The sequence below is a fragment of the Thrips palmi genome, unplaced genomic scaffold, assembly GCF_012932325.1.
Source record: "Thrips palmi isolate BJ-2018 unplaced genomic scaffold, TpBJ-2018v1 HiC_scaffold_5, whole genome shotgun sequence".
In the NCBI taxonomy this organism is placed as follows: domain Eukaryota; kingdom Metazoa; phylum Arthropoda; class Insecta; order Thysanoptera; family Thripidae; genus Thrips; species Thrips palmi.
The window spans coordinates 13,736,050-13,802,653 of record NW_023144632.1 but is presented as its reverse complement, the minus strand read 5'-3'; the positions used below and the strand labels follow the sequence as shown (position 1 = coordinate 13,802,653).

Below are 66,604 nucleotides of genomic sequence, written 5' to 3'. Positions count from 1 at the left end.
GAAGCTGGGTGATGCGGTCAGCGGAACGCTCTCCATCAAGGCGCTCAAGCTCTCCGCCTTCATCCCAAAGGGCTGCGATCTCCCCGAAACCTCTTGTGAGTTTTACTTCATATCCAACTACGTACAGTATATTGGCAAACCACCTCGGGCGGATGTGTGTGACTGTGGCGTGTTGCAGATTACGCGTGCGCGCCGAAAGTGCCCGACGACGACACCCCGACCAGCAAGGGGACGCTGGGAGGCGTGCTGATCGCCGGCATCATCTTGGGGACCTTCTCGGCGGTCGGCATCGTGTGGCTAGGCGCACGCCGCCTGTACATCGCGTACAGCGCCATGAGGGCGAAGCGACAGCAAGACGTGCTCTAGGAGAAACTACAGCAGGGAAAACGAAAAAGTAAATAAAAGTGCTGATAAAGGAATTCTTATGGTTGTAGTTTATTAAAGATTATCACATTCTAGTGTCTATTTGTCAATGAAATCGCAGGTAAAATTGGGTAGCAACTTTCTTTTGAGTATGTTTTGATGCACACGACGTCACGTGGAACACAAGAGACGCGGTGCCGCCGCGAAGGCCGCAGCCAGAAGGACGCATGCAGTGACGCCGCCGGAAACGCCCAGGATGAGCGGCAAGTCCGAGGCCTCTGTGGCAAAGCACCCGCTCGCTGAGGACAAGGAGGATATGGTGTAAATTCACTGCTTTAGACACACTGGAGTAACAAGGAAGAAGCCACACCGTCTTTCACTTACTAATCTCCGGCACTATTGACGTATCGTTGGCAGTGGAGTACTGAACGTAAAAGTCTGTCAAGTTGATGGCTCGTTTGGACGGGTTGCACTCTTCGGCTCGGACTGGGGCACTTGCTTTGTGTGCTTTGGCCATCACTTTGCTGGCCGTTGCGGGACATGAGTGGTCGTCGGGAGGATTATTCGTCCCCTAAAACAATTCGGTTTTTTCACCTGCTGAGCTGTTATATGGGAAGAAACCTGGGTCGACTAATGTTGTTTGTACTGACCATACATAGCATATCTGAAGCTATAGGATGGCTACATGTTACTGCTCCATTGATGTTACCCCTGACTCCGGTTAATTCACTGTACCAAGACCATGTCCCTAAACAAACAAACAAATGTTGGAAAATGTCGGGGGAGGCCTAACACTGAAGACAGGTAGTAGATTACCTTCATAGTATTGAATTTCTCTGACATTGAAGGTCTTCGACGAGCTGTAACTGTCTACGTAGATGATCAAATATTTCTTATCCCAATGCAAGATAACGGGATGTGAAGAGGACTGATCGCACCAACTACAGATTTGCGCAACATCTGGAACGACCTGAAAGAGAAAGCAATTAATGATGAAAGCGGCTGCCACTTGCACAAGGACCCGATGTAAACAAACCAATCAATTGCTGCTACACACTTCACTGTCGATCTTTATGGTCCCACCCACTCGAAGACATCGCGGCTCTGTGATCCAGTCGGCAGCAACAGCTAAACCCAAAGCAAGCGTCCAATTTGTAGTTTTCGTGCAAAAATAATATTTGTGAGCCGGAATGGCACAAATAGGTAAATACAGACTTAACTTTAATAAAATTTCAACACAGAAGTTTCCAAGTCGAATTCGAATTCTCTCAAAGACAAGTATTAATTAGAAAGAGAATTTAAAGAATTTGAGAGAACTTAAATACAGACATTACGAAACAGACTAATTTACTTTGTTATACGAAGAAATAGTTCGTAAATTAAGAAGTATTTTCTTTGTAAGCTTATGTTTGCTCAAAATACTTTGTTACCACAAACTCTTTTCTTTGTAAGGCCTAAAATAGTTTGTAAGGTTTTCTCAGTGGATAAGTTCGGCCCGTCGGTGGGCGCACCCACCGACCACTTGAGCCAAACATTTTCCAAGTGGCCGAAAACTGCACCAGGGGGCTCGGGACTTGCCTGCGATGAGGAGCAGCACCGCCGTGGCGGCGTGGGTCCCCGTCGTCGTCACCATCGCGGTAGGACTGAGTGCCGCCGCACCGCTCTGCCGGGGCGCTGCGAGGCTATCTCGCGCGTTATCGCCCGCTATCTCACCTGCCCTGCAAAGCCCTTGCCATTCCGTCTCCGCGGACGCAAATTCGGTAGACTTCCGGTTGTGCTCTAGGGAGGAGTGACCTAGTGTCACCTAGTGTCACCACGGTGAGAGCCCCCTGCAGACACAAGTTAGCCGCCTGGAAGGGCCACAAATCCCGGGCAAAACAGATATCGAAGTAACTGGCAGGGGGATGCAAACCGCCCAGTCCCACGTAATCTCACCTATTCCCACGCAATCCCACGAAGTGTCAAGTAGCCCCGCGTAGTCCCGCGTAGTCCAGCGCAATCCTCGTAATCTCGTAGTCTTGTGCGCGTCAAAAACTCGAGTGGTAGCCCTCTCGGGCAGGCGGGCACGTGAGAGGGAATCTAAGAGGATGAGAGGAGAGAACGATAGCGCCACTCGCCATGTCGTTCCTCCCAAGTACACGCCAGCGTGCCCCCCCCCCCCCCAAACCTAGATAACGCCTCAAATGTAGGCAAGCAAGTAGGTAAAAAGTGCCACTTTGCCCCCCTCCCCCAAAGGCCGCCTCTGGATCCGCCACTGACTGCACCTCCGCGCCAACTTGTGCCTACAGTGTCAAAGAATCGGCCTCCAAAAAACTCGGTCCCCGAGTGCTGTTCGTCCTGGCGCGTTGGGCTGCAGAGCTGGACCCGCCTTGCTTTGCCTGTTGGTTCAAATCCCCTTCCGGCCGAGACTCAAGCACCCTCGCCACAGTGTATGCGCAAGGAGTCCAACCGCCGTTTAATTGTTTCTCAAAAAGCGGCGCGGAATGGATGGAAGGCAAAAAGAAGGCCGCGGATGGAATCGCGATGCGATGACGAAAAGGCGAAAAGGCGCGGGGCGACGCCGCGAGGAGGCCTGCGCCTCGGCCTGCGCCGAGGAACGCCGCGGCGGAAACGCAACGCGGCGGAAATGTCGCCAGTTTTTGCCTTGATACGTCAATCCGCCGTTTCCGTTCATTAGCATAGCTGGTGCGGATCCTCTCTTTTTTTGCCTTCTTTTTTCTCGCGAAACTGTTTGAGGTGCTCGCCCCCGCAGCCTGCGCAGCCTGCGAGGAAGCGCTGCCGCTCACCGCTTTTCCGCGCGAATGGACCCAAACCGTCACGTCGCAGCATCTTGCCCGCCCGGCCCGCCGCGGCCTAATTAGCCTCCTATCCCCGGGAATCTGGCCCGCACGCCGGACCGGAGGCCGGACCGGAGGCCGGGTGGTGAGCACACACGGACTGCATGAAGGACATCCATCAATGTTCGCGCCAACCGCCGCGACGCGCCGACGCCGCGACACTCCGGCCGTGTGAACATGACGGACGAGTAGAGGCGCTGGCTACGCTGAGGCTGGCCTGAAACGCCTCTAATTTATAGCGCTTCCCCCTTTTTCCTTTTTTCTCGAAATCCGCCCACAAGCTGCTGCTGCGCCGCTGCTCTCTCCAGAGGGCTGATGAAATGGCATCCCAACCGTCCCGCTCCTATCCGGCGGCAGGGCGGCAGGAAGCGGGCCGCCTTTTTATTTTATTCTTCTTTTTTTATTCTCCTTTCGCCTTCTTTCTCGGGGCCTCTTGTATCTCACGCAAAACGCACACTCTTTGAAATGCCTTTCAGTATCACAATTACGGCCGCCGAATTTTCCTTTCTTGTTTTCGCAAGCCGGATGTGCCGATATCTTCCGGACTGCCGTGCCACTCTTCGACACACGCAGTGAAGCACCCTGCGAAAAGCCAGCAATAACAGTGTAGTGTGGTGGTCGGCCCGGCGGCCCGGCCACTGACGTGGCCACTGTTTGCCCAACGTGTTCCAGGAAGGCCCTGGGCACGTGGCCGCTGGTGCCGCTGGCCGCGGTGCAGCGGATTCCCAGCCAGTGGGTCAGCGCGGCGGAGCGGACTGCATTGCCCCTGTCGTCGAGAGCATAGGCAGCCCAACCAGCGCGACGGCGCGCCGGGAGTGCAGACCTTTCCCGCCACTCATTCCCATTACCACTACGGGCTAGCGCCGCGGGGCGGGCCCTCGGGCGGGCCACTGTCAGGCCGTCAATGAAGCCCCCCGAACTCGCCGCCAAGTCGCCTTCCCGCCTCTTCCCAAAAGGCGCGGCGACGGCGCGACAGTCTTCGCGCCGACTTCCTGGAGAGGACGGGACGAGTCGCGCGGGAACGGGTAAGGCTCCCCTCCCACACCAGCCACACACACACTCACGGCTATGCACAAACACACACGCGGGCTAAGTAAGCGAGCCGCACATCATCTTATTGAGAAGGAGCCGCGGGTGACCTTCAGCGCTGTCCTCCTGGCGGGGCTGGCGGGGCGGGGCGGGTTGGCAAGGCGATCCCATCAGCTGTGACGAGACGCGTCGCGTTTTGGCGGGCTTTGCCGCTGGCTTGTGGCCGTGGCTGAGTGCGGGGGTGGCGGGTGGTGCGCGGCAAGAACCAGCGGTAAGTACGTGGATACACGTGTGATCGATCGTCGAGTGGTTCAGTGGTCGAGGCAGCGAGGCAGACAAAGAGGCGCTGGAGGGAAGGGACGGTGCCGCACTGCCGCGATGACCGGTGCATCATCGGCACACCCTGCAGCCCCCGGCAGCCCTGCCTGCCTGCCTGCAGCTTCACCAGCTGCCGGGCGGCCCCCGCGACCCCGCCCCGCGCCCCGCCCTGGCGGTGAGACGTTAACCATCAAACCGCGACTAGGGCTGTCCAAGTCCACCCTCTCCGCGAGGCGCTGGCGGTGGTCACGACGACGACGGGGCCACGGCCACGGCCACTCCCGCGGTCCGCGGTGGCCCGGTGTTGCGCCAAGCCCGGCCAAGCTCGGCCAAGCCACCCCAGACGTCACCTTGACGGCGAGCTTCCCGCCCTGGTCTCAACGCTCGCCGCCCCGCGAGGCTGTGACCTTGGCAGCCCTAGTGAGGTTCGGCCTGCCCTGCCCTACCCCGGCCAGGCACGCCGTGGCACGCCAGGCTGCTGCAGGATGGGATGAATAGATCGGCACAGGTAAGAGATGCGACCGTTGATGGTTGCGTGGGCGGGGCGGGGGCGAGGCGGGGGCGGGGGACGGGGACAGACGCACTCTGCACCCAGCAACACGCCGGCCGGCACGGCGCGCCGCACCGGCTGTGCCGGCTCCACGCCGAGACGACCGTTGAGTTTGAATCGCACAGGAGCGGAGGGGAAGTTGGTGGGGGCAGCGAGTCGCGGCTCGCCATTGGCTGCGGCCTGCGCGCCACCGGCAGCGCGGCGCGAGGGGAGGCCAGCAAGGCTTGGCCCCGAACCGAGCCCGCGCGCGAGCCGCGGCCGCGGCCGCGAGCCCAGCCCGCCCCGGTGTTCATTCCGTACCGGACCAGCAAGAGGAGGGTGTCGTGCTCCGCGCCGCCGCCACGCCCATGCAGCTCGCGAAGTCCAGCCGTCGTTAGGATCGTCCATGTCGTGCATCGCGCTGCCGCCGTCCGCCGCCAACATGCTCACGCTGAGCCAAGTGTCCTTGCTCGTGTCCAGGACGTCGTCGTTCAGCCAGGACGACAACAACAACGTCGGCTGTGGCGCCCTCGCGCTCAAGATGATGTCATCGCGGTGCTCCGCCGTCCGCACGCCCAGGGCCTTCGTCGCGCCGTCCGGCCCCAAGCGCTGCCTGTTCGGCGCCCCGTCCGCCGCCGACACGCAGCGCCTGCTGCGGGACGACCAGGACGCCGTCAAGGCCAGGATGCAGCGTCGCTGGGGCTGGGACATGAGCCGGGAAGCCCCGTCCGCGGCGCCGTCGTCATGGCAGTGGGAGCCCGTCAAGGCCGGCAAGGCGCGGCGGCACCCCTACGCCGTGCGTCCGTCAGCGACCAAGGCCGCCGCCTCTCCCGTGCACGCCAACACGCCCCTGCCCGCCCTGGTGTCGCCCCTGCCCGCCACGCCGACCGCCGTCTTGGACTCGTCGACCGCCTCGTCGTCGTCAGGAACGTCCACTCTGTCGCCGTCATCGCCGACATCGCCCGCCCTGGCCCACCTGTCTTCACCCACCGTCCTGAGGAGGCCGAGGACGCCGACGACGCCGGAGTCGTCGTGGGAATCCGAGTCGGACGACTCCTGCTGCGGAGACTCTGGCTGCTCCAGTCCACGCCCCCACGACGCGGGCCACCACGCGGGCCTGGGCCCCCACAGCGTGCCCGTCCAGACCAGAATCACAGGTGAGACTCGTTTCCATTTTGCGCGCCAAAGCGGCCAAAGCCACTTCGGCCTCTCTGGCGGCCCCTGCCCGGCTCGGCCAGGCCCGGCCCGTCCCGCGGGACACGGACACAAGACGGTCATCCCCAGCATCGCCCGTTTGCGCGCCAATCGTGCCGGCCCCTCTGACGTCACACCTCGTCACGCCTCGTCACGTCACGCCCTAGCCCGCGTGACTACCTGCACGCCCTGCCCCGCCGTGCACTCCGTGCTCTCGAGGTCCTATCACTTCCCGCGCCTCCGCGCCCAGCGCGCGGCCCGCGCTCACGTGCAGTTTGAAAAAGCCGTTGGAACTTTTAAAAGGGCTGCGGCCGGAGGGGAGGGAGGACGCGCGAAGGACGGCGGCCGGGTGGGGGAATGGCGCGGAGCGCGCGGTGCGGTGGGGTGGGGTCGGGTGAGGCCAGGGAGGGAGGGGGGGCCGCTCCCCTTCCTCGCTTCCTCGCTTGTATCCGGGTTACCAACTTGGCGGCCTTTCGGTCGTCTTCAAATTTTGGAGGGAATTTCGGAGCCAGCCAGAGTCGGTGGTGTCGTTCTCCTGCTTCTCATTCGCTGCCAAGCTGCCGCGCCAATGGCCCTCCTGAAGGTGTTCCCGCAGGCCCCCTTGACCGCTGCGCTTCGCGTCGCGACACTGGCGAGGCTAGGACAGCCACTCTTATCGATCCTCCCAACTTGTTGATTGAATTATCCCCGACAAGTACACTGCAATGCAAGTACGCAGCAAGTGCAGCTCTACCTGGGGTGCGTCTCCAAGTCTCGAAGGAGGAGGGCGGACTCCTGGCCCTCGCCCTCCGGCACGGCCGGCACGGCGGCCGGGACAGGTTCAGCATGTGGAGCACCCGGAGCTGCACCCTGGGTCCTGCTCGCAGTCCGGCCGACCTCGCCCTTGGGCTCGCCCTGCACACACGCTCACACACACAGACACACAGACACACACACACACACACACACACACGAGGCCCTCCCTTTCTTTCCTCCCCTCGGCGTCGCGACGCGCTTACCTGCAAGACACGCGACGGCGCCTTCCCCCGCCCCGCCGTGCCCGCCACGCGACCGCCCCGCCCCGCCCCGCCACACCGGCCCGACACTAAATTGCTTTGCGGTGGTAAATCACTGCGCCGACGGTGACGCGGTGCGCGCGGTGCACCGACCCAGTCAACTGCCGTCTGCGGGTTTTGGGTTTCTTTTCTTTTTTGTTGGGAACTAAGCCGGGGAGGCACCACGGGCTTATCTTTGAGCTTGTTTCGTGACGACATCCTTTGTTTCTGTTTTGCAGACTTCTGGAGGACGAGACGGTGTTCGACGAGCGAGTCCATTGTCAAGACTGGCAACGCGTCGCCAGCCCCGGCCCGGCCACCGGCCCGGCCCTGCTCCGTGTCCGTCTAGCTGCGAAGCTAGCGAAGCTAGGCGACCTCAAAGGCCCAGGCCAGCAGGCCGCCTCGTGAATTGACTTCCTATGCCACAGCTAGTCAGGGATCGTGCACCAACTCCTCTTGAGTTTCTGCATCCCCCCCATTCGTGGCATGGGGACTCTAATTTCAGACGTTTAGCTATAGTTGTTGTCTATGACATATCAGAGTTATTCGGAGTTTGTGGGAGCTACGCGCTGTGTCGGACTTTGCCGCCTGTTTTTGGGACCCTGATCGCCGGGCACGACTGCTTGTGATAGTTCCTGAGGAAAGATGACGAGGGCGATTGGGAAAGCCATTGTAAGAGCTTCGCTTGGAAGCGCGGGAAGTAGCCTATTGTCGCTGATTTTTTGGACTTATTTCCGATACGTCGCCAGAGCGGACCGACCTGTCATTCTTTCCTTGTACTTTATTTTGTTTGTATGTAGATTTCTTCTGAAGTAGCTCAGAGCTTGGTACCAAAAAAGGCGATGCAGTCTTTTGAAAGAAATGCTCCGGGAATACAGGGAACCTTTGGTAGTCCACGGGAAACGAAACAGTCAGAAAGCACGAGGCACTCTGTTTCCGTTCCGTGGATCAATTTCATTTGGTTCATGTCTTCTTGGAGTGCATTTCACCTTTTCTAGTCGAATGTGGCAATCTCTACGCTTTCAACGAATCATTCGTTTTTTGAAATTTAGTTTTTATGATATTAGCAAATGATGAACTTTTGTTAGCTCTGATTAAAGAGCAATGGGAACGATGCATCCTATTTGTAGACCAGTTTCTGCGGATTTCGCTAGCTTTCGCAGACGTGTCCTGTTTGCAATTTTGTGCCACAGGACTCGTGTGCAAGACCTCGATAAACATCCTTTTTACTTTGTCCCTGTTTACGCTTCTATTTCTTAGTTTGTGTTGATTACTGGTTTACCAATGCGATCGCACGTAGTCATGAACTGTCACTGACACAGTTACTGGCTTCTTTCTAAGATAATTATCAAAATGTAGTAGTAATAATTTGCTCACCGCAAACACAACATCATTGTCAGCAATATTATTGTGTGTAAATTTCTCATTCTGTCTTATTTTTTTGTATTATGTTGGACTGACTGAATATGTTATAGATGATTCCCAACGAAAGTATAAAATACATTTAATAAATCAATTATCAAATTTAACTTGCGTTCCAATTTACCCCAATTTGATCATGAATGATACTAAACACGTCAGACATGAATGAACGCGAGACGCGTCGTTCCATTTCCAACAATTTCTTGGAAAAAGCAAACATGAAACGCAAAAGAGAGTGCTTGGGAGAGTAGGCGCGTGCGGTACTACCCGCAGCGAGTGGCGCGCCATCTGCCGGGGAAAGGGAGGCCGATTAGCCGACACTGCCGGCACAGCACGGCCTCGAAATCGATACTCGCCCAGAGAGGCCCAATCCAATTAGCTAAAAAAAATATATATATTTAAAAAAAATGTTATTCTGTTGGAGCATAAAAGAATTTAGCCCAGAGATTGTCCGATGACTGTTTGCAAGTGTACAGTTGGCACACTCCACCCGCCGCAACCCGTCGCCACGCACGCATGCAAGCGCATCACCCAAAACCGCAAGACGAAGACAAAACACTTGGGGCCGGCGGCCACGCGCGCTGTGTGCTGTGTGTGTGTGTGTGTGTGTGTGTGTGTAAGTGTGTGTGTGTGGCAGATGACACGCCGCCGCACGCGTCTGCGATCATTCGCGTCGTTCGACCGGAGCGGGCCGGAGCGCCGGAGTCCGGTATCACCTTGCCCGGAGGCCTGGAGCACGTGGCGCGCGTGATGCGGTACGTCGGCGGTAAGGCACACCGTGGCACACTGGGCGGCAGGCCGCGGCCACGGGCAGGTGCTTCCGGGGGGCATCGGCTGGCGGCACCGCGGCGTGCCTGTCACTCGTAGCACCGCAAAACACGATCCAGTCAGCTCCATGCTTGCGGGGGCGGGCCGCTCAGCCTGCCGAGCATGGGGGGCACTCCTCGCGGGTCGCATGCCCGCAGCAGGCCGACGCGTCGACCAGACTACGCGACTATCGGCCACGGTAACGAAGTGAACGAAGCGACAATGCTGCCTTTCAAAGCCTATTTTAGCAACCCCTGCTCGCGGTGCCCGCATCAGCCCAGCCTGGCCCAGCCTGGCCCAGCCACCCGCGCCCATGCCAGTGGCATGCCTGCGTTGGGGGTGTCTGGGTGTCCTCGTGGACGGCAGTCGGAGCATCAAGTTCAAGCCATAGGGGTTCCAACTCGCCACCGCATGTACAGTTTTGGGCCGTGACCCGAGCTGCGGATGTGAAGCATGTGAAGCCGGCCCCCAGCCGGCAGGCTTGTCCCTTGGCCCTTGGCTGGCTGGGGACGGGACGCTGGCGTCACTCTATCGGCCCAAAACACCGCAGAACGCTCGAAAATGAGCCGCGGCCGCCACCGCCATCGTGGACTCCAGGATGGCGGCGACGAGCCCGCCGACGCCAAGCCGCCGCCATGACGCCGTCGGAAATCAGGAGCCATGAAATGTATTCCGCTGCCGGCTGGCCGACGCGTCGCGTTTTAATACATGCGGGGCGGGGCGGGGCGGGGCTGCCGGATGACTCTGCACAGGTAGCACGCGCTGTGCTGCGTGCCGGCCGTGCCGGCGTGGCACGTCGTCGTCGTGGTGGGTCTCGGTCCGGAAGAAGGAGGCAGGCAGGGTGCGGCCGCCACGCCGTCGGCGCACCCGCGCGGGTCGCTCCGCCAGTGTTGGCTCCGCCACTGGTTCCGAAAAGCGGGAAGGCATGCCAAAAACGCCATTCATTTATTTCTGCACGACGCGTCGCACCGCCACGCACCATTTCGTTTGCCAATCACAACAAACACATGGCGGCCCTAATGGTGACGTCTTGGTTGTGCAGCACGTCCACGTCCCGCGGTAATGGAGCGTGATTCGCCGTGATGGTCGTGATGGCCGTCATTGTCGTGCAACATTTCCAGCCGGGGTGTCGATGAGTGCCGATCGGATGAATAAACGCCTTTCTCGCGGCCCGTCTCGCGGCGTCTCGCGGCCCGACAGCCGATTCATCACCATCAGCCCCACCCCGCCCCGCCCCGCCCCGCCCCGCCAGCCGACAACACATGTCCCAAGGTCGGGGGTCAGGCCGAGGCGGATAAATCAGGCCATCTGAATCGACTGCGTCTTTTCGATGTCGACGCGAACGCCGTCGTCGAGTGTCGGGTCTGAAATCCAAGTCGAGAATGGTCCAATCGACTGCTGGGTTCTACCCGGTCGGCATGCACGTAAGTGGTTCCGGCCGCTGCTGGACCATCCCGGGCCCACATCCAGCCCCCTCGCAATTAAGGCCGCATTATTCGTTGATGAAGTGATCGGAGTCGCACTATTCTGTCGCCATTTGCATGTCTAGCTCCCCTCGCCGCGCCTTCCCAGACTGGCCGAGCCGGCCCGACCAGAACCACCGTGACGAGGCACTATTTTGACTATTTATAAAAATTACATCATACCAACCCTTTTTGCTTTCCCCTTTTTCTTTATTTTCTTTTTTTCCTTTCGCACAGCACGGGCAAAGATTCGAAATGAGATAGGTTTGGTTACTTTTTTGCGCGCCGGGGAGGAAAGCTTTCCAGAAGGTGAAAAGAAGGCGAAGTAAAAACAAGAGAAAGGAGGGACAAAGAAAAGCGTTAAATCGCGATGAATATCATCAAGTGGCGGTAATCGCCATCAGCACTCGAAACCGGAACACAACGGGCAAGGCGTGAAACGGTCACCTCGGGGCGGGGACGCGCGGGGACGCACGGGGACAGACAGACCTCCCTTTCTTCCAGACTCCTTTCCTTTCCTTTTCGGCTGGCTGCCTGCCTGGCTGCCTGCCTGGCTGCCTGTGCCACACCCCCTCGGCTGCCCCGCCGCTCGGTGACTGTCACAATACGACGCGCCGCGGCCAGATTCGGCGATAACAGACACATGACGTTGGCGCGCGCGTCAAAGCGACAAACCGACGACGGAGACGGGCGGGCGATCGCGATTCCGAGATCGAGATGGCCGCGACGTCGCGACGCGACGCCGCGAACAGGCCCGGCAGGCCGTCAGGCAGGCCCAGCCCGCGCGGAGGCTTTGTTGGCGGCACGGACGGATACTCTCGGGCACTGCATCATGGCAGCGAACACGGCGAGCACCGTCATCATGGTGAGCACGACGATGCTGGTGACCGCGCGGAGGGCATCCACGAGGACCGACCCTGCTCTGACCCGACCCGGCCTCGGTGCTCGGCCGTTTGTCTCGATGATCTCGCACCGGATGTCCAGCGTTCGAACCCCTGCTGTGTCCATTAGCTCCTTCGGCACTTTGGCACCCCCTGGGCATCCACCACGGCCTCCACCGCCTCGCCGAAAGGCTTCGCGGCGTCGCGGGCGCGCGGGAGATGGACGCGGGCCGGCGCGATAGCGCGCACACCGCGCGGCGCACCGGGGCCATATGGCGGCGTCCTCCGCGTTCGCCGCGTTCGGTCGGAATGTTAACAGCTCTTATCTGATCGGACGTCGCGTCACCCCGCGTCGCGTGCCGCGCCATGCCGCGCCATGCCGTGCTGGCGGTGCCGGCTCGATGGACCTCGAAGATGTAAATGCGGACCTGTGGCCGCCAGGAGGCCGTCAGGAGGCCGCCAGGAGGCAGGACGATCTGACTCGGCCGTCGGCAGCCGCAGCGCCGAGCTAAGCGGCCCGCCAATGGGAGGCAGGTGTCGTGCCATGAATGTACCATTTGGAGAAAAGTACCTAGGGGTACAGCCATCGTGCTCTGGTTGTACCCACCCTGGTAGGCTGCACACCCCGGTACAGTCATCTTTCGGGTATACTGTACATCCATCATCCCACACCGGCCAGGAGGACTGAACGAGCAAACGTGCGAACCGAAGAAGCGCGGCCGCTCGACATGGAATCCAGCAACATTTGGCAACTGGTCTGAGTCTCTGAGTTTGTTCGAGTGTAGAAGAAGAAGCGCAGCAATCCCGTCTCGTCCCCCAGTGCATCCAGTGCATCACGCGTGCGGCCGCGAGTGGCGCGGGCAGCCAGGCGGCACTGGCCGGCAGGGCAGGGCGGCACCGGCAGAGCTGGCAGCACGCAGCACGCACGGCGCGGGCCGGCCGGCCGAATTCATTCCGGTAGAGTGTCCCGGAAGAGGAAAGACAGTCCGCGAGTCCGGCGAAAAAGGGAAGGTTGCTGTACGGCTGTACGGGGTGATCCCGACTCGCTTCCACTGAAAATGAACCGAATCGCCGCTTATTTACTTAAGCTGCGGTTCCGGGTAGCATGCGCTTCCGGTGCAAGCGATGCCACCGCGGAGTGGTGGCGATGGCACCCTTGTACCTAGAGGGGTGCAGCGCGGTGCGAGGGTGGACCGGGGTGGACCGGCACACCACCGGAAATGAAATGACGTTTCTGGCAGTGATCGGCCTGTTGGAAACAATACCGACCACGCACGCGTGCGCGGACACTCACACTCACACACACTCACACGCACACACACACACACACACACACACGCACAGACACAGACGCGCGCAACGATCGCGTGCCCGTCGCGGCGTCGGCAAATGGAAAGGATAAGCTGCCCCCAAATGTCCGTGCCGACTGCATCCCCGCGCTTCGAAATGACGCCGAAGGGTGCACGCCACTGCAGCACGCGGCAGCACGCGGCGGTGCCGTGCAGCCTGGGCCGTTGGTCGTTGGTCGGTGCACAGGGTCGTGTCGGTGCGATATTCGGCTGACCTCTGGAGTGCCCCGGCCGGGTGCCCGGTCCTGGCGGTCCTGGCCTGCCTCGGGGCCAATCCGGGCCAATCGCATGGGTCGGTCAGTAGGCGCGCCGGGGCGCGTCGAGGCGTGGCGGCTGGCAGCGCGACGCCGGCAGTCTGCAGAGCGTCGAGTCGAGTGTCGCGTACGCCCACAAGTGGCACTTGACCCATCGGATTCGCGCGGCCGCCCCCCGCCGCCCCCCGCCGCCCCGCTGCTGTCAAAGAGTTAACGCAGCTGGCCCCTCTCGGCAGTCTCGGCCGGGCGTGCAGCGCAGCGACCCCTTCAAGAGGCCTCCTCCGTTTGGAAAGTCGTTAAAAACGCGCAAGCGTGAACGCGAACGCGCCACTGGCGAGCGCGCCGCCGTAAACAATGCGAGTCGAACTCATAAACGCGCGCGGCCTTTGTTCGCCGGGCCGCTACAAGATCCTAATGAAAATATTTTTATACGCGGACGCAGTGTCGCGGAAGATGTCGCCGCCAAGGGTTGCAGGAAACAATGCGCGGGCCGGCCTCCCCGACGGCCACCCCGGCGGCCAACCTCCCCCCGCCGCCACTGCCGCCACCGCCGCTCGAGTGCCGCGTCCGACCGAGTCGCGCGCCCCCGGAGTCCTCTCTGGAGTCCCCCGCGCTGCCGAGGCCTCCAACTTCCTATGCAGCAGGAAGTGCGAAGTGCGAGTGCAGACAAGTGACACACAGTGACACCAAACGGCAAGCAAAGTGCAAACTCGGCCGGCCTGGGCCGCATTCTCGCATTCTCGTCGACCCGCAATTTTTCTCGGTTTCGCAGTCTTTCGCACCTGAAGCGGGGGTCCGCCCGCGCCCGCCATACAATGCCGCTTGACGCGGGGCTGTCGACATGCGGGTGCGGGGCTGGCGGGGCTGGCGGGGCGGGGTATTCTTCCTCTCCGTCTGGCCCGCTTGACCGTGGACTCCGTGGACCGGTTGGCTGGAGCCTCTGTGTCTGCCGTGTCTGCCAAAGCCAGGGCTGACCTGCTCCCCCTCCCCTCCCCTCCCCTCTATTTTGGCTCCGAAAACATCCTCGCCTGACCCACACCTCCCCGCCCTGGACATTCTTGTCGTCTTCTCCAGGGCCCCGTCGTCCGCCTTCGTCTTCCCATCGCCTCCCGTCGGGACGAACTGTCAAGTTTCACAATCGCTTCTCGGCTTGCGGCGCTCTGCTCGCCTCTTGCTTTACTTCTGCTCACAGCACGACTGGAAAAAAAATCGTTTGGTGGAGAGGTGGTGGCGCAAATCAACCCCCGTAGCAAAAACGCTCTCCTTATCGAAGAAGAACCCAACAGGGACAACTGGCTGCGTATCCAGGCCCCGACCCTTGGCTGGCCACCGCCAACAAACATGTCACTCCCCTGTCAAGCTCAACCCGATCCCGGCCGTGGAAACAGTCTTGGCGCCAGCCACCACTCGGGCACGGCCATGCCCCGCCCCGCCCGGGACCACCCTGGCGCCGCCGCGCCCCGACCCCGGTCACGGTGGGCGGGGTGTTGGTCGCCTCGCCTCGCCTGCCAGCATCGCCTGCATGTTCGGCACACAATGGCGATGGCGCGACGCGTGGGCTGTGTGGCCCTATCGGCTCCTGAGTGGCCCGTCGGCCCGTCCCGTCCGGCCACGGAGGGGCCACGGCGACTCTGCGGCACGGTGGCGACTCCTGGAAGATAGCAGCCTTCGTCCTGCGCCGACCCGACACTCGCCGCCATCAATTACTCCCGGCTATCGGCGTGCTCCCCGCTGGCGCTGCTGGCGCTGCTGGCCGTGTCTTCTGTCAGACGATTTCGCAGAGTCGTTCGGCTTGCTGTCTCTCTCTCCCCCATCCGGCACGCCAGTGTGCCAGAGACGGGGCGACGGCGTCGGCCGCTACCGGCCCCGTCCCGCGTTCAAGTCCCCGCCCGGCAGCGTAGGCCACCCTTCGGGCGCGGCGGCCAGGGGGGCTGCGGAGCGCCGGAAGGCAGGCGGGCCGTGGCGCCTGTTTGTCCGCGCCCAACGGCCAGCAGCTCGCTCTGTTCAAAGAAGCCATGCCGGCGCCCTTGCAAACTGACTCCAAGAGACTGTCTCTCTCGCACCCATGGGTCGTCCCGCGTATTGGTGCGAGGGAGACAGCAGAGGGACGAAATCGACTCTCGGAAACAGCCCAGGAGCACCCCGACGGGCACGGTCCGCACCATGGGGGCGCTGCTGGCGGCGCGGTACGGGCGTGACGGGGAGGTTATCGTGGAGGTCCTCGTTCGACTTCCAACCGTCCGGCGGGGTGCAACGACGGTCGCAGTCCAAGATCCAAACATGATCCAAAACAGGAGAGGCCGATGGTGGTCGAAGGAACCATGTACTGTGTGTGTTTTCAGACTATCAGTGTTTTCGAACCAACAAGTTCAAGTTGCCGGTGCTTTACCGCCGGCCGCAGGGAGAGGGGAGGAAGGAGGCGGGGGCCGGTGCGGTGCGGCGCTGGGGACGGAGTTGGCCGGCTCGCCGCTAGAGCGCGCCACCAGTGCTGCCGCGCGCCAGTCCTGCAGTCCTGCCGCGCTGGCGTCGCGTCAGCGTAACCGTCACCGGCCCGCCGGCGGCAGCGCGGCAGCAAGACCAAAAGCGCTGCATTTGCTTTCAAACAGTCCCTCGCTCCGGCTGGATTTCCCCGCAGCGTTTCCGCGGCCTCGCGCCCGGGGATTAAAACGGGGCGGACTTTTTGGCACTCGTTGTCGCGACGTTGAGCGGGCCAACGCGCCCAGAGCTGGTTCCCCGACCTAGCGTTGTGTAAGTGCAACGGCTTGCGCGGGGCGCGGCCTGGCGGCCTCAGGCCGTTCGTGGTTGGGGGCGCGAGGCATGACGCGGCTCTAGCCAAAACCAGCGAATCAACTCAAACTGGCGACACAGGCCACTGGCAAGACGCAGGCGACGACGACGCAAGGCAAGGTGCCGTTGCGCTCGTTGCGCCGGACGCGTGGCTGAAAGATCCATGCCGTCACTGTCGCGGCCTTTTAGCCTTCCCCAGCCACGGCCGCGGTTGCGTAGTGAAGTGTTGTTTGCGTTGCTTTTCTGCCCGTCTCGGACGGAGATGGGAATAGATCAGAAAACGCACCACACGCTATGCGGGAGGGGAGGGGGAGGGGGACGTAGACGCGGTGCCGCGGCCGCGCTGGCCGGCTAGGCCGGCGGAGTGGTGGGGGGACCGGCTCGACTCGTCACCGCGCTCGGCTTCAAGCCGGGCCACGCGCGTGGAGCCGCGCCGAGCCGAGCCGAGCGCGCAGCGACACGCCGCCGCCGAAGCGACCGAGCGGCCGAGGCCGAGCCCAACCGAACGCAGCGCGGCGCGCAGTCGGTTCTCAGTAGACGAAGGCAGCGGACGCGCGCCTGCCATCCCGTTCCGGCCCTCGCCCCGCGACAAAGTGTTAGTAGTGTCGTGAAACAAGCCAGCAGTTAGTGACCAGTGCGCCTGCCCTTGGATTACTCCAGCATATGAAATGAGTGTTCGTGTGTCAAATCCCTTTTCATTGACTGAAATGCGGCGTCTTCGTGAGGCGGTTGTGGCCCGCCCTTACCGGCCGGACCCCGAGGCCCGCGCTCGGATTTGCCGTAACTTGTGGGGCAAGTCCTCCGCGGACGACAGTAGGGCCTTCGCCGCAAAGGAGTTGGCGGAGCACCGGGAGCGGGATGCGGAGCGGTGGGGCTTCGACTTCGCCCGGGAGGTGCCTCTTCGCTACGGCCCCGGCGCGGGCCGCTACAATTGGAGCAAGGTCCTCACCGGCACCGTCTCGGCGGCCTACAAGATGCCCCGGTTGGAGCCTCTGGAGCCCCGGATGGACCGGAGGCTGGAGACCGCCCGCGCCACCGTCCCATGTCGCGACGTCCACCGGTGCCCCGAGCCTCAGCAGCCCGAGGCAAGCGTGACGGCCGAGGCCGCCACGCCCCCGGTGCCCGCCAAGATCTTCCCAGCGACGCTGGCGGCGCAGGACCTCAACAGTCCACCCGCCTCCACCACCAGCTCGGCGGCGGCCAGCCCCGCGGCGCCGGTCCGGCAAACTTCCATGACAGGTGAGCATTGTTGGCGGTCGCTCCGCCCCCTCCGCGGAGGCTTCGCGGTGCTTCGCGGTGCTTCGCGGTGCTTCGCGGTCCCCGTTCCCTGCCGCCCCCCGAAGCCGCTGCGCTTCCGCGCTTGTCTACTTTCACCCGGCGCGGTCGGCGAATCTGCGACCTGGCCCGACGGCGCCGTGGTGTTGGTGTTCTAGTGTACTGCGCGCCGAAAAAAAGAAACGGGGCCACGCGGCTTGTCGTGGCCCCGTTCCGTTTGGTAGATAAGGCGGCGTCCCAAAGCGCCTTGTGCCGTTGGCGGCCGTTGGCGTGGAGTGGGAGGGGCCGACGGGCCGTCAGGCACCGTCAGGCCGACGGGGTGCAACAACAGGCCGGGGGCGCGGCCCTAAGCGCTCGGCCCGGCATGGCCCATCACCGCGCAGCGTTACGGCGTAGCTTAGTTGGACACAAGCGGGGTGGCGATAGCGGCTGAGTGCGTTGGTTCGTTAGCCGTCCCGCATGCACCCCAGGCTGCCCCAGGCTGGCAGGCCAGGCCGCGCACCCCTCGCCGGTCGCGACGCGTGCCTGTCTTGTGCCGCGGAGCGCGGATCGATGGCGGGTCGATATTGCGTCGCGGGGGAGTGTGGGAGAGCGAGGGTGCGTCGCGTCGCGTCGCGGGGGCCGTCACGGAGCGCGCAGCGCGCTGCAGTTTGGCGGCCTATCTGCCGGCTATCTTATCGCGCTGCGGGGACGCGGAACGGCAGAGCGGCGCGGAGATGTGTGCAATCAGCAAACACGCTGACCCTACGCGCGGAGTGGCTGAGGCTGCGAGTTTTCTTCGGCCGCGCGGTTTTCGGCCGGGCGGCGCGGGGCTCCGCGGAGCTAGATAGGCCGTCTTGGGCTTGGCCGGCACCGGGTGCCGATACCGGTTCTCAGTCTCCCGAGGGGGCCGTGCTGCCCGATGGCTGCCCGGCCCGTCTAGTTTGGCTAGCTCGCGGCGGAGCGGCCTCGGCCCCGCTGTGCTCCGCTCTCCCATCCGCCACACGGTGCCCCTCAAGCCCCGCGGGTCGCGTTGCCGAGTGCGGGGAAAGCGGAAAACTGCACGAGGTTTTCCTGTGTGCCGACGGGCCGCGACGGGCCGACCCAGCTGTGTCAGATGCAAGCAAGTGGAGTGACCCCTGGGCGAGGGGAGGGGAGGGGCACTTACCGAGTTAAATCCCAGTGCGCCGTGCCCCTCCCCTCCCCCCGCCCTTTTGTGTTCGTTTTTGTGAGCGAGGGATGGATGCGGTGAGACAGCGCTGAGCACGGCGGGGGAGGGAGCGGGCGGCGTGGCGCGGCGTGGCGCAGGACAGCGTCCTTCGGTCTGTCTGGCTGCGAGTCCTGCTGCCGTCCGCTCGCCCCCTGCCGGACGCTGTGCTGAGCTGCGCCGCCTGACGCGTGGCCCGTCTGGCCCGACGCTTGACTATCATCTTGTGGAGCATTTTATTTTCTCGGGCCGGCTCACGTGTGCGTCCACGCCCATGGCCGAGGCTGGGGCCCTGTAGCCCTGGCCGTGCCCTGGCCGTGCCCTGGCCGTTGTGCTCTGTCTCTGCGTCTCGCGGGTCGTCCGGCCGTCTTGACGTCGCGTCAACGGGCCGTGTAATGCCGTGTGTGTCCGTGCGTGCGCCTCGTTGACGGCGTCCTCGTTCTCCTCGGCCGCGCGCCTTGATGGGGTGCGTTTCCCTTTAAACGGCCACCCCTCCCCACCCCCACCCCCGCCCATTACCATGTCGACCTTCGCGCCTGGGAACCGCCGGGAAGGGAACCGTCCCGCGGCCAGACAGCGATTCGCGGTGCACCTGGCAGCGCTGGCTGCGCTGGCACACTGGGGGATGCTGCGGCAGCGCGGCCAGTGCGCGTCGCTTCGCGTTGCTTGGCGTTGCCGCGCGGCGCAGGAAGTCGCCAACGGGGTGGTGGTGACGCAATGAAGGTCGTCGGACGCGAAAGCCGAATGCACTTGCCCCGCTCGCCCCCTCGCCCCTCACTGCCGTGGTTCGACTCTGAGACTAATGAGTGCTGTTTTTGTGTGTTGCAGAATTCCTTCAAGTCAGGAAGCGGTCAAGATCCGACGTGAAGCACGAAGAGAATCCTGCCAAGAGGAGAAAAAGCAATTCTCAGGCTAGTCATTAGAGTGGTCGAGATTGATTCTATTAGGTTGTAACCCCCTCACGTGGGCCTTTTTATGTGTTTCAAATCAATGTTTTAACTTTGTGAAATTTTAAATTGTTATTTTCTTTTTGTTCTGCGTTTCTCGAAATCATGTGGAATTATATTTAAGAGACCGCATTTTATCAATTCTGCTATACTAAAAAAATCAACTGTGCGTTTTTGGGAACGCAGCTTGTCTTGTCCTGTCAATCATGTCGTCCAGCTAGAGATAACGGGTTTGGCCCTTCCCCTAGACGGCCTCGCTGCGTCTCGCTTCGGCCGCCTCGGGGGACTTGGCCACGCCGATGCCTTGCCGCGGCCCTGCCCTCCCTCTGGCCGGCCTTCCTGGGCCTCGTCGCCAAGGCCGCCCCGAAGGACTGGCAGGCGCCGCTGGTCGCGCTATGCCAAAGGATGCTTGATTATTTCCTGATACTCCATGATTGGATTTCGCTTGTTTCTTTTATTATTTTTAACATGTTACTTAAGATATTTATATAATTAATTATCATAACACTGCTGTGATGTATTTTAATGATTGATTGTACTGATCTCAGCCCCATTATCTTTGTGTACAACGAAAACACTCGCAAAAAGGCAGGGGTGTGATTTAAGAAGAGACTGTATCTCTAAAGCCTTTTTAAACTTGTTTTCGTGTTTTTAAGTATAGGATTTTATTGTATATCATTGTTGGGAAAAATAAACTAATTACATTTTACACTTTGTTTAACTTCAAAAAAAATCCTTACATAACATAAACCCTAAGTACCGAAATGTAAACAGCAAATTAAATAATTCAAATTAATTTCTTTTTGATCGGACAGAAAGTTATCAATGCAATCTCATAAGAATTGTTGGGTCAAAATCAATGAAATTGAACGCGGATCAACAAAGTTGGTTCACGCCTAAAGGCAGTTTTTCAGACACAGTATATATACGCACTACCATCAAGGAAAAATTTAAAAATGGGAAAAAGAAGAGACGAAAAAGAACACCTGTGGAAGGCGGACTGACACTGGGGCCACTGACCACCAAAATAACTAACGCCCGCCTATGTAAATGAGGCCGCTGGGCGCGGCTGGCGCGACTGGGCGTTTGAACAATGCAGGGCCTTTTAAAAGGCCGGGCTGGGCGACGCTGGGCGTGCAACGACCGAACGGCCGCCTTACACTTGGGGAGGGCTGACTGTAAGTCGTTCGTGAGGCACACAAAGGCCGCCTTTGAGCCGAGCCCCGCTGGCCTCGCTTTCAGCCCCTCGCCGTCGGCTTGCCGTCGGAGCCGGGGCTCCCAGGCGTGGCAACGCCCGTCAAAGGCATAAATGCATGTGAACGCCGCAACGCGGCCCCGCAGTGTGCCAGCGGCCCCGCCGCAGTGGAGTCGGGGGACGGCCGGACTCGGGACAAATAGTTGCTCTCGCGGCCAGATTTCTCGACACCCGGCGCGGCATTACAACTCTATTGGGCGGTCGTCACGGCGGCCTGTTAATTGGGGACTCACTAGGGTAAGGCGGCCTCGTCCTAGGCTGCACGTCGCTACGCGCGTCTTCCGGGCCGATATGGAAATCGCCGGCGTATTTTACAAGGGGGACACGGGGGACGCGCGTGTCACGGGCGGCCGGCCGGGGTCGCCGGGGTGCAGGCGTTTTAAAAAACCGGGCCGCCTGCCTGCCTGCCTGGCTTCACGGCGAAAAGGGGATAAATTACAGAGGGGGCGATCGTAACAGGAAAACAAGGCAACTCTGATTCCAACTTCTTGGCGCCGGTTGGGCGGAACGGCTCGGAATGGCATTAGCGAAGTGGGGCAAGGGCGCGGCGAGGGAAGGCCTAGCCTAGCCGGACCCCAAACACGTTTAAAGGGCCGTCCGTGATAACAGCGCGGCACCGGCCGGCCTCGCCGAAGTGCCGTGGCGGTGCCGCGGCGCCTGTAGAGACCTGTGTCCTTATCGGAGCGGTGCAGAGTGCAGCTCGCGCGCGCCTCGCCGGAAGGGCACGTCCCTGTTTTTGCGGGGAGGTTGGCAGTGCCTGCGCGCCCCATGAGTGCGAGCGAGACAGAGCGACGAAAACGACTCTCGGAATGAGTCGGCTGGTAATCCGCGCGGCGCGGGGGCGGGCACACGCTCGTCCGTCGTCGCCCTGTCTCTGTCACCCTCACGGGGCGCGCCGTCGGGGTGCGAGAGAGACAGCGGCCGGTGCACTCGGCGGCGCCGACAAAGGGACCGCCGTGCAGGCCGTGCAGGCCGCGGTGCTGCAGGTCGTGTCGGAACGGCGGCTTCTTTTCGCGGTAGCCGACGGCCGATTCCACGGACGTGCGTGGAACACGAGGAACGGAACAACACCACCGCGGGCTTATTCTTCCAAAAGGACGACAAGTTGGGTTCGAACCCCTGCCGCTCGCGCAGTCTGTCCCCTGGCAACGCGCGCCGCCGCCTTCCTGCATGCACTCGGCGCGTGCAGCCCGCGGGCCTGGCCTGCCTGGCTTGCCTGGCTATGCCCGCCGGTGAGTCGGCACTCGGCAGGTGCATGTTGATAAGGCCTGGCCTTTGTGCCACGGCGGCGCAGCAAGGCTCGCGGCACTCGCGGCGGCGACACCCGCGGCGAAACTGCAACCAACTTGTCCGATCGCTTCTGACGCATTTCTTTTCGCCATGAAGCGAATTTCACGCTCCGCTTGAGCCAGGTCATCGAACTCGTGGCGCGGGGCTTTGGGGCTCCGAAAGACTGATGATTGAAATGAAGGGGCGGGGATGGAACAAATCCGTGGTTTTGATTATGATATTACATCCACACGTCGCCGGCGATGAGATTTTTCTTCGTTCGACCCAAGAGGCTTCTTCCCAAATCCAAATTGGGATTTTTGGCGGGTAGCCGCGCGGTAGCAGGCAGACTGCGGCAAATGATATGGGATTTTCGCTGGCCGTGTGAACCCGGTATAGCGTCCAGCGAGAGAGAGAGGGAGAGAGGAGCAACAAAAAACCCAAGCGGCGGGGCGGTCTCGGCGGGCGGACGGACGGCGGACGAGTCCGTGGACGGACAGCGGCCGTCAGGGACCAAATCCGACAGGTAATTGAAACTTGGCCACATGTCCAATTTGCCACTGTCCGGGAGTAGGCAGCAGCCAGGCCGCCTGCCCGCGGGGATTAGAGTACGGCTGCCTTCAAAAGGGGTTATGGCGGCCAATCTAATTGAACACTCGTCTGTAGACTGTTTCCGAGAGTCGTTTTCTTCGATCTGTCTCTCTCGCACCTGTGCGGGCCGTCCCATGAGTGCGAGAGAGACAGAGAGACGAAAACGACTCGTGCTGATGCTCGCGAGGGGCATTCTGGAAGAATTCCAGACGGACAACCCCAAGGGCCCTCCAGGTCCTCCAGGCCTCCAGGCCCGCCCCGTCTCTCTCGCACACCGCGGGACCGAACGGGGCGACGGCGCGCGCGCCACTGGTGCGAGAGAGACAGAGCGACGACAGCACCCTTGGAGCGCGCGCTGCTGTGAGGCCCTGTGTGAGGCCTGCGAGGGGCTCAGTGGGGCGGGGCGGGGTAACCGATGCCATCATGGAGTGGTAACTGCAACCCCACATTATGCAGGCCGGGGCTACCCTTGCTGCCCTGGGCGTCGCCGGGCGTCGCTTTACCGTCATTAGTAGAAATGCCGGGCCTAGAAGCGCCATGACGCATAGCGCCGCATACCAGAGCGCCATCGCCACGCGCTGCACAGCACAGTGTGTGGCACGGTGCACACGGCCCTCGCGGACAAAGAACGGCTGCAAGTGAGTGTGTTTTTCCGCTCGTCACGTCACTGCGCTATCGCTGCAATCGCTGCACCGTGTCCTCGGGACGCGCGCCGCGCCCCGTCCTGCTGTTGCTGTGCGCCTCCAAGGCTGCCTCCAAGGCTGCTGCCGCCCCACGCCCCGGCGCCGCCGTAGGGAGCCTCACCGGGCGCCCCGGCGCCCCCGGCCGCCCCCGGCCGCCCCGGGAGCGTGGCGCCAGCAGCAGCAGCAGCGGCCCGCCCACCGGCACCGCCGAGGGCACTGCCCCTCGTGAATGGTCTAGTTCGGGGCGATGATGGCCTGGCCGAGGCTGCCGAGGCCACCGAGCACCTGCAGCAGCCCTCACCCCTTCTGACCCTCAGAGCTCCGGCCACAGCCGGGCCACCCCCGACCCAGTGCCAAAACGGCCCTCCGTACCAGTCAGCGCGCCCCGCGGCCCGCGCAGTGCCCGCGCCCGCATCGGCCGCCGCGCTGCCGCCCGCTTCCCACGCGAGCTCGCCGATGATGGAGCCTGGCCGATCACGGCGTGGAGCGCGTGAAGCGCGTGAAGCTCCTAAACGGCCGACCCCGCCCGCCCCGCCGTATCACGCCAACTGTTACCTCACTCCGGTGACACCATATGTGGGAGGGGAGGGGGTGGGGGGTGTGACACATGTCATGGTCATTACCGGCGGCTCATCGGGCCGCTGTAAATCTATCCGGGGTGCCTGGCCGTGCCGGCCGTGCCGGCCGAGCTGCCTGCCGGACCGGGGATCGAAAACCCATCGGGCGACCGTTGGGAAGGCGGGGAAGGCCGGCTGCTGCTGTCATTACGAGAATAATTATCACGGAGGCGGTGCAGTGTGGGAGACTGCCGGAGCGTCTGCTGGCTCTGCGTCTCTGCGGCGCCAAGAGTCGGAGCAGAGCCCTAATAGAAAACGAAGTCCCTGGATGGCTCCTATTTTGTTCCTCCAAAGTCCACCGGGGATTTCAGGAGATTTGAAGTCCATACTTAGTCCCTGTCAAGTCCCTCCCCCGACCAGGTCCCTCCGAAGTCCCTGATCTGGCAGGATGGTCTGTGAAATCTCTCGCAAGTCCCTGAAAGTAAGCGTATGACCTCTCAATACTTTGACAAATGTATGCACAACACCATGCGTGTAGACACTTGCATGGACTCATATTCGTAATTCACAATGAGTTTCATTCAGTAAAGTTGATTGTGTGCATTGTATGAACGAAATCGGAATAAACCAAATACTGGTCACCTACTGTCAAAGTTATCATGATAAAAAGCAATGTCTTATTCAAATTTGAATATTGATCATCGTATTATTCTTGTAAATATGCATTTGAGGAGAAAACGGAGGGCACCGTTGCGTTTATCTGCCCTTAAAACCCCCTAGTACAACCATCAACCACGCAAAACTGCAACGGACAGAGCCTTGCGCCTGACTGAGCTCCGGCAGATAGTGGTAGGCCGGCTGACCCGATCCCTCCACGAAGAGCAGGCAGCGCAGTGGATAACGTCTCCTGTCAGTAAGATGAAGAACCAGGGTTCAACTCCGTCCGCCTCTTTTTCTTTTGCCTCGAAAAGAGACTTCGGAGGGATTTCAAGTCCCTTTGAAATCCCTTTTCACCCGAAATCCCTAATCCCTGAAATGCACCATCTAGATACTTCGGAGGGTTTTCAAATAAGGACTACAGAGGGACTTGGCAAAAAAGACTCAAGAGGGACTTCACTTTTCTATTAGGGAGCAGCACAGCGTGGACTTTGACTTGGGCCAGGTCTTCCATTGTGCCGGCCACACCGTCTTGCGTCTCTGGTCAGGGACGGGGCTGCTTGCTGAACCAGTGGGGTGGACGGATTCGTACTGCAGTGGAGCAGCGTCAGGTGGCAGACCACTCCGGCGATTCGGGGCTGGGCTCCTCCTAGAAGCCCTGCCTGGCCTATGCGTAGCCGAAGCCTATTTGGTAACAGTCCGGTACACTTTCTTGAGGAGGGTCTGGAGGCGCATGCCGCGACTTTCACGCCTTGGCACCTGCACTGGGCAAACACCTCGCGCGGGAGCCAACACGCTACGCACCCTTTGAGGACGCCCCCATTAGAATTCAGGCGTTCCCACGTATAATGGCCCGGGCCGCCCGGGCCAACGAGACCCTCGCTGCCCAATGATCCGCGACTCCCCGCCCTCCGGCCGCGTCGCGTCGCGTCACACGAGTATCGGAGTATCGACGCGACGGTCGCTGGTGGCGCGACGATGACGCCGCGACGCACACCTCTGCAGTTCCCCACCACACCCACCCAGACTTAATTCACCGGCACATTTTTTTTGCCCGCCCAATTTTTTCATCCCGCTTCCAAACTTGCACACGCAGAGCGCGCGGAGCCCATAACCCCCTCCCGGCCCCTCCCAGCCCCGCCCCCATCACGTCGGCCGGTGCGAGGCGGAGAGACGGAGACGCACCTGAGCCGGGGCGGGCCGCGAGGCTGCGGGAGCGAGACAGAGACAGGGGGGCAGCGGGCCCCTCTTTAATCTTTAAATTCTCCAAACCGTATCGCCCCTCGCCTGGCCGCCTGGCCGCCGTACCGGCCGCACTTTCGATCGATTGGCGTAATAACCAATAATGGTCGCGGCGCGATGGCCAGTATGGCCAGTATGCCCAGGATGGCCAGCAAACCGCCAGTCCGGCAGGCTGCCAGCTCGGCCCGCCCGGCCGCCACGCCCCGCCAGCCAGGCAGGCAGGCAGCCAGCCCAGCCCTTGCCCTGGGAACGTTTGGACAGAGGGCCGGGTTGGCCGGCTTGGCCACCGGCTTGGCTGTGCCGCCGCGCGTTCGATCGCTTCAAATTATAGCCGGGCTGGCCAACTTGGCCCTCGCGGGGCGGCTTTGTAATTTCGGGCCTCCCCGCACGGCAGGCAGTGCGGGCACGCCGTGGCTGGAGATGGGTCTATCAGGCCGGCCGGGCAGGCCAGGGCCAGGGCCTCGCGGAGGGGGAGGGGGATGGAGACATCATGACATGGGTGTCATCACCCCCGCCAGACTAGACCCGGAAGTAGGCCTTCCCCCGAGCCCGTAACTCACCGCCTTGTCACCGAGAATGTCCCAGCCCAGCCTAGCCAGCGCTGGCCAGCCACCGCCGCGGCGTGGCGTGGCGTGCACGGGGCGTGCATGATCGCGGGATCGGCGTATCGCACCACGCATCGCGCTCATCGCCCTCGCCGTCCTCATCGCGCAGAGGTTTGATTTACAGCTCCAGCAGGCCGCGCCAGGCCGCGGGAACAGCAGCTAGGCAACCCGATTGGGCAACGAGCTTGGCGACGAGCGTGCGATGTGCGGCGATGTGGCCCCCGCCGGCCTCCGCCGTGGCGAAACAGCCGCATAGGGTTCTCCTCTCACTCGGATGTCGCTAGATTCGTTTTTCGGCGCTCGGTGGGGGATCAAGTGGAGCCACTTGGGGCTCGCCTGGCCTCGCCGCTTTGTCTCTCCGGCCGTGATAAGTGCTGCCAATCCGGCGGGGAGAGGGGTATCCCGAGGGATATCCGTTCCGTTCCCACCGCGCGCCCCGCCGCGTCGCCGCGACGCCGCGTTCGGAAAGCACTTGGCGCGTTTTCGTCGTCGCCGGAAGTTTTGTCACGCCGGGGACAACACACGCGACGTCATGAGCCCAATTTGGAAGCGGGGCGGGGCGGGGCGGGGCGGGAATGCCGAGAGCAACGGAAAACGGAGTGGCGGGGAGGATCGCGAGAAGAGCGAAGAGGGTGCAAGCACACTGTAAGGTGCACGGCGAGGCGCGGCGAGGCGGCTATCCCGCTAATCCCCTGGACAGGCCAGCGCGGTGGGGCAGGGCCAGGGCGGGCTCCTTGCCTCCCGCGTCCACCCTCCACGCACCGTCGTCGGGGGGCCGGGCCGCCGCGGTGGTGACACGAGAGCCTAATCTGGATTGACACAGCCGGGATGCTTATGCATTTCATAACGCTGCGGTGCGGCGTGTAGGCAGTGTAGGGGGTGCGCGGCGGCCTCTCGAGCCTAGAGAGGGAGATTGGCCGGCCCGGCCGGGTTGCGCAACAAACGCCACTCGAAAATCACAAAGGCATTCGTGTAAATCTGGATTCAGACGGCATCGGTTGGCGTCGTCGTCGTCGTTTCTACTTCTCACGCGGTGCGCGGCGCGCGGTGGGTGGCGACGGGCCGGCGGCGCGGCGGTACTAACAAGACTGCCGCCGATCCCACAGTGCACCGCTACGCGGCTACGCCCTGCGCCCCGGCACCGCCCCGGCACCGCCCCGGCACCGCCCCGGCCCTCAGTGTCGTCGAGTGCCACGCATTCCCGAGGATTCCGCGTTCCGCGCCCCCTGCAGCCTGCGGGGCCCTCGGGCTTAAGTGCCCCCCCCCCCCCCCCCGCCTACGGGATGTCGGACCGGCCCGACATGATACCCGCCAGTTCCCACGAGGCTGCATCGCGCCGCTGCTGCCGCCCCGGCGCCGCGCGCCCTCCACGCGGCGCGGGTAAAAAGTGGGGCGGGGCGGGGCGGCCTTGCACTTCCTGTTAGGCTGTGATTTATGCCCTCCGATTGGTGGCCGTGCGCCTCGGCGCCGCGGCCGGCAGATGCAGCGGCGGTCGGGGTGGCTGGGGTGGCTGGGGTGCAGCGACGCGGCCAGGCTGCTGCTGACCGCCGCGGTGCCTCCGCGGTGCCTCCGCGTTGCATCGGCAGTGCGGTGCACTGCAACGGCCGCCGGCCACGCCAGGGCCAGGCCATAAAGTGCGGCGCGACGAGCCTGTCAACGCCCAGCTCCAATGAACTGGGATAGTGCACTGCCAGCACTGCCTCCCTAGGCAAGGGTTGCGGTGTGGCTCCCTAACGTATTCCGTTGCGTTTTGGCCGAGCGCATAAAGTGCGGGCTTTATTTACCGACCGCTGTCAGCTGGACCGTCTTGCTAGAGCACGCCAAGCACGCCGGGCTGCAGGACAAAGGACGCGGGACCTTCCATGACCATCCCCGCGCTACGACGCGCCCCGCCCCGCTGTGTCGTTGCGTCCAGCAGTCCCACGGCGGCGGCCTCCATGACGGCGGCGGCCTCAACGACGGCGGCGGCCTCCACGACGGCGGCGGCCTCCACGTCACCTGCTCCGTGCCCTTGGCCACCGTGACCCAGAGGCCGGGTGGCGACGCGGGCGAGCGACTCGGACGCACCTCGCGACAGTGTATCTTATCGATCACGTGGCCGACGAAGCTCGCAAAAACACTCCGGGTCATCTCGTTCGAGATACGCGAAATACAGTGTACAAGGCGCAGTTACACTAAGCGCCCCCTGCCCTGCCCCGCCCCGCGCGAGCGAAAGTATTTTTTCTGAACTGACGGTATGCAGCCTGAGAAATTTCCCTCGCATGGGCATGTGTGTGCTGCGCGGCATGGGCTGCGGGAATGCGAGGTGCCCCCGCAGCCCCGCAGCCCCGCAGGGGGCGCAGCCTCGGGCGCAGCGCAGCCTGCAGCCCAGGCGGAAGCGGCAGGAATGTTTTGGCAAATTGCTTTTCCCACACGCAGCACGTAGCGCACCCTGGTGCACCACTGGCAGGAGGAGGGTGGGGGCGCCATGCTGCGGGTGGCGGAGGATGAACTGACGAACAGTCCGCGCCAAGTCTGGCCGAACGGCGAACATTCGCAGCGGTCGGGTGGAGGAGCGCTGACTGTCGCGGCCGTTTCATTCATTTCCAGTTTCGCTTTCTGCTAGCTATTCGTTTCCCATGGCCTGTGGCTGGCGGTGGGCCACTTGTTGAACGGCCCGTGGTGGACGACGCGATGCTGCGCGGTGCTGACAAGCTGATGTTGACGTGGCGACGCGGTCCTGGGCGTCCTGGACCGGCCGGCCTATTCATAGCCGTTTTAATTCGGACCTGGTCCGTGTGCGCACACTGTGCGTAGAGCCAAAGCCGGCCTCGTCGTTTGTGTGGCCCATTGTGGATTATGTCAACACGGAGCCGGGCCGGCGGGGCGGGGCCGCGATGCCGCGATGGCCAGGGGGTCAACCGCGTGGAGCCGCGCCGCCCCGCCCGCGGGAAGGTCATCTCCGCGCCGCCGTTGCTGCCCTTCGCACTGCTGCTGCGTCGCGGACTTGCGCAAGGCGACAGTCACGCCCTCGCGGAGCGCACTGCCGTGGAACGCAGTGCTGTGCGTCGACGGCGCTGCATCGCATCTGCGGCGCATCTGTGACGCATTTGCAAACGCAAACGCACACAGCGCTGCTCTTCGTTTCCTGGTCTGGAAGTCTCCGCGAGGGAGAGAGCGATAGAGACAGCCTGCTGCTTGCAAGTGGGGCAGCCTCCCCCGTGCACCGCGACGCGGAGCGCAGCGCGCTGCACTGCACTGCGATTCCGCGAATGTCGGAATGGCGAACGGAGAGCGGCGCAGAGAGAACGGCGGAGAGACCTCTTCCCGGGCTGCGCGCCTAGTGCCGCGCCTATTGCATTATGCGTGAACAGCGCACATTCCCACACCCCGCTTTCTGCATACCGCTCATTACAATGGGGAGGAGGCTGCACCGCGCCGCACCGCGCCGCGCGGGGAGGGAAGGGGTGCGGAGCGGCGAGCAGCCCGTCGAGGCCGTGGCCGCGGCCACCGCAGGGAGGGACCGCAGGGCAAGGCCGTGGCCGGCACCGCCCATAGGCACCGCCCATAGGCATCGCCCATAGGCACCGCCACGCCTCCGAGGCCGAGCCAAGTATGCAGCTGGGCTAGACCAAATTGGTTTCGCAAAACATTGCGTGAAAATTTAACTATATAGTGTAGTTTTGGCGCAAAGTTGGTCTAAGTGGTCGCCAGTGTTCGAAAATTGTCTCTTCAGCAGACTTACAGGCAGACGGACAGACAGACAGACAGACAGACAGACAGACAGACAGACAGACAGACAGACAGACAGACAGACAGACAGACAGACAGACAGACAGACAGACAGACAGACAGACAGACGCCCAAAGACGTGCGAACGAAGTTCGAAGGGCGGTCGGTCACCTGCATGCCCGCTATCGCTGAAGCTTCTACGTAGGCCTATCACTGCTAGCATACGCTACGCACAATGGGTCTCACGCCCGGCCGGCCGCGGGGGTGGCGGGGGGTGGGCGGGAGGTGGCGGGGGTTGGCGGGGTGACATCGGACTCCCGTTCCGTTCGTTCCGTTGGGCTAAGTGGAGCATTAGGATAAGCCTAGCCGCCCCCACTGCAGCAGTGCTGCACAATCATTTCGTCAGACAGGCCTTCTGCCCCAAGCACGGCAAAGCACCCTCTTGCTCGGATGACCGCCGAGAATGGAGGCCGTGGAGGCCGTGGCGCGCATACCTGCTCCATCCATCAAAATCCGCCTGTCGTTAGCCACCCCCGGCACGCCACGCCACGCCGGTCCCGCCCGCGGCCGCGGCAGGGTGCGGTGACTCTGGCGACGGGGAGGCGCGCGGCTTCGCGGCGCGGGCCTTGAGAAAGCGACCTTCACCCGCACCGTCCCCCTCCCTCCCACGCGGCACCGCCATGCACCGCCATGCACCGCCATGCACCGCCAGTCACAGTGGCGCAGTATTTTAACAACCCCCCGCTGTCAGCGACCAATGCACCCAGTGCACCGAGCAAATCGACGCGGTGTCTTCACGTCCAACGGAATCCTTCCACCCCCGAACCGGGGCGGCGGGGACCGGGCCTCGGACCGGGCTCGCCCTGGGCAAACGGCCCCGCGACAGTGGCTTGCAGTGGCGGCCCAGTCGTCATTCGACCCTAATTAGTCTGAGACCGAATCGGCGGACTGGTTGGCCGGCAACCCCGCCGTTCTCATGGGCCGCCACCGGCTGGCGTTGGCGGTACACTGGTACACTCCTCGGCGTGCCTCGCCGCGCCTCGCCGCGCCTCGCCGCCAACGCAACGCCGCCTGGCGAGGCGCGCCCTGTCCTTTGGCCGGTACAGTCGCGTTGGGTAGGGTTAGTTCCGCCAAGCCCCCGCCTAATCGGCGACACTGCGCAGCACTTGGCGACGGCCGGCGCGCCGGGGCGGGGCCTTGCAGAAACACCTTGGGGCAGTCTCGCCTAGCCTCTCCCAGGCCGGCGGCCGGCGCCAGGCGGCGCCAGGCCCGCGGTGCGAGGCTAGGACGGCCGGACGGCCCGACGGCTTCGTCGTAGGGTGTACACTGCTCGACCTCCTCACTCTCTTTTCGGCCTTTGATAAGCAAAACGCGACACCGGTGTTATCTTTCCATATTTATACCAAGCGAGGCGTGGGCCTCGTCGGCCCCTGGGCCACGGCGTCCCTCATTGAGGCGTCCGTCTGCCCCAGACCGGCCCAATCGGCCCCAGATTCCCCCGTCCGATTCCGATCCCCGCGCCGCGGCCAGTATACAGTGCGGTGGAATCCCCATCCCTCCCGGTGACGGCGCTGTGACGGCGCTGTGACGGCGCTGCGCTGCAGGGCGGCACTCGCGTGGCGGTTATTTGTCTTGAGGGACATCGCACGGGGGTGGCCGGCCGGCCGGATGACTGATTACGCAACTTGACCTCACCTTCTTGCAGCAGGATCAGCTGCTGAGACAACATAACCGAGGCGGTGTGTGAGGGGGAGGGGGGCTGTGCCCGACCAGGGGGATGAAGCAATTATCCAATCATTTCCCACAGCCGTGTGCTGTTTTTAATTCGTCCCCCCGTTCCCTGCGTAGCGCACTGCGAGGCGACTAGCCCTGCCGTGGGTGCGTCTCCCAAGTCGGCGTGCCTCCACTGGAGTGGTCCAGCGGACAGCCTCGCCGCACTCGTCGCCTCGCGGCCGCAGTCGCGACAACGGCTTCTGTGTCGCCGAGAGTGTGCGTGCACCGTGCGTGCGGACAGGTTCGCTAATCCTCCGCCCTCCAACTTCTCGCCCCCGGCCTCGCGGCCTCGCCCCGCGCATCCCCGTCAACCACACAGTGTCCCACGCGACCGTTTCAACTAAAATCGCCTTCGCAAAGGCGTTTTAGGGCCGCCGGATACGCCCGGTGCCTTTACGGCGGGGTCGCACACGTGGGAACCCCTGCGCCAACCCCCGTCCCCCAACCCCAAATCCCCGCCCGCCCCGCCAGGGCCCGCCCGTTTATGAATCCATTTACGGACGTCACTACGGCCATTGGCGTGCGATCTTATCGGGACACTGTAAATCTCGAATAAGCGATTTGAAATGAGAGAAGGCTCCGTTTTAATCGACGCATGAAAGAGTAGACTCACGCCGGGCCGGGGCCGAGCCAGCCCAAGGCGGACAACGGCGCGGCTAGTCGTAAAAATTTGAATGCGTCGCGTTTTATGGCGCTGCGCGTTCACATTCACGTTCGCATTCACAGTGACATCGGGGCCGCTGGTTGCGCAGCGCGCAGCGTTCGCAGCCGCGGGACTTTCTTCGATTCGAAATCGTGGCCGTTGAGAGGCAGCCCCGGTCGGCGTGCTCGCGTACCCACAGCTGCGGCGGGCAGCTGGACCAGCGCGCGGCGCGGCGTGGTGGCGTGGCGGAGTCGCGGCCCCGGGGGTGGGAACGCATTTCCATCTGCGGTATCACTATCGCGCACTTGACGTCGTGGCCGCGGTCGCCGCGGTCGCCCTGGCCATCTGATAAGGCCGATTGTGCCGCTCTAATCTGCGGAAGGAGCCGAAGAGGGACCGGAGAGAGGTCGAGGGTCGCCTTCCAGTGCGACGGTGGCGGGGCGGGCGGCACGGCGACGCACGGCGACGCGGGGGCTGACGAGCAGGTCTGTCGGCCTGGCCGCTCCCCACGCAACGGACTCTGATAATTGGGGAGATAGCTGCCTGGACCACGGGGACCACGTGGTGGCTGCAGACTCATTCCTGTCGCATCGCTCTTTCTCTCTCACACTGGCAAAGCTTTCTGTAAGGGCGCAGGAGAGACCGAGACCAAAACACCGTACAGAGACTTCTGTGGCGGCGGGGCGGGCTGGGAGGACCGGGGTCACTATGTGTCCGGGGCCGCTCCTGCCCCGGCTTCGCGGCCTACGCGGTAACCTCGCGGCTTTCCCGCGCTAGGCCGCGGTGCGCGGTGTGCGGAGCGCGGTCCGCGGCCAGGTGCCGAGCTGGGGGCGTGTCCGGCCGCGCGTCCCTGCCTTACCTGTCGCCCGGCCCGGCAGTTCGTTTGGCGGGACGCTCTTTAGTCTTTCGAAAGCAGTGAGCTAGCGGAGCCACAGCGGAGCGGACGGCGGGCCCCTGGTAGCCGCGGGGGGTGGCGCGGCGAGGGGAGGGGCGGTGCCTCGCAGTGCCTCGCAGTGCCTCGCAGTGCCTCGCGGGGGGTGCGCGAGCGAGGGGCCAGCGATGCCCTTTTCAGGGTAATCCTCTAATCTCCTCGCGCTCCGCGCCTAGTATCGCGCAGGCGTGAGAATGGCGCGCTGCTTGTAGGCGAGGGGAGCGGGGCGCGGAGAGAGGACCCCGTCACCGCGCGTCACCGCCGCCAGCAGACGGCGGGGCGCCGCGGCCGCCGCGGGCGCTAGGCCTCGTCATCGCGGCGCCAAACAACTTTATCTTGGCGGCGCGGCGAGGCGAGTGGCGCGACGCGGTGAACCTGCGCGGAGGCTGGAGCACCTCGAGCAGCGCCTCGAGCAGCACGTCGTGGACCCGGGCGACCCGCACGGACCCCTGGCCGCGGACGTGCCCCGAACAAAGCTCCGCAACGGGAAGGGCGCGAGACGCTGGGCGAGACGTGACCGATGTAAAGGGGAGGCTGTAGCCGAGTCCCTGATGTGGCGCGAGGGTGTTCGGTCACGCGCGCCCTGCCCCCACCCCCACCGAGCACCCCCTTTTTCTGAAAGGCGTCTCTCAAACGGTGTGTCGAAATAACGAACAACTTCCTGAACGGCATTATTTATAAGTCGCGGGGGGAGAAACCTAACCGCCAAAAAGTAAAAGAGGTGTCTAAGTCAGTACCGCGTTTTTATACCGACCTGGCGGGGCTGGCTGGGGGCGGCGACGTACTTCCCACGCGTGACCTTGGAGGTGCCTGCCGCGCTGCCGCGCCCGCCGTCAAGGCCGTCACCGGCACTCACTCGCAGCGCCGCCCGCCCCGCGCCCGGGGCCCTCGCTTCATGAAGATGATGATGTCTGCGTTTCGGGCGCCTTGTTGACGTCTCCGGGTTTTGGCGGGAACCGCTACCGTGGGCCGACGCGGGCCGACGCGGGGCCTACCTGCTGACGAGGCGAGCAGTGGCGGAGCGAAGGCGGATAGGATGATTCACCTTCAGACTACCTTGCGGAAGGAAGGAGGGCTGGCGGCGCGGCCGCGGGAAGGGGCTCGCGAAAAAAAAAAATCAATAAAAAACGGCATAATCCGATTCGCAATCATGTTTCAATTCCGTCAGATGTGGAGATGATGTGGTGTTTTCAAAGCTGACATTTCACTCAAGCGCGGCAACCGAAAAGTCTCCGATAACCAGAACCAGGCACAGAGAAAGAATTGGGAGATGATCAGCCTGCCGCAGACAATGTTGCCGGTTTCGGACCCCGTTGAAGCGAAAAATGCGTTGGGACAGCCAAATACCCAACGGGCGCCCGTGTGGCAGGACTGAATATTTCTATCAGTCGGAACAAAATAAAAACAATGCGATAAACAGAAAGGCAGCGGCGGTTCTCACGAAATCACTTTTCACCACTGTTTGATCGATCGGGATTCACGGTGATAAGTCGGCCCCTCCCACGAGTCGTAACGTGTTTGTGCGTTTCGCTCCGCACAGGTTAGTGTGGACACAGCTGGCGCCGTGTACCGGCCTGTCTGTCCATGAAAGCCCACACGGCGGTGCACCGCGGCGGGGAGGGGACGGGGCCGGGACGGGGCCGGGACGGGGACAGACGTGTCCCACACGTGGTTCCAAAAAACCGAGTCAAAGGTTCACGGTAATGCCCGTTGTGGGGCCGAGCAATTGTGCAGCACGGAGTGACTGGAAGGCTGTCAGGGCGCTTCTAGGAACGGCGTGGCGTCAGACTGCCAGACTGTCACAGGTGGCCGCCGACGGCTTGGGGCCGTTTTCGATTTCCGATCGAACTGACCCGCCCTAAACGCGCCGCCATCTGGCGCTGGCACGACTCTGGTAATTGGGATCCCGTTTTAGCCCGAGTGGACGGCGCGACACGCGATAGGGCAGCGAACGGCACATCGCACCGCCGCGGGTTCGACTCCCGGCCGAAGCCAGCAGCACGCGCACGACGACGGGGCGTTCGGTGCGCAGGCAGTGTCCAGACATGTGAGTCGGCCGGGGCAGGGCAGGGGCCCAGCTCCACATGATTGAATCAAGCGGCATGCACATGTGTGGCCCGACCCGACCGGCCCGACCTCTGACGTCACGGTATCCGGCTGAATGAGGGTGGGAAACGCCGCGGCTGGCGACGCGGCGACGAGGCGACGCAGTGACACGGCGAGCCCGAGGGGTTCGTTCACTCCACTCGTTCAATGTGGCGTTGTCCCTGGTTGAGGTGGTCAGCGCGCTCCTATCTCCCCAAGGTCGAGGAAGCCCTCATCTCTCTCGACGCCTCGCGCGACGCGACGACGCCGTCAACGGTATCATAAACCAATATTGTCGTCGTGGCGCGCGGCCTTACCCACTCCAGTGCCTTCCTCGGACGACTAGAACTAGGGCTGCATCTATCAACAGGCATGCGGTGCAGTAGCACCCCGCCAACCCCGTGCCCAGCACAGCGCCAGGTCGGTCGCTGGCCGCCACACGAGCACTGCACGGAGCAGCCGAGCGCGAGCACGGCCCTGCAGCCCACAGTGGGTCTCTGGGCCTCTGGGACATGAGCGTCACCGACGTCAACCGCGGCCGTGAGTTAGTAGCCGTCTGGCACGGCTAATGCATGCCACTTGGTGTTCTTCGGATCGTCAGCCCCGCGTCAGTCCACCCCGTAAGGCCGGTAAGGCCCCACCCCAGTCCGCTCTCTGCTCGCTCCACTGCCCATCACTATCGGCAGAAGGTGCGGTGCGGTGCCGACGGAGGCCGGACCAGGGCGGATACCGATCGGCAGATCCAGTCGTGGATCGGCCAGCCACCTGTTGGCCCATCGCGGCAGAAACAAAGCACGGCGTGGCGCAGCCGGGCGCAGCGCGGAGAGCAACAAAGGGGCTCGTTTTGGCAGATCGGCGCGGATCGGTAGCCCGCAGAGCGCCGCAGGATCCTTTTCGCCGCTCCGTCTTCGCCGCACTCACGGGGCGTCTCGCATGGTGCGACAAGGACAGGGCGACGAAACGGTCCTTGATGCGGCCGGGGGGCGGGGGTCAAAGCGCGCCGTGTTGCAGTGCTGGGCTGCAGCTCCAGGAGGGCGTCGTGCTCGGCAGTGGCAGTGCCGACGGTGCTGACCAACCGTGGCGGCCGGGGCGCACCTGTGCGTGTACACGCGCTTGCGATGCGCGCCGCAGAGACTGCTAATAGTTTCCCGATATCACTTAGCCACGCCACGGCTTTTGCCACCTGCAGCTCCTTGGCCTCCTTGTTCCCATGCCGCGCCGCCCCCAAGAACACCGTCTCGGACACCGCCAATTACGTCACCGCCCCGGCCGAGTGCGCGAGTAAAGTGCCCCACACCCCCACAGCACAGTGGGCCAGAGGCCCGGCGGAGGCGCGCCCTAAACTCTAAAGGCGTTTTGAGCTCCAGAGTCCCCCAAATTGGACTCGAACCGAGCGTGTGACCCCACCAATGGATTCCTCGTTCGGAGAGCAATCTATTAATGGGGTCACACGCTCGGTTCGAGTCCTTTTTAGCGACTCTGGAGCTCAAAACGCGTCTAGAGGTTTGGCCGCCTCCACCGGTCTTCTGGCCCACTGTGCTGCGAGATCGGCGACGCGGCGCGTGAAATTCGTCACCAACGGGGTGCGTCTCTCTGCGACACCGTCGTGACAGTTGCAGCCCCACTTGAGACCGCGCTGTTGACAGTTGCAGCCCAATCGAGCGTCCTGGAGACAATGCCACCCTCTGCGTGCTGCTCTGTGTCGCGGCGTCGCGGCGGTTGGGGGTGGAGCGATGCGAGCGAGGTGTCGTGGGTGGGGCAGGGCGGGCAGCCTGGCTGCGTGTGTCGTGTTGACGGACAACTGCACCCGTTTATTTGTTGTTTTTTGCCTCCTCGGAGCGAGTCCGGCGCGACCGAGACGGGTTGGCATTGATGAGACTTGATGAAAGAGCGCAGAGATACTTTGTGGGAGTTGTCTTTTTTCTTGCCCCCGTTTCTACTAGAGGTTCACCCACGCATGTGAACGCGGACGCCTGTGCACTCCACGGTTGATGGGATTGGCAGGATGCTGTCCGCCTAGTCCGAGCAGCGGCCCGGGGGGCTGGGTCAGAGACGCTCTCAGAGACATTTCGAAACAGTTTTCTCTCTTTCTCTCGGAGAGGAGCGTACTTGTGAATGAGACAAACCTTCCTCGGTGACATTTTTTATTTTCTCGAGTGGCGTGACCCACAGTTCTACTGGTCGGTCCCAAGGCCTTTGATCGCCGGTCATTTACATGGCAGACGTTCACCAGCACCGCGTCGCTCGGTCGCTTCAGAAAAGACTGCGTGTGGTGCGTGCGGCGCGACCAAATGTGTTGCAAAAAAACCTCTTTATCCCTGTAAAAATTATTTTTGCAAGTCTGATGATTTTGTCAAATCGCTGCTTTATTCTAGTATTTATCACGCATCAGAGGCTTCAAAGAAGTCGCCATCCTATATTTTCGGCTTTCAATTATCTTTTTAAATTTTTTTTTGAAAGGCGAAGGCGAGTGGCGTGTGAGTGACTCGTCCGCTCCAAATTCCAAACTAGTGCGGCGTGGCTTCGCTGCTTTGCGCTCGGCCCGCTTGGCCCGCGGCATTCACGCCCTGTGCTCTGAGTGACAGCGAGCGTTTTTTTGTCTCGCGCCAGATTATTTTGTGTCATTACACACGATGTGGCGGTGGCGGGGGAGTGATGAACTCGATGCATCAAAGTGATGCGCGCTGAAAAAAAGCAGCCGGGCTGCAGCGGTGCGTGGGAGGGGGCGGTATGATATCTGTTATCACCTGCCCATATACGCGACGAAAAAATGGACACGCTGGGTGTGTTTGATGGAGACAAACGTAGGGATGCGGAGGCTCGTCGGAGATTCTCACGGAAAATGGGAGGCGGGAGTGCAAAAAAGCGCCAGTATGACGAGCAATGATTTGTCAAAGTGGTTGCGCAGAGAACGGTTTGTTGCGGCTTGTAGTTCTCACAGACTTTCACTTTTCTTTCTCTCTCTTTCTCGCGAATGACACTCGAAAGGGTAATGGAGCCGGGCTGCACGGCCGGCTCGCTTTTTTGAGGATTTCCGCCAAGAATGAAAGCTCGACCGTTGCACTTTTTAAGCCGCGCGCCCGGCCGGCCGGCCCCGCGAGCGGTCCGCTAAATGATTCCTTTTCTCTGAGCCCAGCTTTGCATCGGAGTGAATTTCCAGGCTGCTGCTCCGGGATTAGGAACGATTACTGGACGCCCTATGCTCCGTAGGCACGAAAATGACCTCTGACGTTGGCACTCTATTGCCCGAGGAAGGAGGCAATCTTCATATCGACTTCCGGCGCCGCACCGTTTCACCTCGACAGGCCCGTCAAGAAAGGCCGCCTCCAAACTCCGTGGAGCTCCCCGACAAACCAACGGGACACAATCACACCCCGCCGACCAACGAGGGAGGAAAAATAACTCTATTGCGTCAGTGGGAGAGAGACAGGGAGGCGCGAGTGTGTGTGTAACAGGTGCTCGCACACAGAGGCGGTGTGTTAGTTGCCCAATGAACCAAGGCCGTCTCTGCATCTGGCCGGAAGGGGCGCGTTTGGTCGGGAAGACTCCCAAGGTTTCAATTTCCCCGGCTCCGCTGATGAAGCCATTTTAGTTTTCCCAGCGTCACTTTAATTTACCTCGGTTATAGGCAGGGAATCCTAGCGCAACTTGCTAAACGTAACTCTATCTCGTTTCTTTTTTTTTCGCACACTGCGATTCTGTCCATATCCAACCCTTGAGGGCCCCACCGCGGACGGAATCCGAAATTAAGCATGAAATTGGACTCTTCTTTTTCATCGAAGGGAGACACGCAAGTCTTTGATGCACTCGCTCGCCTAGACCATATTATAAAGGGTTGTGCGCAGAAAAAACGGAGAGCATGCAGAGCAATGCACTCCCCGCTCCCTCCATTGCAGTGCGGTGCTCTGCTATGCGCATCACCCCAATGACACGGCATTAGTGGAGCGAGCGTTCTGCAACCCAAGGCGCGGCCACTGTTTCGTTTCTCATTGCCCAACTCTGGCCCTGCGCACCGATTCCGCCGAGCGTTATCGTCGCCCCGTCCCTCTCGCACGCGCAAGGGACCGCGGCAGGGCCCTCGGGTGCGAGAGGGACAGACCGGCGAAAGGCTGGTCTGCGTTCGGTCCGGGCGCGCGCCTTCCGAAACGCGGCTCGAGCCTGGCCGCTTTGGCGCCAAAACTTCCCCTTTGTGCGTTCCCACCGCTCGCACTGCTCCGTGGGGGGCGGCCGGTCTAGCGCGGCACGGCCAGGGCGGCCAGGGCACGGACCCCCAGGGCAGCAGCCACCCTCCCGGTGCGCCACCTGCGATTCGGCGCGCTTTATCAAATTCGCTGATTCACACCAAACAGAGCGGCAATCACCGACACTGCACGGGGTGCGGCACTGCGCGGCCTGCATCTCATTTCGGAGCGGAGGGTGCGTGACTGTACTTCACCGTAACTCAGCGACGAAACAACTGGAGCGGTGCAGGAAAGGCTAAAGCCTCGACTTGGGAAGGAAGCGACGTTTATTTCGAACTTCTCCAGTGTGGGGCACAGTACCAGAGGGCCAAAATCCCGGACGCGTTTTGAGCTCCAGAGTCGCTAAATGGGACTCGAACCGAATGTGTGACCCCACCAATGGATTGCTCTCCGAAAGAGGAATCCATTGGTGGGGTTACACGTTCGGTTCGGGTACCATTTAGCGACTCTGGAGCTCTAAACGCTTTAGACTTTTTGTGGTGCGGGTAGATTTTCAGGAGGATGCGCTGGTGTGGACTGTTTAATTGACGACATGGTGGGGCAGGGTGGGGTTGGGGCGTGTGTGTAAGGTGTCACCCCGACACTTTCAACGTGCAATACACAACACACACGCACGCACACACACACAGCGAAGAAAGGCATCGTTTCGTTCAATACGCATGCGACACGCCCCGCCCATGCGACGGAATGCAAATCCGGAGCCCCTCCCTCGTCGAGGCTCGTCGAGGCTCGTCGATACACACAATAACTAAACGGCTCGGGTGTCGCGCGGCCCGTGGTCCCGTGGGCCCGTCGCTGAGTGCCCAGATCGGCCCTCTCGTCTCGGGGCGTGGCGGTGTGCCGGGCGTGGCCATCGAGTGCGGTGGCGCGGAGGGGCCGCGGGTTCGGGCCGGGGCGTGGCGACCACGACGGGCACCTCGCGCGGGGACTCGGTGCGTCCCGGACGGACAGGCCGGCGGACTTGGCGCCGTAACCTGTACACACACGGGGACATTTCAGTGGTGTACACCGGACACGGGGAGGGTACCCACTTCCTGTGCCGAATAAGGCACAAGGCCTGTGCGTGTGTGTGTTGTGTATGAGTGTGAGAGTGTTGTGCGGCTTGAGGAGGGGGCGGGGGTTGTGGTCAACGGCAGGAAACGGTACTGTATAGGTTCCATACGTGTTGTGGGTACTGAAAAGGCCGCGCCTGTCGGCCTGTCGGGCTACCGGCCGCGGAGGGGGCGGGGAGGGGCGGGGGGGGGGGCGTGCCTGGCGACGGCGTCCACGTCCACCCCTTCAACGCGGAGCCGTGGCTTGCTTGGCGGCGGACGCGGCGTGGAAGAGCCTCCAGGAGTCCAGCGCGCGGAGGCCCACAAGCCGCACGCGGTGCGTCCGCAACAGCGTGCACAGGGCGACGGCCTCTTGCGCCAGGTGTGTGCTGCAGTGCTGCAGTACCTGCCCGGCCCCCCGGCCCCGCAGCCCCGCACCCGGACTCTGGTTTTGGCGGGAAAGTCTCCGAGTGCGAGGACAGGCCTGGCCGTGTTTGAAGAGGCCCTAATGGAAAGGACGAGGACGACACGACATTGTCTTTCGTTTGTTTGTCGATATGCAGAGGGCCCGTCTCCGCGTGCCCGTCGTGCCCGTCCCATCCGCACCCAGACTCGCCGTCGGCCCTCGGCGGGGAGGAGCAGGGCTTAGGTGTGGTCCAGGGGGCGGCCGGCGGACCCTCGACAGCTGCGCAGCGAGGCGCGGCGATGCAGACCGAGCCAGCGGAGCCAGCCAATCTCATTTTCGGGCGATACTGTAGCGGCGCGATTTGTTCCTTTTCTTGTTTTCGCCATGTGCTGCGCCGGCCCACGCTTAGGGCCCACGCAGGACCCAGCACCCTGACGACGCCGCCGGAAATGCCAGCCGAATCGGGAGCTTTATTAGGAGCGCTGTGCTTTATTTGGGATTCTCAACTCCCCCTCCCCTCCGCCCCTCGGCGCGGGCGAAATAACTTGTGTGATTTTTGTTACCGGACGACACTGCGGCTGCGGGGCGCGGGGCGGGCCGGCCGAGCAGGTGCGTGGGTCCGAGTCTGCGAGGCGAGGGCACTCACCGCGCGGCGCAGCGGCGCAGCACAGCGGCCACCTGCCAATCTGTGCACGCAGGGCCCGCAGGCCTGCAGGACCCGCAGAACGGCGTGTCCAGGACACTGCCAAGGCCAGCAGCGCTGCACAAGGGGCCGACGGGCCGACCAAGAAGGCCCTGCTGCTGCTCCGCAGAGATTCACTGCAAAACACACACGCGGCCACGCGGCCTGCACAAAGGCGTGGTTGTTGTTGCGCGGGGCACGAGCGCCACCGCAGGGAATCGGCCCGGCCGGCAGGTGTTGATGGCCGGGGGCTGCTGCATGCTGGACGGACGCTGGACGGACGCTGGACGCCGCCCGGCTGGACGGCTGGACCGCGCCATATGGTGCCTTAGGCCTTCAGGCACCTGCCGCGGAACATTCGCAGCAGCGCTTTATTGGCGGGATTTCGGACCCCTTTTTCGGCACGGTCGTCTCCTGATTTGGCGCGCACTCGCCCCTCTCGGCCAGGAAATACGGGCTCAAGTAAAAAGTCGCAAGATGTGCACAAGCAGGGCGAGCGGCGAGCAGGGGGAACGGATTGAGCAGGTGTTGGGCCGGGGTCCGGCCGGGAGAGAGGGAAGGGCGTCTGGAAGGGCAGCCCGGGGGCGGGGCGGGGCGGGGCGGGGCGGGGCGGGGCGAAGGAAAGGGAGGACTGCGTCGGCCAACTGCCTCGCCCGCCTCGCCGCGCCGCGCCCGCGCCGCCCCGACCGAATCTGCCCGCGAAACCGACGCCGACGCGTGGTCTCTGGTTCCTTTCAGTTTGGGAGCGCTGCGTGAGTCTGGCCGCGTCCTCTTTCATGCAGCGCGCTACAAAATGCAGAGTTGAGTCGGCGGCCTGGGCGGCCTGGGCCATGGGGCTGCCGCGGGGCAACGACACGCCCGGATATCGGCCTCCTCGGGATGAGTCGTTACGAACGCGACACGACGCGTTAATGGCCCATCAAAAAATGGGCATTTCTCGTTTCCGTTGCCGTTTTTGATGGCTCTGCTGCGCGTGCAGCGCGTGCCGGGCTGTTGCCAGCCGGAAGCCTGAGGTTTCGGTGGTTTCGGAAACGCGTGGGGTTTGCTGGCAAGCTTGAGACGCTTCGCCCCGACGTGGAGCAGGCCGCGCATTTCACTCCCAGGCCGCGCGCCTCGCAAGGCTTAGCAGGGCTCTCGCGCCAATTTCGGCCCGGTTTCCCAGTCACGCCTGGACGCCCCTCCGACGCCCCCTCCCCCAAAGGCCCCGGGGCCCTCGGGGCCACTCATCCCGGTTCGCGAAGTGGCGGCGTGGCGGCGTGGCGTGCAAGCTAACGGGTCCACGGCCTCCTCGGCCTGCCCGGCCTGTGCTCGGCGCCCCGCCCGGCAGCACCGCCGTGGCAGCGCCGTTCGCAGAAGGCCCCGCGTACTTATTCGCGGAACAGATGACGGCACTCTCGCCGCTCTGTCTCTCTCGCACTCACGGCGTGCCCCGCCAGGCCGCGAGAGAGACAGACCATGCGCGAGGACGCGGCGCGAGGACCGACACGCGACCGCGCTGAAACTGCAGCCCGGCCGGCCAGACTCAACCCGATCTGCGGCCGCTTGTGGGTGCGGGGCAGGAATTTTACACCGCCACGGCCCACCGCCACGGCCCACCGCCACGGCCCACCACGCCCCGCCACGCCTGCACAGGAAGAGACTCGGCGGACCGCCGCGAGGACTCGCGTTTCCAGCCGCGCCAGCTCCACGGCCTGTTCGGCTGCAAGTCGAGCCGACGGTGGCGATGGCGGACAGGACGTCCAGGACGAGGAGGGCGAGGTGCGTGGGCACGCGCCGTGGGCCCCGGCAGTCCGTCGACGGCGGGGCCCCGGCCCAGGGAGGCTGCGGGCCCCACCGTCCAGGACCCCAGCTGGCAACAGCTGCGCAGCGCTAGCGCGGGGCGGCGCGGGGCGGGGCGGGGCAAAGGGCGGCGGCGGGCGCGTGGCGGTTGCAGAGGGAAGGGTACAGCACCCACGACATGTGTTTGAAAAATCACGCCGAAAGTGGGAGGGTGGGGCGCCTAATGCGAGGGCGAGAGTGTAGTAGCGCTCCGGGTCGGCGTTCGCGGCTCAGCTACGCGGCTACGCCACTGGCTGCGGTGTTGCAAGACTGCTGGCCGGCCGCTCCGCCCCACCGCCTCATGGCAGAATAATGGCCGGGGGTCTCTACGCGTTCATGGCAGGCCCTGGCAGGCAGCCTCACGCATTCCAGCGGGGCAGCCAGCGGCAGCCAGCCAGCCATAACCCGTCCTGCCTCCTGGCGTCGCTCTGGCGTCGCTCCAAAACCGGCTCCGGCCGAGGGAAGGGCGAAGGGAAAGGGGCAGGGGCTAGCGCTGGGCTAATAGCCTCTGCCTGCCTCCGCGAGGCCTCCGCCTAGCGACGCCGCGAGTTGAACGTCCTCCGCGGCTCCGCGGCTGGGCGAGGCAGGCCGGGCAGGGACGCTAGGCGCCTCTGGTTTCGCCTCGAAAATGGAGACTATACGCTGCCCTGCCGCCACCTGCGGCCGCGCCTCGGTTCGATGGACTCGCGGAAACTGGAGGCAGCGACCCTTTGGCTTTTGTCTTTGTCCGCGTCGCGTCGCGTCACCGACAGCACGAAAACGGTCGGCCATGGGTCGGCTCGTGCGCAGAGGGAGCACCGGGAAGGCACCGCCTTTACTTTTTCCTTTTCCGTCCCCCCGCAGATTTGGGCGCGCTGCGGAGTGCTGCGAGGCGAAGGGACGACGGGACGAAGGGGGCCTTGAGGGCCATCTGGCGCGTGCCGACGCCATGCCGCCAAGGGGCACCAAGGGGCAGCAGAGCAGCAGACCACAGCAGGGGAAGCCGTATGCGAGTTGCGTGGCCGAGCGCGCGCCGGGCCGCCAAGCGCTGTTTGCTGATATTTCGAGAACGGCAAGTCAGCCGTCATCTCGGCGTTGCGTCTTGCCACGTGTTGCCCCTCAAGGGCCTGCCGATGGCCTGCCGATGGCCAGCCGGCCGTGGCCATCCGAGACGAGTACCCAGCTGCCCCAATATCATCTGTCAGGGAAGTCCGAGACGGCACCCAGCGGCGGGGCTGGCGGGGCTGGCGGGGCCAACGCGGGGGTCGTCGCCTCCCCGGGGTTCTCGATCCGACTGTCAGCAGAGACGCCACGCGAAGCCTGGGAGCTCCTGTGTCAGTCGGAAAATCTATTCCGCCCCCAAATTGTGAAGTGCTCACTCAGCTGGACTAGATCTGAGCAAAATCGTCTATTTTTCTGAGCGTGTTCGGCGACATCTTTCCTACCTCTCGCCCAGGAGGAGAGGGGGGCCAGAGGCCTGAGCATTATCTTCATGACATAAACACTGTCCTGCGTGAAATTTCAGAAAGCACGGAGGTTGTTCTCGGAATGGGCCCACAGGCGGAGATGACGCAGTCCGAAGTGCTGCGGAGCCCAGCCGCCCAGCCGATACCCGGAACCTCGCGGGTGACTCGGGTCCTCTCCTCCGGGTGCCGCCGGGTGCCTCCGGTCCGGGCTGCCTTAGGCCTTCCCGAACGGGGTCTCCGCGTCCCCGCGCGGCTACTTAACGGTACCCGGCCGGACCGAGTGGCGGCGGTGGTGGCGCGGAGGGGCCGAGTGCTTTTGGCGGGAAGGCAAGGCAGGTAGCCGGCACCGGTACCGCGGGTACGACGGGCACCCTGGAGCCAGGACGCCGCGGGTTGTACGCGTGGAACACGGTTGGAAACGCCCCGCCCCGCCCCGCCCCGCCCGAAACCGGTCACATTTCGGCCGCCGCGCGAAGTCCCGGCCCCGAGCGGAGCCGCGGAGCGCGGAGCCCGCCAAGATTAGAATCGTAAGCTCATCTCGTGACCAAGTTTGCCACGGCGCTGCCACGGCACTGCGGGCAGGCTTCGATTCAGTGCCGCGCTCAAAGTGCTGGGCCGGCCCCTAGTTTTTCTACGGGTCACGTGGTTATTGTGTAATCGTCGTCATGAGCAGCCCGCGTCGTTCCCATGAGCCTAGCCGACTTGACTCCATGGCATCTTGGCCGAGAAAAAACGCAGTAAAAAGCGGCCCGGCCGTCTAGGGCGGCCTAGACCGCGCCTCATGGCGGCCATGGCGACCATGGCGGCAGTCTTCAGGCCTTTCATTCGCTCTCCGTCGGATCGTTTCCTCCTTCCAAAGCCCTGCTGTAAAATCCCACTCAACCCCCTCGGCTTGGCCGCTCGGCTCGGCGGGGCCTCTGCCATTTTTATGCCTCTGTGGACTGATTCCGAGAGTCGTTCTCGTCGATCCGTCTCTCTCACACCCATACGGGGCGTCCCATGAGTGCGAGAGAGACAGAGCGACGAAAACGACTCTCGGAATCAGTCTGCATGAGTTTGTTTTTATTTTCTTCCTCTGCTCTCGCTCGCTCTCGCTGGTCTCTTTCTTCTGGCTCGACGCGGCGACGGCCCCGACGGCCCTGCAGTGGAGCGGGCAGGTGCGCGAGGAGGCCGGGAAGGGCGGGAAGGGCACTACACTGACAATCCGTGCGACGCTGCGGAGTCAAGCAAGCCGGCGGCACACCGCGACCGCGCGCGGACCGGCCACGTTGCCGCGCCACACCACAAAAATTGCGCCCTTTTTCTTGGCAGGGAGGGAGCGGCGTTTTGAAATTTGGCCCGGCGTGACGTCAGCAGCAGCAGGGCCAGCTGCGGCGTGCTGCGGCGGCTGGGGGGCGAGCGAACGGCCAGATGCAAAGTCAAGACGCCGTGCGGTACACTGGTTACACTCTACACCCACGGGCAGCTGGCGAAGTAGTGTCGGGTCATTACTCCGCGCACCTGGACGAGCACATGATCGATTAGCCGCGTGTTGGGCCCCGTCGGCGCGCCCGGCCTCGGCCACCCCCTCGCGGCCAGCACGCCGATAACGCCGTGAAAATGACTCATCACCGACACCTTCCCATTTAACCAACACATGGCCGGAAAAACAATCAATTCACTCTCCCCCGTCTTTTTGTTGGCATTTTTTTGAGAAATCCGTACACCTCCAATCAGACGAGGAGGGACTTCCCACAAAACCACTGCGCTATGGCCCCATGCAGCCGCTCCTGTTACGCCGAGCCATTCATGGGGATCGCCTGCACTGCGCTTTTCAGAAAGCCACGAAACGCGGAGGTGAGCGGCATCCTACGGGCATCGCGGGGGCACCGCGGGGGCGGGCGTGCGAGTGTTTTGGCATTGTGAGCCGCCTTTCTTTGGCCTTTGGCCCTGGCCCTGGTCGAGGGGCTGGGCTGGCAGGCCGGGCTGGGCGGTAGGCCACTGTGCGGGGCACTGCCACCGGGCCGTGCTGCAGTGCGTACTTCGGGCACTCGACGGCGTCGTTAGGCCGAATCGGCGAAACCGCTCGACGGCACGCCGCGGTAGCCGCAGCCGCGCGCACCGCACCAGTGCTCCACACCACGGCGGCGGGGCACGAGTGTGGGAACAATGATCTTCCAGGAACGCGTCGACGACGGCCTCGCCGTCGGCCACCGTGCGGATACGGCATTACGGCGATTCGGGGATCTGGGCCGGGAAACGAACGAGACGGCAAACAACCCGGCCAGCCAGGTACTGCAGGTACGGTGTGGCGCAGGCTCTCCTGGAAGGCCTGGAGGCCCTACCCCTTTCGGCCTACCCCTTTCGGGGCCCGCACCCCGCCGACGTGCAGGTCGCGCAGGCCGTGCAGGTGGCGGCGTGCAATTGTTTGCCGAGGAGGCCGAGGGCTGGGCCGCCGATAAGGGCTGTGATTGTGCCGGGGCCCTGCCCTGGGCCCTGGGCCGTGCGGGGACTGTGTCTTTGTTTTGCCCCGAGGTGCCGCGGCATGCAAGTGGAGTGGCATGCTCATTGTGTGGCCGATTACCGCACTTCGTATTGATCGCTGATCCGGCAGACAGGAATGTCGAGTTTGGGCTGAAGTAGGGAAACCGGGCAGGATCCTCCTCCGGCTCGTCTTCATCACCCCCAGGTCGGCCACGGCGGGGCCGCTGCCGTGCCGCTGCCATGCCCTGCGGCACCTCAAGATGACAGGGAGGCTCCACTAACTGGGTCAGCTTCCACCCATGCTTCCACGCCCCGTGTTGCTGGAACCCTTTCCGTGCGTGGCGTGCGTGATGGTGGTTGAGAAACACCGGGGAAATGCCAGTTCGGGAGTGACGCCGAGTTCCAGGAGAGCCAAGTCCGGCACCGCAAACGCGCCTTGCAGGTTGCAGTTGCAGGGCCAGCGTCCCGGCCAGGCCTAACCTAACCTAACCTAACCATTCTTCCTCAGGGGCCAGACCAGGGCGGTGCGGAGACTTGAACGCGCGGCGCAGTGTTCCCGCCGCCACCCTCGCGGGTTCGAGTCGCACTAGTTTCGCCGGTGAAAGCACTACACGAGACGCTGCGGCACCGCGGCAAAATTACACGGGAAGGGACCCTAATGAAGACGCCGGCCGGTGTGGGTGCCGCGCTTGGAGCTGCACTGGGCGCTGCACTGGGCGCTGCACCAGCGAGGCTCGGTCCACGGACCGGTAACCACCTTGGAGGCTGCACGGGAAAGTGGTGCGGCAGGCCGATTTCAGAGCAGTGCTTCGTCGCTGTGTCTCTCTCGCACTCGTTTGGGGCCCGCAGGAGTGCGAGGGAGACAGTGAATGAGCGTGCAGGTACCTACGGGGCGGGGGCGCAAATAAAAAGGCCGACGACGGGGCGGCAAAGTACAGGGTGGCGTATCTCACGGCGACACCCTTTGCGATGGGGGCGGCGGGTTGCCAGGTTACGTACTGCGGTGGTTACTCCAGTGCCGACAGGGCTGGCAGGTGTGCCATCGCGGCCTCAGCCTCCGGCTCGGTTGGCGCGCTTTTTCGGCCGGTTCGAATGCTCCAACGCCGGGTTATGGCCGGCTCTCTAGCCTCGCCTACCTGTTATGGCGGGCTTGTTGCTGAGCGTGGTCCTTGTCCGCCGCTTTGACACCTCGGGGCCCTGAGCCAGTCGCAGGCAGCAGAGCCGCGTGGTCGCGGCCGTGCGGGCGTGTGGGCCAGCGGGTCACCCGGACGCCGGGCGGGGCGGGGCGGGGCGGGGCGCGGTGGGGCACGGCGATGCGCGGGGCGATACGGTCCGCCTGTCCGTAATTATGTATCGCCGGCGATCACCGGCAGACTCGTTCCGAGGGTCGTTTTCGGCGCTCTGTCTCTCTCGCACCTGTACTGGTGCCCCATGAGTGCGAGAGAGACAGAGCGACGAAAACGACTCACGGCATCGTGGCGGTCATAATGTTGGCCCGGCAGACGCGGACCTGTTGGAGGCTGCCGTGCCGGGAGGGCCTTACCTCGGGGTGAAAGATCAGCCGGCAGCCCTTGGGCCTCTCGGGGCTGGCAGAGCCAGGGCAGAGCCTCCGCCTTCAGAGCCTTCCCCGGCTTGGCTGTCTCGGCAGTCGCCTCACGTCCAGGGGCCGTATTTCGCGGTGCCGCGTGGGATCAGGGATCACCGGTCCTGCAGACCGATTCCGAAGACTCGTTCCGTCGCGCTGTCCCCCTTTCTCCCTGTGAGTGCGAGAGAGACAGCGAAGCAACGACCGTCCGGCATCCCTGCAGGGCCCGCGTCGTCTTCGATGCGGGGGAGGATATCCCCGAGCCTCGAGGCGCGCGATGAAATTGGCTGGTCGGCTGGGCTAGCGACAGTGTGTGTCGCTGTCGTCCGACGTCCGGGCGGACTTGGAGTGCGGCAGGACGCTGCGGTGCGGCTCTGGAGCCTCGTCGTCGTGGTAGAGCGGCTCGTTGGCGACGCCGCAAAGCAGCACGGCACCGGGGGCGGCGGCAGAGGCGGCAGAGGCGGCAGATCCCTTAGCAGATACAGCTCCAACATGTCACGTAGTGTGCACTCGTCCTGCGCTGCCCCCGGCTGCCCCTGCCCGCCTCGCGCACGTACACGCCGCCGCCCCATGGCATGTCTTGCGGCGAGGCAGGCGCGGCCGCGCGGCCACGTGAGCGACATACACCTGCAAATCACCAAGTCACGTCACCACGGAGTCCGACGGAGTCCGACGGAGTCGCAGGCCGACAAGACAACGCAAACAAAGGGAAAACGGGGTGGCGGCGCGGCGTGAGAACACAAGGGCAACTCGACCGGGCGGGGTGGCGAATCTCTGCACCGATGCGCGCCCCGATGGCCCGATAGGCCGTGGCCAACCCCAAACAAGCGCCGGCTGCACTGCGGGGGGCGACTGGGGCTCGGACTGGGGGCGTGGCGCGCCCCAAGGACCTTCGATGTCACCGGCAGGCCGGCCAGCGACTGGGCTTTCACTGCGGCGGGGCGTGTCTGTCCCTGTCCGCACTTATGAGACACCTGTTGATGGCGCGCCTCGGCAAACGCTTTTTCCATATTTCTCGGTCAGATTGGCGCTGCCGATTGCCTGGGCCGCTGGGCGTGGCGGCCTGCATATCAATGCGGGGCACGGCCAGCACGGCCAGCACGGCCAGGGCGCCGCCCTCCAGCCTGCAGCCCCCGCAGCCCCTGCAGCCCGATGGGGTCCTCGATAGACGTCCTCGACGTTTTCGCCCAGACGCCCCTCACGTCAAGGGACTACTTTACGCCCGCGGCCTCGCGCCAGGAATCCGTAAGTGTGTGCATGTGGTTCCGGGAACGCCGTCAACGCCATGCCGCGGCCGTCACTGCACTCGCAGCACAAGCGTGAAACCGAAAGCACTCCCCCTTTTCGCGCACATTTACACCCCACACGCACTTCCGGCCTGTTTGGTTTTTGCGCCCCTGCAACAGATTGCTGGCTGTCCGGGACCCGCCCAGTTTCCGCGCGCAGCGGGGCCGTGCAGCCGGGGCCGCTCTGTCTCTGTCTCACTCACGGGGCGGTCCGTGAGGGTGCGAAAGAGAGAGAGAGAGAGAGAGACGAACCGCTCCCACAAAAGGGCGTTTTGTACCAGGTCGAGGGTGCGTATCCATTTCTGTGCCTGCCGAAGCACGGGCAATTTGCCAGCCAACTGCTGCTGGGTAGCTGCTGGGGTACTACTCGGGGTGGTCGGGGTCGGGCCGCGCCGGGCCGGGCCGAGCCGGCCGGGGGTTGGCCGCTAATAGTGACTCGGCATTTATCTTGTTGTGTGCTGGCCACGGCCGTCACGGCTCCTGGATCCACAAACAAAAAACAAAAACAAAAAGCTGGCGCAAGACCTCGTGATTTACGCAGAACCTGGCTATCGACGCCGGGATCTCCAAATTTGCCCCTTTTCGATGCACTTCTCCCCCGCGAACCGCGAGCTGACCGTCGCCGCCTTGACTTATGGCTGCCCCGCGGAAAGCTGCCGAGAAATGCGTCATAAAAACACACGGCCCAGCAGAAGAAAGTGCCGATTGATTGCGTCTGATAGGGAGAGCGTGGAATTTTATTTACTGCCTCGCCGATTACGAGCGGAGACACACGAGATGAAATGCCGCTTCACACCTCGCAGTGTCTCTTTTCCTTGTGCGTTATCTCCCGGGCCGCGGCTTTTCCTCCTCCTCTCTCTCTCGCTCGCCCCAATGTTCGTATAGTGGCACTCGAGGCGCGCTCTAGTTTGGCGGCAACGCGGCCAACGCCGTGGCGAGGTCCAAGTTCAAGCTGGCGAGGCCACAATCTGAGGGGAGGCTGCGGCGGCTGCGGCGAGCCTTACCGGCGCAGGGCAGGCAGGTGTCGGAGGGCCCCACCCCAGGGGCCAGGCCAGGGGCCTTGGCAGAGGCCCCCTCCTGCACTGCAAGCCCCGCAAGCCTCGCACACCTGGTGCGGAGCGGAAAGCTCCGTGTGCGCTTTTCCACACTGCGACAAGAAAGTGGCGGCACACCGTGGAACACTGGGACAAAGTCCTCATTAGACGCGCTCAAACGGCATCGCGTTGCTGCGCCTCGCGTCGCGTTGCTTCCACTCGATCGTGTCTTTACACGGCCAAACAAGCAGATCGGCACCCGATCGCAAAATCGAATCGGATCGCGTCGAGTCGCTCGATCGAAAACGAGAAAAACAAAGGAAGAAAGGGAAACGCGACGCGACGCTCTATTGGCGGCGATCGCGCCGCAATCGGGCCGGATCGGTGTGATTGCGGATGAATAGGGCACCGGGGGATAATTCGCAGGGGGCTGCCGGGGATGGCGTCCCGTACGTCCCGTCTGCGGTGAACCCCGTCCAGCCACAACACGGCTCAGGGCGGGGCTGGCCGGCTGGCGGAGCCCATCGGAAGCAGGAAGCTTGCTCAGGACGCCGAACCAAAACAAACCGACCGACGCCGGCGACGCCCTGGTCCTCGGTCTGTCGCCGCGGTCGTCCTCCCGACGTGCCCAGACGTGTCGCCAGACGCACGGACGCACGCGGGGCGGACGGGCGGGCCGACGGCCAGGCCGTCTTGCTGTGCCTCGCCCACGTGCGCAGACAGGGTCGTAACTCGTCCGCCCCCAGCCTCTCGAGGACCGCGTCGTCCGCCGCGTCGGGGAGGGGCGGGGAGGGGAGTTGTTCATTTCTCCTACCTAAATGTTCGCCTACCTGTCTATTTCGCCTACCTATATTTCGCCTACCTAATAAAAATATTGAATAAAAATATTCAATAAAATATTGCCATTTTTCGCCTACCTATAGTTCGCCTACCTAATAAAAAAATTAAATAAAAATATTCAACAAAAAATGAAAAAATCGGCGGCAAAAAGTGGCAATACGAAAGTCTCAAGGAGACCCGCCGATCAGCTTCGGTGTTCTTATGGGAACCGGGCCTTCATCCGACGCTCCCTGCCGCGCAATTCGACAGATTAGTGGGTTCGTATTGGGCTGGCCCACCCGAAGTGCGCGCGGTTTCTGTGGTACAGTGAGAGTCCAGATTCAGAGGCCTTACCTCAGAGGGGTCACATTGGGTATTTGAACCCGCGACCCCGAGTGCCGAGTCTAGTCAACTCCTCTACCCTGACCGCTCAGCCACCGAACCAGCTTGTCGGCGGCGATGTCGCAACTCCTCTTGAGCTGCCGTTCGAGAAATCTGGTCCCGACAAAAGGGTACTTTGAGCGGTCTCGAACCCGGGACCTGCTGCTTCCCACTTCATGCTCTAACCCACTGAGCCACCGGGACGCCATGGCACCCGCCCTGCCTGCGCTGGTACTCAATCTTCTCTGGATATACCTCTCCAAGCAATTGGTCGCCGAAAAAATTGTGTATACTACCGGTCCCGAACCCGGGACCTGCCGCTTCCCACATCAAGCTCTTAACCACTGAGCCACCGGGACGCCATGGCACCCGCCCTGCCTGCGCAGGTACCCAATCTTCTCTGGATATACGTCCCCAAGCAATTGGTCGCCGAAAAAATTGTGCATACTACCGGTCCCGAACCCGGGACCTGCCGCTTCCCACCACATGCTCTTAACCACTGAGCCACCGGGACACCATGACCCACGTCCTGCCTGCGCTGGTACTCAATCCTCTCCGGATAGACCTCGTCAAGAAGTCAGTTGCCTCTGCCGAAAAATATGCTCATGGTACTAGTCTCGAACCCGAGACCTGCCAGTCAGGAACGCAGCACTCTAACCACTGCGCTATTAGGTTGCTACGCACAGCGCTCACCCCATCGCCGAAGTTATTATTTGTCCAGCATCAAGCAAGATGGGTGGCTATTCAAGTTTGGCGCTAGGTCAGTGGCGTGCATAGCAATCTGGTAGCGCCGTGGTTAGAGTGCTGCGTTCCTGACTGGCAGGTCTCGGGTTCGAGACCAGAACCATGAGCATATTTTTCGGCAGAGGCGACCGACTTCTTGACGAGGTCTATCAGGAGAGGATTGAGTACCAGTGCTGGCAGTGCGGCCACCACGATCCTCCGGTAGCTCAGTGGTTAAGAGCACGTTGTGGGAAGCGGCAGGTCCCGGGTTCGGGACCGGTAGTATACACAATTTTTTCGGCGACCAATTGCTTGGGGACGTATATCCAGAGAAGATTGGGTACCGGCGCAGGCAGGGCGGGTGCTATGGCGTCTCGGTGGCTCAGTGGTTAAGAGCTTGATGTGGGAAGCTGCAGGTCCCGGGTTCGGGACCGGTAGTATACACAATTTTTTCGGCGACCAATTGCTTGGAGAGGTATATCCAGAGAAGATTGAGTACCAGCGCAGGCAGGGCGGGTGCCATGGCGTCCCGGTGGCTCAGTGGTTAAGAGCATGATGTGGGAAGCAGCAGGTCCCGGGTTCGAGACCGCTCAAAGTACCCTTTTGTCGGGACCAGATTTCTCGAACGGCAGCTCAAGAGGAGTTGCGACATCGCCGCCGACAAGCTGGTTCGGTGGCTGAGCGGTCAGGGTAGAGGAGTTGACTAGACTCGGCACTCGGGGTCGCGGGTTCAAATACCCAATGTGACCCCTCTGAGGTAAGGCCTCTGAATCTGGACTCTCACTGTACCACAGAAACCGCGCGCACTTCGGGTGGGCCAGCCCAATACGAACCCACTAATCTGTCGAATTGCGCGGCAGGGAGCGTCGGATGAAGGCCCGGTTCCCATAAGAACACCGAAGCTGATCGGCGGGTCTCCTTGAGACTTTCGTATTGCCACTTTTTGCCGCCGATTTTTTCGTTTTTTTGTTGAATATTTTTATTTAATTTTTTTATTAGGTAGGCGAACTATAGGGAGGCGAAAAATGAGTCTATGTAGCTTGACCCATCTCAAAGTTGACCTACCTATATATTAATTTAAAAAAATATTAATATAAATATTAGAATATAAATATGGGAATATAAATAGGAGTAATCCCCTTACCAAAAAAAACGTTAACGCTAACGCTAACGTGAAAGCAGATGATACTTGTGAGAATGTTTATTGAAATGTATGAATGTGACATTTTGTCAATTTCTTTCAAAGAGTAAACATTCGGAACTCTTTTTTTGACAAATCTCTTACGCATGGTAATTCATGAAAATGACAATTTTAGTACAACTTTTGAATATCCTAACGTGCCATGTTCGCAATGACGGTGGGACACTCATATGTCCGATACCACTTGTGTTGGGTATCATTTTCGTTGTTTCAACGCGAGGATGCACAATTTGGTGGCTAATCACATAACTATTCAATACCCATAAAAGTTGTGTTCGGTACTAGGGCAAGGCGCCTTGCGGCACGCGGCGTGTCAGCCACATCTCCAAGCGGGGCCCGGGCCCGGCCGGCGCGCCACCCGAACCCGACCTCAAGATAGATAAGCAAGAGAGGCGCACACTGCCGACTGCCGACGCGCCGCTTCTCGAGAGGGGCAGGGGTTCGGGGGGCGCTGCACTATGCGTTCTACGCACTCAAGGCTCAAGTGCGTGTGTGTGTGTGTGTAGACTGCTGCGGGGTGTGGCGGGGCGCGGCGGGACGTGGCGTCTCGGCAAGGGAATGGGCGAGGGGGGCCGCTACGCGATGCGTGCTAGCAGCGTCCCGTAACGACGCGCAACGCGAGGGACGCACTTCATGAGTATACTAGATAACTGGGTGTCGAGGTTATACGCCGCGCGCGCAACTCGAGCCCACGCACCCGCCCCGATTCATGGTGCGGCGGGCGACGGCGCGGCGCGGCGCGGCGCGGCGCGGCACGCTGCGGGCCCTCCGCTCAAATCTTCTAGGCAGGCCAGCCAGCCGCTGCCTTGCCAGCGAGGCGCTCGGCCTCTTCTAGGCTTGCTAGTCAGGCAACAAGGCAACTGCTGCCTGGCTAGCCGGAAACTCGGTACTCTCTGCACGAGAGTACAAGCACGCTGATACGTGAACGTATCATCTGCTAAAAAGTTGACCCACCCCACAGTTGACCTACCCTATATTTTTGACTTGACCGACGAAGCGCGACGGCCTCGCGGCAGGGGAAGCGCGACGGCCTCGCGGCAGGGGAAGCGCGACAGTGTCGCGGCAGGGGAAGCGCGACAGTGTCGCGGCAGGGGAAGCGCAACAGTGTCGCGGCAGGGGAAGCGCGACAGTGTCGCGGCGGGGGAAGCGCGACAGTGTCGCGGCAGGGGAAGCGCGACGGCCTCGCGGCAGGGGAAGCGCGACAGTGTCGCGGCAGGGGAAGCGCGACAGTGTCGCGGCGGGGGAAGCGCGACAGTGTCGCGGCAGGGGAAGCGCGACAGTGTCGCGGCGGGGGAAGCGCGACAGTGTCGCGGCAGAGGAAGCGCGACGGTGTCGCGGCAGGGGAAGCGCGACGGTGTCGCGGCAGGGGAAGCGCGACAGTGTCGCGGCAGGGGAAGCGCGACAGTGTCGCGGCGGGGGAAGCGCGACAGTGTCGCGGCAGAGGAAGCGCGACGGCCTCGCGGCAGGGGAAGCGCGACGGCCTCGCGGCAGGGGAAGCGCGACAGTGTCGCGGCAGGGGAAGCGCGACAGTGTCGCGGCAGGGGAAGCGCAACAGTGTCGCGGCAGGGGAAGCGCGACAGTGTCGCGGCAGGGGAAGCGCGACAGTGTCGCGGCAGGGGAAGCGCGACGGCCTCGCGGCGGGGGAAGCGCGACAGTGTCGCGGCGGGGGAAAGCGCGACAGTGTCGCGGCAGGGGAAGCGCGACAGTGTCGCGGCAGGGGAAGCGCGACAGTGTCGCGGCAGGGGAAGCGCGACAGTGTCGCGGCAGAGGAAGCGCGACGGTTCGCGGCAGGGGAAGCGCGACGGTGTCGCGGCAGGGGAAGCGCGACGGCCTCGCGGCGGGGGAAGCGCGACAGTGTCGCGGCGGGGGAAGCGCGACAGTGTCGCGGCAGAGGAAGCGCGACGGTGTCGCGGCAGGGGAAGCGCGACAGTGTCGCGGCAGGGGAAGCGCGACAGTGTCGCGGCGGGGGAAAGCGCGACGGCCTCGCGGCAGGGAAGCGCGACAGTGTCGCGGCAGGGGAAGCGCGACAGTGTCGGGGGCGGGGAAGCGCGACAGTGTCGCGGCAGAGGAAGCGCGACGGTGTCGCGGCAGGGGAAGCGCGACAGTGTCGCGGCAGGGGAAGCGCGACGGCCTCGCGGCAGGGGGAGCGCGATGACGTCGCGGCAGGTGAAGCGTGACAGTGTCCCAGTGACAGTAGACAGTACTTCAAAAAAAATTATAATAAAAATATAGGGTAGGTCAACTGTGGGGTAGGTCAACCTTTTTTGTTAATATTTATAACACTATTATTTATAGTCCCATATTTTTATTCAAATATTTATATTAATATTTTTATTAATAAATATATTGGTAGGTCAACTGTGAGGTAGGTCTAATGAACAGCCCCGCGAAAAATGGTAATATTTTATTGAATATTTTTATTCAATATTTTTATTAGGTAGGCGAAATATAGGTAGGCGAAATATACAGGTAGGCGAACATTTAGGTAGGAGAAATGATATAGACTCGCGGGGAGGGCGGCGGCAGAGAGTCGGGGGCGCGGAGGCAGCCCGTCAAGGCATCATGGCGGGGGCTCTTGCCTGCCCATCACGCTGGGTACTCACGGCCTGCAGCTTGGTTCCGAAAGCGTGCCCTATCGCCGCTCTGTCTCTCTTGCGCCTACGCGACGTCCCATCCGCGCGAGAGAGACGGAGCACTGAGGGTACTGCTTTGGAGGCATGGGTGGACCCAGGGTGGACCACGCCGGATGCAACCCTCTGTGCGTACCCACGGCCCAGGTCGCTTGCTACACGCCGTGGAGGCCGTGGCGGCCGTGCCCCCGGTGCACCTCGTTTCCGGATTGGCACTGCGAGGCCGGAGGGCCGTGAGGGCCGTGAGGGGCTCCCAGCACCCCACTTCCTGCGGCAGGGCGCAGGGCGCAAGGCCCCAAGGACGAGGGGTGCGCGTACGAGTGTTTCTTGGCACAGCTGTCGGTCTTGTAGAGGTCGGCCGAGTCAAGGTGCTGCAGGCTGCAGTGACTGCTGCAGTGACGCCCTGCCTCCGGCCGCAGCCCCGCGCTCCGCGCCCCAGCCTCCTGCGCCCTGCATCTTGCAGCCGGCGAGGGCGCACGGACCTCATTCGACGTCCAGCAGCATCCAGCCTGCGCTGCTTGGTGCCGAGTGGCCATGGATCCCATTGTATCCCCGTCCCAGATTCTGGTGCGCCTCCTGGTTCTCGGATTCGTTATCAATTGCCTAACCAGGCCGCTCTGGTGCCGCCCTGTGCCGCGCTCCGGGCGACGGCGTCGTGTGTGATTTATCAGGCATGACGCGAGTGCGAGAGAGAGGCACTCCATCAGCGCGAAGCCCGCAGCCCGCGAGGAACAAAAACTGTTTTCTAGGCCGTAAAATTTGAGGGGCTGCCCGGGGCTGCCGCTCTGCCTCTTTACCATCTTTACACGCTCCGGCCGTAATGGAAACGGATAGCCAATCGCCGGCGGCGTATGGCCCTGTTCACCCTCGGTTCACCCCGCCGACTCCGCAGCGCTCCGCAGCCTCGGCGGCTTGGCGCAGTCACTTACCCGTCTTGAAGCCGCTTGAAGCCCATCTGCCCCGAAAAAAGAGAAGAAGGGTTTGTGCCCCTCCGCCGGAAGTGCATCAGGCTTTCCGCTCGCTGCGGCCCTGCGGCCCTCTGCGACACATGTGCATCCCTGTGAAGGGCCAGGAAGGGAAGGGCGCACACATGCGGGGCCCAAGGGCGCACGTTGGCGCGTTCAAAAAGGGCGGCCCACCTCCAGCTTGCCGTTCAAGTTGAGGCTTCAGCGAGGGAATCGAACTCGGTTCGTGGCTGCGGAGCCCGGCGGAGCCCGCTGCCGGACGGGCCCTGCTGGCCGGCCAGGTTGTTGCGCCTCGCGTCGCGGGAGGAGCGGGGAGGGGGGACGCGTGGCGCGGGCTGGATCCGAAAGACAAGAAGTCGGTGGAAATAAAAATACTGCGGTGCGCTCCGTCAGGCTCCACGCCCCGCCACGCTCCGCCACGCCAGCACGTGTCCCCGTCCCCGCAGTGTGCGTCCCGTGCGTCCCGTCCCCGCACCCCAGGACGCGTATTTTTGGCCCGCTCCACGCGTCTCGGTGCCCGTCCCGAAGGCCCCCGTCCTGGACTGCCGTCCGGGATGCGCTGCTCGGGACGGGCGGGACGGGCGGGACGGGCGCCCCTTGCGTGACGGGTCCGGGCACCTGGGCCATGCCCGGGCCCGAGCTCCCCCCGGCCCCTCGGGGCGCCCCCTGCACCTGGGCCCGGCCTGGGCCCCGGACAGCCCGGCAGGACGGCCAGGACGGGGACCCTTCACTTCACAGCCCGCGGCCAAAACCCATCCTCCAATTTTGCTCCTTTTTCGAGTGTGCCTGAAAAGCCCCTTCCCTGTATTTGCTACATACTGCACCCCGCGGGCGGTAGCTGGTACTGCTGGTACCTGCCTTTGGGGGTTGGGGTCTCGTATTTTTCAGTGGGCCCCCCCCCCCCTTCCCCCCCCGCGCCGCACGGCCCCGCCCCCATGGATGGCCCCTGCCCTTCCCGCGGGCGAGGAACTGGCGGCCCCCCGCGCGATCTCGAGCCGATCTCTAGGAGGGAGCTTGCGTCGAGGGCAGGCACCAGGCAGTGCTAGAGGCAGTGCCAGGCACGTCCCGGTTCTTCTCCGCGTTCGCCGCTTGGCCGCGCGCCTCGCGACGCGCTGGAAGGTGGAGGGGGTGACACGAACAGCCCAAAGCGGAAAGCGGAATGCCAACGACAGCATAATCGGGTTATAATTACGCCCGACGCACTTTGCACTCGACGGGAGAAGAGTTGAGAGGAATTACCGCGCGGCGCTGCTGCGCTGCGGGTCCGAATGTGTCCGCATCTTCTCAGAGCTGGGGCTGGTTTGGTCCGGGCGCACTCCCACGCCCACTCCAGAGCCCAGGCAGCCCAGGCCCAGACAGCCCCAGACGGTCCATGTACGGGGCCCACGTGGCGGGGGACGCCCACACGGCCGGACCGCCGCGGGGATGCGCGCCCACACGGCCACGTCGGCCACGCCGCCAGACGAGCTGCAAAGCCGAGAGTGGTTCTCATTTCGCCAGGAAAACGTCCCGAATGTCGATGTCGCGGAGGCCACTGCAAAACATTCTGTCTGTCTCACACCCATACGGATCGCCCCCAGAGAGTGAGGGAGATTGAGCGACGAAAGCCACTCTTGGGATGAGTCGAGTCAGTGCAGGTGCCCCTGCGGTGTCATCGCGCTTTCGCCGGGCAGGTACAGTGCCTCAGAACCGCGGTACGTACCCACTGCGCCCCGCCGCCACTCTGCATACTCACACAGACACACACAGGCACACTCAGACCCACGGACGCTCTGTGTGCGCAGACCTATTTTTGTTGGGCTGGCGCGCACCGCCACGCGGGTTGCCTGCCTGGCGGAGGCGCGGCGCAGCGCGAGCCGACCGCCACGCCAGCACGCCACGACGACGACGCTGCCCGCTGAAGGACCCGGGGCTCTCGGTGGCGTGGGGAGCGCGCGGGTCGGGGGGCAGGCGGGGCAGGCAGGGGCCTTCAGCTCCAACGGCCCTTTTGACAGATACAGCCCACGTGAGTGTATCCGAGTCGTGAGCCCCCTCCCCCTCCCCCTCCCCCCGCCGGCACAACATGGCTGCTGCTGCGCTCGGTGCCCGAGGTGCCCGTCGCGTCGTCGCGTCGCCTGGAGAGCTCTCCGCGTCTCCGCGCTCCGCGCGCCCTCTGCCGGCGGCCGGGCCAACTCGGTGGCGGCGGGCAGCCGGTGGCGCGCCTCCCGCCAAGCGGCCACGACCGCAAGCTCAGGGGGAAGCTGCGCGCTGCGCTCGGCTGCGCGTCGTGGCGCGGCGGTTCGACTGGCGACGCGGTCGCGACGCGTAGGGACGCGCGGAGGGCAGGCCTCCCTGCCTGCCTTCCCTGGTCTCCCCCGGGCAGCACGGGACGAGCGGGACGCCGCAGTGGTCGCCGCCCGCCGCCGCCTCGTCGCCCTTCTGCTAATTAATGTGCATTACTCGGGCGTCTCAGCAAAAAACAATTGGTTGGCAAACAGAACGGACATTATGCTGAGGGGACGCGCGGCTCGCCACGGCCCGGCGGACGTCGCGTTGGACGCATCGGACGCGTTGATTACGAAGGCAGCGAGGCGCCCCTTGACTCCTTGACCCGGCCGGGCCGACCTCGCCCCCCGCCCCCCGCCCCTCGCCGCCGACCTGACTCAAGACAGCGCTCCGAGCACTTACTCGTTTAGCCACTAAGTACCCCGGGCCGCGATAGCGCGACGAATAAAAAGCGCTCGCCGCCTCCTTTTCGAAATTGATAAAACTGCCGTAAAGTGGAGAGTTTAGAGCGGCTTAGAGGCTTGCGCGGGGAGGGGCAGGGAGAAGCTCCGGCCGAACAGGGATCGCGCCGCCGATTTCACACTCTATTGACGGCGTTCGCGTTCACACCGCTTTTGTCCGGGATCGCTCGCTCGCTCGGGCCGGGCCGGGCCGGGTCAGCGCATGTCGGCGGCGAGAGCGTTGATCCCCGCCGGTCTTTAGTCTCTGCGCGCTCATTCGTCACTCGAGTACGAGAGCGACGAGGACGGACGTGTTACGCCGCGCCGAAATGAGCACCGCCGGGGGCGGTCCGCGCGTCCGTCCTGGCAGCCCGGGCCTGGCCCGCCGCGTTCCGTTGCGCGTCGCCAAGCGCAAGAGGGCCTTTCGTTAGCGCGCCCGCCCTAATCGCCAGTAAGTGCCGTCCGATGCCGGCGGCCGCCGTCGTGTGGCCGCCCTGGCCGACGGCCCGAGAGACAGACTTATTGATTCGGGCTTGACTGTTTGTCCAGATGCAGCTCATTAGCGGAAAATCGCGGCCCATCGAGGCCAACGACGCCCTCGACGACCCGTTATCGCTGCAGTGGCGGAGTGGAGTGGCGGCGGGCCATCATAACAACGCAATAAATTGCATTGCGAGGCGACGCGGCGGGTTGAACGCGCTCGCGCAGTATCAGTTTAGGGCCCTATTTAGCGGCGGGCGGACTGTACCCTGGCTTTCCTGGCGCGGCGGGGCCATGGGGCCATGAGGGGCCATGGCGGGGCCACGCCGCGGCGGTTCGGAGCGCCCCACTACGGCATGGCCCCGCAGTGGATGGCGGGCATGGCGGGCTTGTTGGCCTAGGGCAGGGAGCGGAGGCCGCGTTACCCTGGGTCGGGTCCAAGCCCTTCGCATCCCCGGCAAGTAGACAAGTACACTCGTCCACCTCGTTTATTATCTGGCGGGGCGCGGCGCACCTCAATGTCGTCGTGAGCGCGGCGCGGCCCGGGCCGCCAACATATCAGTGTCAACGGGGACCATCAGTCCCGGGTCTGTCGGCCGCCCCGCCATGGCCGCGCACTGACGTGAACACGGTCCGAGCTTGTCCGCCAGCCGGGCCTGGGCATGTTGTGCCGCTGTCATGTCGGTGCCGTACCGTCCCGGCAGTCCCGGACGCGCGTCCAATGCGGCTAAGCCCCGCCAAGCCCGGCCAAGGACAAGGAGGCCGAGGCGTCGCCCCTCGCCGACAAAGCGTGCGCGGCGGCACGGCCCTGCGAATTAGCCCTCCTGGCCGCCCTGGCCGCGCTGCAATTCAATTGTTGTCCGGCCGGAGAATCTGCCACTTTTTATTATTTCCGAGGTAGAGATTTGATGCGCCACATTTGCGGGGCCTTGCGGAGCACCGAGAACTCGCTCGTCCCGCACAAATTTTCGGGGAAAATTGAAGATTGCGCGCGCGCCATCGGTGGTTTTCTCTCCTTGCGGCTTCTTTCCGCAGCCATTAATCTCGCTCCGCCGCCCTCAGATTACTTTTTTCCCGTGGATTTGTCAACGGAGGTGAGCCCTGTCGTAAAAGGGAGACGATCAGCCCGCCCTAGCCGGCCGCATCGCCCAGCATTTCAGAAAACGCCTCGTAAATTTAATGTATGGAGAGTATTTTGATGTGAACAAAGGTCCTGGCCGGAGCATCCGCGACGAAATAACTCGTAAAGTGACGTCACTTCCGCTACTTGTCGCCGCCAAGGAGGTTTTATTCATCGCAACAGATCTAGACGGATGCACAGAGCGAGATTCGTGCCTTGTTGACTTTGGCCGGGACGGAAGTTTGCAGCAACGAACTCCACCGCGCCAAGATGCTTCCCCCTTCGCGACCGGCGAGTGTGTTTTGCTTTTTATGGCGCCTTTTTGTGTGAAGGACATTTTTTACCCGTTGATTGACACATCTGGAGCACCCCGCTGGTTGCGGCTAACCGGGCTAACCCCACGGCAACGGCAGCAGCGGCACGTGGGGCTCGGCACGACGGTCATGAGCCCTGCGGGGACGCCTCAAAGTGCCCGGCCACGGCCTCGGCGTCCACGGCCTCCGCCTCGCCCTCGACAACGACTGCCTCACGCAGCGCCACATTTGAATGCCGGCCGAGAGGTCGAAATGACATGCAATGCTAAAATGATCGGGGCCGCGGCCTCTGGCGGGTCAAACGGCCCCGTAAAATCGGCGACCCTTGGAAGCACGCCTATCGCCTCGCTTCCTGCGGGCTTTTACAGTCGAATGCGAAACGATGCGGGCTGGGCTGGGTTTGGGCTGGGTTGCCTACCCGCCCGACCAAGGCTGCGGCAGCACCCCTTCCACCCCGCGAGGGCCCCCCCCCCCTCTCCTGGGCCTCGGCCCTGTGTTCTTGACTGTCGTTAATTCCGAACCGAGTCCCGATGCATCGCGATGCGTTTGATTCGTCAGTCGCACGGTCGTAAAAACATTTTTGCGGGCGAAACGCGCGCGGCGTAAAAAGGGATAAAAAGGTAGACGTTGACGCAACGCGTCGTAAACGCGCGCGGATCAACACGGCGAGGCGGGGCGGGGGGTGCATGGATTAAGGCGGCCAAAGTTTTCTCGTTTGTGGGAATCGCTTTTCGGTTGGCTAATGCCGCCCTTTTCGGCCGCGTTTTACGAGAATTCGGCCGCTTTTGACGATCCCTCGGCGTGGCGTGACGCGGCGTGAGACAGCTTGACACCGCCTCATTCCGCCGTCTACTTTGCGCTACTTTGTCACCTTGTCATAACTCAGGCTCGCATTACGGGGAAAAGGCAAACAGCCTAGATCGGCCGCATCGAAACGCCTCGAAACGCCGCGGCCGCGTTTCCCACAGTGGTGTTCGAACCCCATCGCCCAATGCTGGATGAGCTGTCCGGTGGGAAGGATCGGGGCCTGCAGCGGCGTCACAGGGGCGGGAGCGAGGCGCATTGACGAAATATGGACCTGTTTGCATAGAACGATGCCAACGCACACGCTCTCTCTCTCTCTCTCTCTCTCTCTCTCTCTCTCTCTCTCTCTCTCTCTCTCTCTCTCTCTCTCTCTCTCTCACACACACACACACACACACACTCACAGAGCGGAGCGTCACTAAACAACGACTTGGCCGGTGCATAATGCAGCTTCCCGCTCGTAATCGTTATGCGTAAAGATTGCCGTAAGAAATGGAAAAGTGGTCAGTTTGGACAACAACGCAGAACCGGAACAATAAATGGAGATTATGCAGTTGACTCTATCTGAGTAGTAGCCCGGCCCCCGGCCCGGCCCAGTCCACTAGGGAAGGGTAGTCTTGACCCCGCCCCCCGCCCCGCCCCGCCTTGCCCGCGTCCCGCCCCGCCAGATATGATCGAGAAAAGCCGAGGTAGGCCCGGGGGCGCTGGGCTACCGTTCGGCCGGCCATGCCCGGCAGGCCTCGCCACACTCGCCCGTATTGCGGAGCATTAATTCAATTTAATTTGGGCGCGTGGAATTATTTGGCCGGTCCTGCTGCCAGCCCTGCCAGCCCTGCCGGGCCCACGCAGCCCGACTCAATAATATTCACCTGCGACGGCGAGACGGCGAGACGGCGACGGGCATGAGGCGTACGCTTGGCACGGCAGGCAGGCAGGCAGGCACGGCATGGCTCCCAAACCCACGCGTCACTCGAAAGTTGTGATTTTTTTTGTGCCCCTCGTCCTTTTGGTCTTGTTGTGTGCTCTTGTCGAAGAGGAGTGTGTGTGTTTGTGTGTGTGCGTGCTTGTGTGTGTGGCGTGGTCCGGAGGGAGGCGGGACGGTTCGAACCGGTTTCCCTCCAAGTGGACACTCGGAGCCCCGCCCCGCCCCTCCCTGCAGGGCCCTGAGTCGTGCCCTAACCCTTCCCCACATTACCCTACCCGGACCGACCGAGAGCCCTGCTGCTAAAGCGAGGGTAATTTTTGAAAGCAGGGCTCAAAATGATCCGATGGTTACAAGGAACTTGTTTTTTTTCCCTTCCACGGGTGCATTCATTTGCTGCCCCGAGAAAAGGGAGCAGGTCCCTGGTGGTGATGGGCTGCCGGGGACACTCGTCTGGCGCTAACTTTCGCCATGGCGGGTGCCGTGTCGTCGGTGCGAATGCAAGTGTCTTTCTGTGTAGTGATTCGTTGGCTTGCTTGACTAAGGCCTGCCCTGTGCAGTGGGCCCTACGGCGCCTGATGCGCGCGGCCGCAGCCCGGCCAAGCCCGGCGCAGCTGCTGTCCAGTGCGTGTGCACAGATGTATCGAACGCGTGTTTGCTAATGAATACGTTTGTCGGACACTCCTGAGCACACACTCCGAGGGGTCACGATGTGGTCATCGCCGCCGGTGGCGTTGGTCGCGACCCTGCTCAGCAACAACATTTGGCGAGCACTGCAAACAAGCCGTGCGGTGCACCCACTCTTGCGTGACGAGGTGACACACTGGCGTGACGTGGCCGTCGAATTTCAGTTCGCCTCAACGGCGTCGGTGCACTTCCGCTGTCCCAGGCGCGCCGTCGCTGAAAAAAGACGGGAAAAGAACACACAGCAAACTGGTTGTATCCGCGAGGAAGTCACCCTCCCCTAGCGATGGCTTTGGCCTATGGCTTTGGCCTATCGACGGATGCTAGCCCGGGCCGCCAAAACCGGATCGACGGTGGAAATCATCAAAATTCATATCGGCAGTGCAGCGAGCGCAGCGCTCGGCGTGTGAAAAGCCTGGCCTTCCCCGTGCCGATCTGGCCGGCACGGCCGTGAGAAAACTCGGACCGGCACTATCAATTTATTCAATGGTCCGCGTCGCGTCCAGACGTCCCTTGCGTGGAAAATGGCGTCGTGTCCCCACAGTGTCCCCACAGTGCCCCGCCGCTCGACCCGGCGGAGCGGGGATTGGAGCCCCATCCTGTGGGAGTCGGCCCAACTCACTTGGGGGATAAAGCTGACAAATCTTACCCTTCTCCTGCACCAGCAGGGCGAGGCGACAAGGCAGGACGCGCAGGGCCTCCGGGACAACCGATCGCCCGGTTCGACCCATGGGTCGCCTCCAGCAGGTGTCGAACGGTTATTGTCCCTTTTCAATCAATGCGGGGACGGGCCCTGGCCTAGCTCCTAGCTGCGGGGCTGTGGGACCACGCCGACGACCACGCCACGCCTAGAGTAGTCGATTCGTGCATCGAGTGAGGAAAAGCAAAGGACAAAGGGAAAGCGGCTTTCCACTCATGCATTGGACCTTGGAGAACCCGATTCCGTTGAGTCCCACTCGATCGCGGCTGGGCAACTCCCGTAATTGAACAAAAGGGCCTAAATACAAAACTTGCTCTAGCGTGCCCGCAAATTAAGCTAGAAGGCTCGGGCTGGTGTCAAACTGTTCGGGAGGAACAGGGGAACAGCCTGGTATGCGCAGGTTTAAGTTGCGCCGACTGGGGCGGCCAAAAATTCGAAATTTGTTTAAGAGCAATTTGAACGCTGTTTTCTATCTCGCCATATTTCGG

The 66,604-nt window shown here is 62.8% G+C and overlaps 3 protein-coding genes and 1 long non-coding RNA gene across 5 annotated transcripts in view; 3 read left to right on the top strand and 1 right to left on the bottom strand.

Moving 5' to 3' along the window:
• LOC117650924 (uncharacterized protein PB18E9.04c-like) overlaps positions 1–419 on the top strand; it is a 2,156-nt gene extending 1,737 nt beyond the window's left edge. For both annotated transcript variants that reach the window (XM_034394572.1, XM_034394571.1), the window contains 2 exons: positions 1–95; positions 179–419. The exon at positions 1–95 is cut by the window's left edge. In XM_034394572.1, coding sequence (XP_034250463.1) covers positions 1–95; positions 179–366 — 283 coding nt within the window. In that variant the 3' untranslated portion in view covers positions 367–419. The remainder of the gene's footprint in view (positions 96–178) is intronic.
• On the bottom strand, positions 409–2,064 carry LOC117650925. Its single transcript, XM_034394573.1, has 6 exons — positions 1,942–2,064; positions 1,421–1,491; positions 1,180–1,333; positions 1,014–1,111; positions 748–934; positions 409–662 (listed from the first exon to the last, which is right to left on the bottom strand). The coding sequence occupies exons 1-6, from the start codon at positions 1,994–1,996 to the stop codon at positions 535–537; spliced, it is 693 nt and encodes a 230-aa protein (XP_034250464.1). The 5' UTR covers positions 1,997–2,064; the 3' UTR covers positions 409–534.
• A 3,889-nt stretch (positions 2,065–5,953) lies between these two features.
• On the top strand, positions 5,954–8,833 carry LOC117650560. Its single transcript, XR_004588048.1, has 2 exons — positions 5,954–6,233; positions 7,544–8,833. It is a non-coding gene; the product is annotated as an uncharacterized LOC117650560 (long non-coding RNA).
• Positions 8,834–16,764: 7,931 nt separating this feature from the next.
• LOC117650933 (cyclin-dependent kinase inhibitor 1C-like) lies at positions 16,765–20,384 on the top strand. Its single transcript, XM_034394583.1, has 2 exons — positions 16,765–17,506; positions 19,557–20,384. The coding sequence occupies exons 1-2, from the start codon at positions 16,936–16,938 to the stop codon at positions 19,649–19,651; spliced, it is 666 nt and encodes a 221-aa protein (XP_034250474.1). The 5' UTR covers positions 16,765–16,935; the 3' UTR covers positions 19,652–20,384.
• Positions 20,385–66,604: the final 46,220 nt, after the last annotated feature.

Bases quoted from the DNA above. Each gene is read 5' to 3' on its own strand.
- LOC117650925 (XM_034394573.1), bottom strand. From the start codon at position 1,996: ATGGTGACGACGACGGGGACCCACGCCGCCACGGCGGTGCTGCTCCTC. The intron at 1,112-1,179 runs GTAATCTACTAC...TTGTTTGTTTAG, and splicing joins AGAAATTCAATACTATGAAG to GGACATGGTCTTGGTACAGT. The intron at 663-747 runs GTAAGTGAAAGA...CCTTGTCCTCAG, and splicing joins GTCAATAGTGCCGGAGATTA to CGAGCGGGTGCTTTGCCACA.
- LOC117650933 (XM_034394583.1), top strand. From the start codon at position 16,936: ATGAGTGTTCGTGTGTCAAATCCCTTTTCATTGACTGAAATGCGGCGT. The intron at 17,507-19,556 runs GTGAGCATTGTT...TGTGTGTTGCAG, and splicing joins CCGGCAAACTTCCATGACAG to AATTCCTTCAAGTCAGGAAG.